This window comes from Epinephelus moara, chromosome 10, assembly GCF_006386435.1.
Source record: "Epinephelus moara isolate mb chromosome 10, YSFRI_EMoa_1.0, whole genome shotgun sequence".
Lineage (NCBI taxonomy): Eukaryota > Metazoa > Chordata > Actinopteri > Perciformes > Serranidae > Epinephelus > Epinephelus moara.
In genome coordinates, this window is record NC_065515.1 from 38,125,428 (window position 1) to 38,183,476 (window position 58,049).

At 40.2% G+C, this 58,049-nt stretch overlaps 1 protein-coding gene across 1 annotated transcript; it reads left to right on the forward strand.

Annotated features, from left to right (window-relative positions):
- The first annotated feature begins 4,090 nt into the window (after nt 1–4,090).
- exoc2 (exocyst complex component 2) lies at nt 4,091–55,963 on the forward strand. The gene is made up of 28 exons (XM_050055156.1): nt 4,091–4,140; nt 15,791–15,948; nt 18,063–18,239; nt 19,761–19,887; nt 22,662–22,775; nt 24,082–24,206; nt 30,693–30,773; nt 33,299–33,444; nt 35,527–35,608; nt 35,728–35,830; nt 36,835–36,953; nt 41,839–41,952; nt 42,357–42,481; nt 43,263–43,331; nt 43,457–43,614; nt 43,764–43,885; nt 45,850–45,911; nt 46,278–46,358; nt 46,821–46,880; nt 47,187–47,248; nt 47,334–47,403; nt 48,749–48,865; nt 50,327–50,468; nt 54,193–54,248; nt 54,463–54,585; nt 54,822–54,883; nt 55,236–55,295; nt 55,397–55,963. Exons 2-28 carry the CDS (start codon nt 15,831–15,833, stop codon nt 55,488–55,490), a joined length of 2,769 nt encoding a protein of 922 aa, XP_049911113.1. The 5' UTR covers nt 4,091–4,140; nt 15,791–15,830; the 3' UTR covers nt 55,491–55,963.
- Nucleotides 55,964–58,049: the final 2,086 nt, after the last annotated feature.

Here is a 58,049-nt window from a genome sequence, read left to right on the forward strand (position 1 = left end):
TGCTAATTTGCAAATGTTAGCATGTTAACTCTCTAAACTAAGATGGTGCACATGGTCAGCATTACCTGCTAATCATCAGTATGTTGGCATTGTCACTGTGAAAGTGCTAGCATGTTGATGTAAGCATGTAGCTCAAACCACCACTGTGCCTGAGTACAGCCTCACTGAGCCACTACAGTGGCTGTAGACTCTAGTTTTGTTGAAACAATAAACAAAACCAAAATGGCATGGCTGCAAGCACAAGATACCACTAATGGTAAGTGAGAAAATGTTTTTTGCAATTTGGTTATACTCAAGGTAATGGGAGAGATATCATCGGAGATGTATCAGATTTTTCACCACCTCTTATAAAATCATTCCTGTACTCCCCTCTTCATCTCTCCATCAATTTATTGGTCATGTTATCCAGCCAGTGTGTCAAGCAATGTGTCAGCACTCAGACTGAAAGGCTCTCTGTTCCCCTTTAACTCTCTCTCTTCCATTGTATTCATCTTGATGCTTTTCCAAGCTAAGCCTGGCACAGGCCTGAATTTCCGGAGACCAAATTTGTGAGCCCAGGGAACTGGACTCCTCGGGGGAAAGGGGAGCAGCGGGAGATGGAGCGCCACTCAAAAGCAAAACAAACCCAAATATCAGGGGTTTATTTAAAATCTCCCTGTCTTATATTAACAGCAGTGCTACAGGCTAGTGATTAGCAATACATGGGTCAGGGGTTGCTAAGCCTCACTTAATTTCCCTTGCGATCTATATTTTGTGCATTTTCTGTGTTGCAAAATACAGGCAGGGGTTGGATTCATGCCTAGTCATTATTATTATAGTATCGCTCATTAACCAGTTACAGAGAATGATTAAAGAGCAGCTATGGGATATGTGTGGTTAACATTCTTTCAGTGAGAAAACAGAAGTGTTTCATGTGTACTGTCCAGTTTTCTTGATAAATTGCATCTTTGTGATGGCACATAGAGACACATATGTAGATATTATGCTATCTGATGGGCTTAACAAAGAGCTGAGACCTGCCCAGGTTATTGTAATGTCAACACTGAGCACATGATCTCACTGTAGCGATCTTTGACATTGAAGGATTCATACTTGTTTGATGTCTTACAGTTGAAATGCCCTGCGCAGGAAGGAAGTGCTCACCCACTGGTCGCCTGTTCCATCTTCAGGAGCTCTATGGGAGGGAGGGAGGATTTCAGTGCAATATTTACAGTGACCTTTTCCTCTCACTGGCCAGGGGCCCATGGGAAAAAACTGAAGAAGACAAACAATGAACAATAGGGTTCAGGGATGAGCAATGGTGCCAGCGCAGCATGTGCCATTACGGGATGTGGATTACAGAGGGTTGGGGGGTCACAGCAAGGATCAAGGCACCAGCAGTGTCCCTCAGGAGCACACCTGAACACCTGCTCAGACAGCCTGTGCTATTTTAAAACACAACATTCAGTCACGTGTTCCTCACTAAATGAGAATATTGTCAGCGGTGGGTATAGTTGTGTAAATAAAAAGACATTTCATGAAAAACACTTTTTGCTTTCTCATCAAGAGTTAGATGAGAAGATTGATATTACTCTCATATCTGTCCATTACATATAAATCTGCAGCTAGCACAGCAGAGCATGAAGGCTGAACAGGGCAGAACTAGTCACTTTCACCAGCCTAGTCCAAAAAATTGTGCAGCACAAACAGCAAGTAAATCCAGAACTGCACAGAACAAATATAGTAGACATAAATACGATATGTGTTATTTAGTGAGCTTTAGAGTTGTTGATTTTGTTACTTTTGGACAGAGCCATGCTAGCCGTTTCCCTAATTTCATGTCTTTAAAGGGACAGTTAACCCCAAAGTAAAAAACACATATTTTTCATCTTACCTGTAGTGTTATTTATTTTTAGATTGTTTTGATGTGAGTTACCAGGCATTGGAGTGACTGGCTGTAGAGATCTTTGCCATCCATTGAAAATTATGGAACTATAGGGCACTCAGCTTGTGGTGCTCAAAGTGCAAAAAAAACAAAACAAAAACTCAACAGCAATGTCTCTTTTCAGAGATCATGACCCAGTCACTTAAAATAATCTACAGACCTGTGGTGAACACTTAAATGGAGGTGCTATTTTCTTTCTACCAAACTACACCAGCCAACAGTATCTCCATGTAGAAGGAAGTGTGCATCTACTCATGGACAAGAGGCTTGTTTTGAAACAGCATTAGATGTAAACATTAATAATGTCCTCCTAGGCTGAGCTGTAACTTGAGTTAGCTCAGTGGTGCTAGGTAAGTTGGTAGTAGATGCACGCTTCCCTCTGCACAGTGATACTGTTTGTGGATGGAATTCGGTAGAAGGGAAAGAGTTCCTGGATGAAACTGCTCACAACAAGGTCTGTGGATTATCAAACAGGTCATGATTTCTGGAAAGAGATATTGCTGTTGAGTTTTAAAAATGTGGATTTTTGGCGCTTTGAGCACCATACGCCAAGTGGTATCTTTATATTGGTGAGAAGGCAGGTATCTCTTCGGCCGATATCTCCAACACTTGGCAAATCACACCAAAACAATTTTAATAAAAAATAAAAATATGTATTTTCAATTTTGGGGTGACCTGGTCCTTTAAGCACAGCAAAGTTAGCTGTCTTCTGGCGCCACCTTCATATTTAACAAACAAATAAGAGAGTGGTATCAACTGTCTCATCTTACTCTTAGCAAGAAAGTGAAAAAGAAAATTTCATAAATGTCAAACTATTCCTTTAATCAAAAACAAGACTCTGAATAAGTGGTTCTTGCTCTTCTGTACCGTACAATGTCAAAACTGAGCTTGCTTAAATATTGATAAAAATCGATACAAGTTTAAATATTCTCCAAGAATATTCTCCCATACATTACATTTATATCTCAAGACTTGACACATAATAATTTGCACAAAAACCCATTGATTTCTAGATGCACCAGTTGATATGTGTAAAATGCAACCGATGTTCTCATTCACTGGCAGAGGCTTCACCAGTGAGACCAAGATCAAAATCTTCCAGCGTCATTGCTCTAAGTTGATGTTTATGTAGACAAACAGCCCCTGTGTTGCATCAGCATCTGTGCAAACTCCCAAGTCACAGTTTGATCCCTCAATTATCAGATTACCCCGTCTAATTGGACAATATGGTTTCCCCGGGGATTGGGCCTTGCCTTATCACAGAAATTCTTTCTGCCCTGCACAATTTGGTGAGATAAATGTAATGGTATCAGTGTTCTAGTGTGTGCCTGGGTGGTCTCTGTTGGATTTCTAATGATGCTGCGCCTTTCCCAGAACAAGTGGAAATACCTCAGTGATGCACCGTGAAAAGAGAGATGAGGAAAGAAGCAAAGCTCCCACTGGGCTTCAGAATTCTCACACAAAGGACATCCAATACTTCAGAGGAGAATTTAGGCTAATAATGCTGTTTCTACTGCATTTAATCTGACATATGTACAAACCAGATGACCCATAGATCAAACTGCTCATAAGATGTTACAGCACATAAATATTCATTATTTCTTATAAAGGCCCTTCAAGACAGAGGTGCAGAACCAATCATCCACCAAAGAAATTGGAATGGTGTCAGGCAAATATAAAACAAAGCAAAACAGAAATTCAACCAGATCAATGTTTCCTTTTATATTTTACCATTGGGTTATGATTATTAATGCATTAACATGTAAGCAACATTTTGATGTTGTTGCTTTCCAGGTAGAGCTTATTGCAACAGTTTTATAGACTGGTGGGTAGTTTAATCTATAATATTTTGTCATATTTTATGAGATGATCATGTGTTTTGTATGTAAAATCTTAGACAGTTAAGTCATTACAACTGTCAGATGGATGACGTCAGTAATAATTACACTATCACTCAACTGTAGTGGACTAGAGGTATAAAGCAATATAAAAATATCTATCTATCTATCTATCTATCTATCTATCTATCTATCTATCTATCTATATGTATGTGTGCGTGTGTGTGTAGTCACAGTATATATTTTTTATTTCTTTATATTTTACCTAATTTAACTTGATTTTAATGATTTTATTTTGAAGGCTGTGGCTGAGAACGGAAAGCCGGAAGTAGTCACATGATACAGGAAACGGTCGCTGCAGTCCAGTCGCTGTAAACTGTAAGTTACCATTTTCTCTAACGTATTTTTCTCCTAAATGCTCGACGTGGAGTCAAACTCACTGTGGTGAGACAGGTGATAATATAAGCGTTTTGTAAATTTACGACGAACACAAATGACAGTCACCGCTAACCCTTCCGGCATAACGAGTAGCTTGCTAGCGAGCACAGCTTAGCCCGAGCTAATGTTAGCTGTCAAATTTGTCAACATAGCTGATTTCCATTTCTCTAGAATCACCGGTGGGTTGTTTAGTGTGTTTCAACGGGCGTCTGTGGTTGCAGAAATAACTGACAGATGCGGTTAATGTTGTCATCTTGCATCGTTTTAACGTCAATACGACTAGCTGCACCAAACTCCACTGGAGTATCTATGTAACGGTGCTGTTTTGTTGGAGAACATTTCTAACGTTAAGACTTTTATGATTGCCGTTAACGTCTTGCAAGTTGGGCACGTTATTGTCACGTTAAACGGTACTTATTGCGTTATTTAGTTGCTGTCACTGGGTTTATAACTGCTTTATTTTACAAAACTAACGTAGATAAAGCTCTTTATTTACCCCTTTTATATTATATTATATCTGCTTGTCTCCAAGTAGTGATTCATATTAAGTTCATGCATACAGTCATTAATAGGCATTATTATGAAAATAGTTTGTGATTCTCACAGCACTACAAAATGACATTTGCCTCAACAGCACCTTGACTTTAAATAAAGCCAAAATTGTGTCCTGGGATACCTGAGATAATCCACAGACCTTTAACTGTTGATGTATTTCCCCCCTCCTCTTTCTTTTTACTAAACACATGTCAAAAAACCTAAAACATTTCATGAAAAACACAGCAACATTCTTCTTTCAGACTGGATGCCTTGCAGCACGGTGCTGCCTCTCACAGGTCGGGAGAATAAGATATAATAAAACGTCATTAATCCTGAGTATAATTGCTGTGCAGCAGTTGCAGTACAAAGTGGGAAGTGTTTGTTTGTTTGTTTGAAGGTTTTATTTCGAACATGTGAAAGTAAAAAAAGGAAGAAAAAAATGTGAGCAATACAGTAAGTCAAACAGATGACAAAAAACAACAACAAAGCAATTAAAGCAGATAAACAATCAAAAAAATATATATATACTTGAAAGGGGTGGGAAGAAGCAAAGCTTATTAAATCCTAACCCTTCTCCACTCAACAATTCATATTGTTATTCCCTGTGTGCGTTTTGATAATATAAAGTATATGATATAAAGTATGCTAATATAAAAGTAGCCTGTATATTATACAAACAATATATTATATTGCAGTTTGGAGTGCACAACAAATAGAAGTAGTTGCTTTTACTCTGTTTTCACTATGTCATTTTACTGCGATTACTCTATATGTTAATTGAATACTGTTGTCCAGAGGAGTTTACAAAATGTAATATTTCCACCTGAAATTTTGTGGAATCAGAGGACAGAATCTTGCAAAGCTCACATGTTCAAAAGTGACAATAACTCTTCCTAATTTTATTCAATAAACATTGAATATATAAACATGGGATACTTTGCAGCATTATCTGACTACTGCTGTTTTACTGACATATTAACAGAAATGCAACTTATAATGCTATATAAACATTGAATAACACAAGAATGACTTTATTTTTGTACTTCTATTTAAACGAGAAGGGCTTTATGCACATATTTCTGCACAGTTGTTGTGCATGTTATGATATATTATTATAATATGTTATGATCATCCCTGCATGTTGGAGCAGATTTAGCATTTGACATCCAGGATCCCAACTAATATTGTGACTCTAACATTGCCTCTAAAAACAAATGATGAGTGTTTACAAATAGAACACCGTACATTTACATGCATGCAGTAGTTGAGCTAAGCTCATATTTCGGCTAATCGGTCAAGTCGGACTTCTCGCCTTGTCTGAGTATACATGCAGAAGAGAAAATCAAATTTCTGACCAAGTGTGTCTGACTCCGCCTTGATAGGCGCTGTGTCCTTTTTAACATAGTGTGTATTGAACTAGCTCCAGTTGACACAAAGAGGAAGCTTCTGCTTCTCGGGTGCAGGTGTTTGTTTGTTTGTTTTTCCGGGAGTTACTGCACTGCTATATACTGAACCGCTGCTACGGGTTAAAGCCCACAAAGAAAAAAGTGGTGCATGCACAGAACGCAGAGTCTGACTCCAGTCGGACTAAGTGGATACATGCAGCAATAGTTCGATTTTCAATCAAATTATCTAGGTGTGTTAGTCAAGCTACGGATAGTCCAATTTCAGTCGGACTAAGCTGTTTACATGCATTTAAAAGTCCGGTGTTAGTCGGACTAAGCCAATAATGCGATTTTCTCCAGCTGTATGTAAACGTACAGACATAGATACAAGTTCCCTATGTAAGAACTGTATCCAAATAGTGAAAGAAGGTTTTTGAGTAATGGCATCAAAGCCAAAAATTGCTATAACAGCCCCCTGGTCTCCCCTATTCAAACCTGCATGTCCAGTCACAGAGACAAAACAACTCAAATCCTGGAAAATTGCAGATGAGAAAGAGCTGGTATGCATAGATGCCATGTCAGAGGGTGACCTTAAGCTCACTGGCTCAGCTATTTCATCAATAAAGGCACAAAATGCCCTAAAAAGAAAAAAAAACAGTCAGTTGTCAGCTGTGTGAGCACAAAACAAGACAAGGCAAAGCTAAATGTAAATATTGTCAGAAACCAATGGCGTGTACCGCAGCCTCTAGAGAAGCGTTCAGTGCACCAATGTGTCTGCACCCTGCACAGGGTGGACATCAGGTTAGCAGTAAACTATGAATGTTACAGTGTGACCTACATTTAGTCAGAAACTCCAGACCAGTGAAGCTGTTTTAACAAGGGGAAGCCAAAGACTGTTAATCTGCTCACACTTCCTACACTGAAATGACATTGAGATGGTTGAAAATTGGCAAGGGCGTAATTACATGCCAATATGAGGCTTCTGGGAAAACGTTTGAAACTGTAGAAATAGACACTATAACATCTATATACAGTAGTTTTGAGGTTTGAGACTAATTTTGATTTGTAAAACTTAGAGTTTGCTGCTGATTATTTTCTTGATTTAGCAGTTGAGTGTTTTGATGCAGTGATGCATTCAGATTGCTTGTTTTATTTGACCCACAGTCTAAAACCTAAAGATGTTAAGTTTTCTTCTGCATGTTGATATAGTTGGTGGGGGTATTTCTGTAGAAAGAAACAAGTTCCTACATGAAGCTGCTCAGGACAAGGTCTGTGGGTTATCTTGAGTAACAGGGTCATGATTTTTGGAAAGAGACATTGCTATTTTTCAGACGTTTCTTTTTTGTGCTATGAGCACCACAAGTCGAGTGCCATGTAGTTTCATTATTTTGGAGAGAAAGTAGACATCTCTAGTTGTCATTGAGCTCCTCCATCATTTGTGTCGACGTCCATGCTAGCAAGTCCTCAGCCTTTCAGTGAGAGCCTGCAGAGCTCTGTGTATCTCCTTCTCTTCCCCAAAGTCAGCACTGCTTGGCTTGGGGATGGCGGGGGCAATGCTGCACTGATCCATTTCCTGCCCCCCTCTTGGGGCTCTAATTGAAAAATTTGGGTGGCCCTGCTTGTTTGTTTTGGTGGAATGTGGTGGGTTGTGTTTTTTTTTTTTTTTTTTGAGGCTTTTCCTCAGTGTCGCTGCTCCATAGACCTCAGGGTGAATCGAGTGACGAGGGTCAGGCCGAGCCTTGTTTGTGAAGCGGCGCTCCTCTCTCACCCCTGTCTGCTCTCCACAGTCTGCCCCACCTGGTAGCCTCCTCCCTGCTGACAGGCTTGCTGGGCCACTGGTTTTCACAGTGTGATTTCTGTGACCCAGTCAGACCTGGACAGACAGACAGAGGAGCTTTGGGCTGGGAAAACAGGTCACAGCACAGCTCGGAGAGACGAGCTCAATACTTATGGAGTCAGCTTATTGAAACAATTTGTTGATAATAGAGTGACAGAATTTGTCACAAAATAATCTATTTATTAATTTTTTGATGGTTTTCTTTGGTTTTAGCCTCCTAATTATTACATTAGACACAGTAGACATTTTAACTATTTTACATTTTACTGACATTTATTGACCACATGATCTTTCACTAAGTAAAATCATTGTTAATGGCAGCCCTAGTTGATTATTGAAGCAGTCCATTTTCAGAGCAGTTATCAACAACCATTCTTATAATTAATAATGTCTTGTAGTTATCAGAAACATTTGCTAGTCTAGCTCCTCAAATATGATGTTTTGCTGCTGTTTTTTAGGTTTTGGACTGTTGGACTGTTTTGGTTGGACAACACAGTACCTTTCTACTATTGCTTCTTTTTACGGCTTTTTTACACCTTATAATCGTGTCAATTGTCAGAAAATTATTCTGCAACAATTCACATTTGATATTCACTTAATCATTACGTGTCAAAAAGACATTGGTTTCTGGTCAGAAATCTAAAAAAGGTGTTTTTTTTCCTATAATAGTAAATTGAATGGGGGTTCTGGACTATTGGCCATATGAAGCAAGCAGTCAGCTAAGCAGACTTTAGCTTGGGTATTTGTGATGGACATACGTCAGTATTTTCTGATGATTTATTGAACACAGTTAATGAGTAGTTGCAGCCCTATAATCAGTTAGGCCTAATTAATAGAAAAAATAATCAACAGATTACTTGATAAGAAAAATGTAAATAGTTAGTCACAACCCTAAATAAAATGTTTGAATTATTATTTTATTTATTTTTTTTTAAACTACAGTGGTTGTATAATTCTTTATACTAAGTTAGGGTGAAGAAGATGGTTCTCATGCTGCTGGTTTTGACGTTAAGCTTATAGCCTGGCTCATGAAGGTTCAAATCTCTCCATTCCGCCATGTCATTGGGCAAAGCCGCCTGTCTCCAGTCTCCTAATCCTCTGAAAACATCTTCCTGCATTTGCAGGCCTACACTTCATATTTCTGTTTATTGTTCCAGGATTTTTATATGGGAAATTGTGGACTTCACTTCGTTAGGCCTAACTCTGAAAAGCACTTGAGACTGACAAACAAACAAACAGACAGCCATAAAGATAACAAAGCTTGTGGGCAGACATCGGATGATGGTCGGATAGTGAGCCAGAGGCACACATCTGATCACTCTGTCCTCTTTCTCTGTCACGAAAGACTCTCCATGAGCACTGGGATGGTCCGCACGCCTAGAAGATGCTGACTCACTGTGGAAGAATGAGGACTGGACAGTGGTCGCAGCATCTGTTTTCAAACAGAACCTGCACAGTTCATGTAAATACGATCCATTTATTTGAAATACGATACAGTTGACACATATTATGGTTAATTTGGCAACGTTGCCCTCTCCACATCTTAGAGGCATGTGGTGGCCTGGGTGTGAGTGAACACTGTGGAGGATTGTTCAGAGCTTCGCCCAGCCTCTGTGATCAGACCAGTCATCTCAGACTGGGTGATGTTTGGCCTGCTCTGTCCATTCAGAGGAGTCGGGAGGGGGATCTTTGATGGAATCTGGTGTTTGTGTAATGTTGAGGAGCACGGAGTGAAATGGTGTTAGTTTGGGAGTGAGGGGGGGGGGGGTTTCTGAGCTGCCAGCGTAGTCAGTTAGCTGCTGTGATGGGAGACGGAGGGGGTGAGGGTGATGAGCTGTCTAAATGGGTCCCTTTGTGCCCCCTCAGCCCATCACACTCTCTCTTATACACACACACACACACACTCACACACACACACACACACACACACACACACACACACACACACACACACACACACACTTGCCAATCACTGCCATATGTGAGACACCTTTGAGTTTAGAGCAGCAAATGATCTAAGGTATAAACGCCTTATTCATGAGATAGTCATGTAGCAGTATGTGTGTTGATATGGTGGATCAGGTAGATAGTTTCCCATGTCTGTGGTGCTGCAGAGAGTTTGTCAGGGTTTGAAGTTATGGAAATGAAAAAAGCAGAGGACTTGTGGTATTTAAACCCCATGTAATTCATTTTGGGGCATTATCAGGAGAACTATCAAGATTCTTGTTGATGATATACCTTTCTCCCTTTATTTGGTAGGAGGCAGTGGAGAAAGACAGGAAAAGGTTAGCGAATGAGAGGTATGACAGGCAACAAAGTGCCCTTGTAAACTAGGAATATTGCATTAGGGTTGCACAATTGGTCAAATTATTTTCAAAATCACAATATGGTCAAGGGAAATATCCAAACAGCAGAAGCTGCAATTTTTTGATAAAGGTGAAATGTTTCTCAACATACCATTATAAATAAATCAAGTCATGTGAGACGTAAGCGAACATGCTTGTTTGGTACAGACCCCTACAAACATCACATCATCATCATTTTTACGTTTTTGTCAGTGAAAATGAAATGCAAAAATTAGCATTCCCACTAAAATCCCGACTCATATTGGAATCTCAATGTCTTTTATCAGTTAATTATTTAGTGTATAAATGTCAAATAATAGTAAAAAAATAAACCCTCTAGCAGCCCCAGTGGCAGAGGGAAATCATCCACATTTCCTCATCTGAAAACCTCAGTGTCTATAGGACACTATCAAGTCACTAGCAAATATCTTTTAACTCAACTCGGTCTTCCTTTTTAATGAAAAAGAAATCCATTGCTGCCATCTAGCCCAGACCACTGCGCACAGCATTTTTGGGGTGTATTGCGTGTGGCATTTTCAAATTAAATGGTTTCATGTGACAAAAAGATTTGTTTAGAGCTTTAATGAAAAGTCTTTCCTTTGTGTCTGCACACTTGAGCACAAGGCCAAGAAAGGGTTGTCACTTGTTAGCAGCGCTGCAAGAAGATCCCAAGCCTCAGACTTCCACTGCTACCACACAGATTAGAGCCAACCCTGCTGTTTGTAAGTCAGCTTCCAAGGAAAACAAACCTGCCTTTTAGCCCTATTACCAGAGAGAGAGGGGGGTTGGGGTTGGGGCTGGGGGCTAACAGCATCATGGTTGGAAGGGAATCGAGCAAGAGAAAAGGAGCTAAAACTGGTTGTGTGTTGTCATTGATCAAATTTAGCCTTCACAGTATGACATAGTTTGATAAAGGTTGGAAGAGAGTGGCGTGCAGTGTTATGGGGATCCTCTGATGCCCCCTGGAGGCTATTACCTTTATCCCCCTTGTGGAAAATGCCGTCTACCTCATAAGTTTCCAGTTGGAGCTTCAGAAACCTTTTCTTTTGTTTTCCTCTTCATGCTACTTTAAGGAAAAATTCATGTGCCCGGTCTGAATAAAGTTTTAGTTTCTATTGCCTAGTTTACAGGGTATTTGTGGTGGTGTGTGACATGAGACTTGTGCAAGAGTCCGCTTAGTTTCTGCGTGACTTGTTGCATGTGTGTGTGTGCACGCTGGTGTTATAGAGAGGGGTCTGGGCAGTGTTCCCGTGTCCATGCACAGCCCCCAGAGTAAAGTAAACACAGCGGCTCTTTTCTCATCCCAGCCGTCAGCAGGCTCTCCCCAGGCCCGCGCCAGAGACCACACACCCAGACCACACACACACACACACACACATATACACACACACACACACACACACACACACACACACACACTGCCCAGACCTCTCCGCGGATCCTTCCACATACTCGCATACACACAGACCACACAACACCAGCTTGGGCCCCTCGCACGCAACCTAGCTGAGCTGTCATTCTGCCCAGCATGTATGAGTGTGCAAGTGTGTGTGTGTGTGTGTGTGTGTGTGTGTGTGTGTGTGTGTGTGTGGGCAGGCTATCTGTGTGTTTGTGCACGTGTATTTCCAAGATGGGAGTGGGAGTGGGGTGGCGGGGGGGGGGATAATCTAGAAACGCTCCTGGAAGCAGAATCAAAATTGTACAAAATAAGGATCCCAGTCCTCTGCCCTTTCGCCGCTCCCACTCTAAACATATGGGATTGATGAAGGATATACCAGGCTCTTGTTTTAGACCTGTTAACCTCTTATCTTCTCCATGTCAGATCCATAGCCCCTCCATTTCCTCTGACAAGCGCAGGGCAGCAGCAACAACATGAGGTAAATCCCGTTGGAGTTTTCTTGTTAACTCCTGGATGTCAGGGCCTTTGGGCAGGGGGGGGGGGGGCGTTGTGGCGGAGAAGTTTCCCAAAATGGAATGGTTTCAACTCTTGGAGGTTTTTTAGGTCATTACATGTGCTGCTGTCCCACTGCTGTTTTTTATGCTCGTGGATTTTTGTTGTCCCATACTTTCCTACATATATTCCCACACTGTAAAAACTGTTCAAAGACACTGTAATGAAAATCTGAGGTCTTGCAAGTGCCCTGACTAAGTGTTAAAGTGTGAGCTGGTAGGACTTAAGTGTTAAGGAGGTTTTCACATGATGAGTACTGAAACAATTAGTCACTTTAATTTAGGTAATTTGTTAATCTACAGATGTTGCCAACCTTTTATTATTATTTTTTTGTTTACTCTGGTCCCCATTTTGATGTTATTTTTGTGACACCAGTGATTAAAAATGAAAGTATGTCTTCACAAGCAGTCATTTAAAATGACGGGCACATATTGTAATGAACATTTATGACATAGCATTTTACTCTACACCTGTTAAAATATATTGCAATTAAATACAGCAGCTTTGCCGTAAATTCTGCTTTTGTGAAGTTTGTAATGGTCAGTTTTTGGTGACATTGTTGAAAATGTGTAAATTAAATTGCATTTGTATTGCTGAGGTCATAGTGAAAGATGGTGTTGTACTAGAGGTGGGCGATAAGGACAAACAGGATGTAATTTGACATCATGGTTACAGTAGATATCACTATACATTACTTTTTCTTAAAATTCAGTTAAGAGATGGTTTAGAAGAACCATGCTGTACTTCACATATTTTTTATTATTTATTAGCTTCCCATACAAACAAAAATCCTCAACTGCATCACATGAGACCACACTTCAGTTTTTCAGAAGACTCAGAACAGTATATATACACTTCTTACAAAATGGAAGCTTTAAGGTTCCTGCGAACAGCAATTCAAAGTGTTACAGGTCTCTTCACTCCTCCTCCATGTCTGCCCAAATCAAATTAACTTGCAAGGCAGCTGGAGTTGCAAAATCATACAAGAATCATGGGATCGCAAGATAATTCAGCCCTGATTTGGTACATAGCCTGCCCTGAATACCTAGATAGGAATGATATTGCCAAATCTCTGCTGGTGGACACATTTCTACCGTTGCGTGGTATATACCATTATATCGCCTAATCCTATGTTGTACCGGACTGCATTATATAGAAAGGTGTTTCTGATTTATTTGTCCTTCATTTACTTACATGACAGGAGAAGAATACTGGAAACATTGCTTAATAAAATGCAGTCCAGTTCCAGTGCAACACCGTCACTAACCTATCAGTGAATTAATTCCTTTATGACCGTATCCAAAAAAACCCCCATAAAACCAAAAAAACTGAACATAAAGTTTAGGTAAAAGAAATACACATACAAAAATTTAAGGCAGAACTGTTGCAATAGGTTGTACAGGTGTACATCATTTAGTAGCCACTGTGTGTAAAGCACAATATGCTGTCACTGATGTTTATTTGAACTCACCATATCTAATGAGATAGTTGTGCTTGCATATGACACTGCAGCCTAAAGTCAGCGGCCTTTACTATGTATGCAACTTTGCTTGTAGAGGAGCCCTGTGAAGTAGGGTTGCAGCTAATGACTTGATTAATAAATTAATCATTTGATCAAAAATGTCAGAAAACGGTTAAAGATGTTAATCATTGATTAAGATGACTTCCTCAAATGTCTTGTACCTTACAACCAATGAGAAAGGATGAGATGAGAAACTAAAACTAAGTGATGTTTAGCATTTATGCGTAAACATTACTAACGATTAATTGATTGTCAAAAATGTTGCCAGTGAATTTTTTGTTCATCATGCCTTTCAACTCTGTTGTGAAGGTGGAGGTTCATAAAGTTTAAGGGTCATGCAACGTGCATGATTCAAGCAAACTGTTTTTAACATTTTTTTTTAATGTTTTTTGTTATTGAAACTTGGAAAAAATGACCGTGATTTAAATTACCTTTGAAAATCTATTTCTCTCTAATTTTCATGTGACCCTGTTTGCATATCAGGCGACCACATGATGTATCCACTGCAGGGTTTGGAAAGCACAGAGTAGGCCTAATCATTTAAGTTGCGTATCAAGCTAAAATGCCAAACATTCCTTGTCCCAGCTTGTCAAATATGACAATTATCTGCTTTTCTCTTTTTAATATCTTTGTAAAGTTGAATGTGTTTAGATTTTAGACTGCTTGCCTCACCAAACTAACATATTGAATGTGATTTGAATTTTGTACTGTTTTCTACCAATTAGTAGGCTATACCATTAATATGACATAGTGCATGACATCATTAAAATAATCATAAATTGCAGCCCTGGTTTATGGTTCTTGATGCTTGCACTGGCTGCTTCAGGGGTTAAAAATCTGTTGTTTTTTTAATACAGGAAATCTCTCTAACAAGTAGACTAATCAATGTCGTGCTCTGTCAGTTTTGATTTCCTTTAATATTGGCGTCCCCGTTGGCCCTTTGAAAGTTTTCTTGCACCTCAGTTGTACGCCTACACCTAATTAGTGACCATATAACTGTACAAAGGGTTACCACCATGAACTTTCTGCAGGTCCGGTCCGTGTGAACTCCTGCATTGTTTGTGGAGAACGTGTTTTGGCTGCGGAGCAAAAGGGCGGAAGCCTCGCTCATGCTGCTTCAGAGTCTAGATTGGTCAGCCTTTTTGAGACCTGGCAGTAATTTATTAGCAAACATCTGTGCTGCTGAAATACATCCTTTCATTTTTTCATTTGGAATATTTCCCTCTCTTCCTTTGCTCAGCCCCAACATGAACTGATTTGCATGGGTGCTCCTTCGTTGGTACCATAATCTGTACTGTATTGTGTGGGCTTATGTGGAATGATTGGGGAGGCCAGGTTTATTTATCCTTCGCTGTGAGGTTTACATTCTTCCTTTCCTCCCTGCTCTCTGTCTGCTCCTTCATTCTTGGCTCCCTTCTCTATTTTTCCTATTATCTGAGAGATAACTGCTGCAATGCATACATTGTTTGGAGACCTACAGGGTGGGAAATTAACGCTCGCTGCCAGCCAAATGCTGCTCGTATTCTGCTGTCCCCAGTCAGTTCTAAAAATCTAAATATATGCGAGCCTGGTAATTCAGTAAAGGTGTCTTGTCAATTTTAAAAAATAATTTACTATATTTATTTTTAGGAGAGGGATGGGGATTCACTAGCTACGCTCCCATGTCAACATTAAGATATTTTTTTATCCCCTTTTTAAGACCTGGTGGGTATTATTGAGTGCAGTTTTGCGCAACCGTTTGAAAATGCTTTGTCCATTTTAACAGCAGCTTTTACTCTGACTTCAGCCTGCGACCAACAAGTTTTTGCTCAATAAATCCCTTAAACAATTAACTGATTATTAAACCCTTAATTTTCTGCAGAAGTTTATTTATTTAATTTTGGCACCAATTGCTTCATTATGAGATGTTGTTTATATATTTTAACTGAACTGTCAGTGTGTGGAGTTGAGTTTTGTGTTATTCACCATGTCCTCATATGCATGCCTCTCTCTGCTCTCTTTTTCCATGTCCAGGTGCTGATCAACCCGGTGTTCCCGTCTGCGTCAGGCCACCATGTCTCGTGCCCGTCAGCCCCCGCTGGTCACAGGCATCTCTCCCAAGGAGGGTGCAGCTTGGACCAAAGTTACCATCCGTGGAGAAAACCTGGGCACGGGCCCAGCCGACCTCATCGGTACAATAATGCATTTTATAACTACATGACTAACTGCACACACAACTCGGTCTTGGTAAAATGTTGAAGTTTCTATGTTTGTTTAATTTTTTTCCCCAATGAATTTTTGTTCAGCAATATTGATATTCATGGGGAATGAAAACCTCATCCCTTTTATTCCTCCCCTTGATATTTCATCTTCCTTGATAAAATGTGCATGTAGGTATATAAGTGAATACTTCAAGATAAATATAAAGTAAATATAGATATTTCTTGGATCAGCAGACAGATATATAATATGTCAGCACATTATATAATTAACATTTATTTGTTTTATCTTAATTGATAATTCTTAGGTGATGATTTTTATTTTTTATATCTCTGTGGTAGTCACTTTTTGTTGAAAAAGAGGTACACTGATGCTGAGTAAATATAGCTGCTTTATTTTTGTCATTTAATTTCTGTTCTGGTATGTAGAGTATTTTGTAACTCTAGTCATATTAACAGATTTTATTAACTTATCCATCAACAAACCACAGCGGCCCCTTTTTTAAACAGGCTGGTGTAAAGTTTGTTTTTGTTTATATGATATGTAAGTGGACAGGACGCCTGATCCCCCCCCCCCCACCACCCCAGAATAAGAATTTCATCACTTTCTCACTATATGGTTTTTTCTTTCATAACATTTTAATGAGTTTAGCAAAAAAGTACTTTTGTAGAGAATTAAAAAAAAACAACACATTCATACGGAGTGATGATAAACTGTTATTTTGAAATGGCTGCATACATGAATGTTTAAAAATGTTTAGATAACTCTTGCATTTTAACAAGTATTTTTTTAATTAAGACAGTTTGGTTCTTTTGTAAATGTACTTAAAATTCTGTCGACACAAAGCAAAAGAAACTTCATTTGGAAATTTAAAATCCGTTTTTCAATTTCATTGTGCAGTTATAATTTGACATCTTTTGTCAATTTATTGTACATGTAAAATGATTTAATTTGCTGTATTCTTTAGATGTTTCAGCAAAAAATAAACCTTTCAGCATTTTAGTGGAGAGAACAGACATAACAAAAAACTCCTGCAGACCAACCACATAAAATATTGAGATATTTTACTGTTATGTAATTCAATTTTGCCTCTTCTGTGACAATTCTGCCAACTCTCTTCAACACACAAAACTTTTGTTTCTCTAAATATTTAGATTACTGTATGCCTAGTTTGAGAAACTCAAGTGCTTATCAACATGCATTCATATGAAAATAGAGCTGTTGTTGTTGTTGGTGTGTCTTTTTTTATGACTTTTAAGAGCCACACAGATGGACTACCTCCATCTTGTTCTCATTATGTGTTTGAACGTCACACTTTTTCTGTGCTGATATTTTCCCCCATGTTCGCCAATTCCTCCTCTACCCTACTTCTTGGGTTTGAGCGGAGGTGGGGAAAGGGGGGCACAGTCCAGAGGACTCACACACTGCTCCATGCTTGGAAAGCTGTGCTCTGGCCAGTGATTCGGGTCTATTTCTGACCATGAATGTCCCTGGGGCCTGGAATTAGACAATTAGATATGCACAAATGTGTGTGAGTGCTTATGTATTCAAACAAACTGGCCAGGGGAGAACAGAGGCAGGAAATGGGGCTCTAATTGGCATATTATTCACGGTTTTATGGGCTATTTGTTAATCAGCTTTCACAGGCTTTTATGATGTTAGATTATACACACGTGAAGCTTTCTGAATTCCCTCGGCTGGAACTGTCAAAGTAATCCCTGTGTCTGTCTTCTAGTGTCCAAATAGTTTTCAAGAGGGTTTAAAAAGAGGACGACAGATGTAGGGGCAGAGTGCACATTGTGCCTGTAATGGGCCACTTAGCGCTGAAGTGACACACGTTAGCTTAAAGGAGCGGAGTGAGAGGAAGGAAGGTCACGGCCACCCACACCCATCCTGACCCCAACTTGAACTCTGACCCCCTGGTGACAGTTTGACTAAACCTGCTGTTAGTTGCAATTCTGTCTGAGTGAGCTCCTCTTGTTATAGATTGTCTGTGTGTGAGTGCGTCGGTGCTACATGTTGTTTATTTGTGCTGTCACAGTGTGGCTGTATCTCTCACCCTTTTCCCCTTTCTCTTCCGTCTCAGGTCTGTCGATCTGTGGCCATAACTGCCTGCTGACAGCCGAGTGGATGTCAGCCAGCAAGATAGTGTGCCGCGTGGGTCCTGCCAAAGACGACAAGGGAGAGATCATTGTCACCACCAAGTCCGGAGGTCTCGGCACCTCCACAGTCTCATTCAAACTGCTCAGGCCAGAGAGGATTGGTAAGACTCCCAAGACTAAAAATCTGTTTTATTTGCTTGCCTAAACAATTAGAGCAGCTAGGGCTGCAAATAATGATTATTTATATTAGCAATTAAACTCTCTCTTTTTTTGTTATAACTGCTTAACTGTTTAGTCTATGCCGTAAAACAGTGAAAAGTGTATGTCCTAAGTTCCCAGAGCTCAAGATGACAATTTTTTTTTCTTCCGGACCAACAATTAGCAGCAGAGAAAAGCAGCAGATCCTCAAATTTAATTTTGGTAAACGAAGAAAACAAGCAGTGAATTGACTATCAAAATGTTGCACAATAACGCACTTTATCAGGACTTCTTTTTCATTTCTTTTTTTTTTTTTGGGGGGGGGGGGGGGTGCGCGCTTTGGAACAGCAACACAGGAAGGCAAGAGAGTTCTGTGGTTTACAGCTTTAAAATACACTTTGAAATGGACACAACTCATAACGCACATGAAAAAAGACATTTTTCATCTCTTTAGCATGGTGTTGTCACAATGTTCAAATTTCTAACTACGATACAATACTTTGAAAAATAGCAATATTCAATACCACGTGGTGAAATTGACATTTAGGGCATCCAATTTAATTGTTTTTAGTAAAAGATAATTATAAAGAGGCTATAACATGACAACAAAGATTTTCTTTTCTTGGTTAGTAGAGAACAGCAGAATGACTGTCGTAAACATTAACAGTAAGAGAGAGCCAGAAAGTGCAGCTGTTACCAGTGAACCAACACTGCAGATAATGAGTATTAAAATGGTCTCAAATATTCAAAGTCACTATGTATCGATAAATACATATTTTTTTACAACACTACTTTGGCAATAGATGTATCACATTAATAACAAGCCTGCAAATAAATAAAAAGATGATAAGAACTGATGAACACACCTCGTCGTGTGATTTGATAAATCAGCCATAAGTTGATAATATTGGAGAAGGATCTAACAATGTTTATTTTAATCTGATCGCATGATTTCAGTATTACTGGAGATACTGGCTATACATACTATTAGCGTTTTACTCATGACTTCTGTGTCCCTTCGAAACTGTATTTGCAGCACATTTTCTTTGTGCTGCTTATGTGTTGTCAAATCAATGAATGTGTCTCTCAAATTGCTTGTAATATTTATTTGTAGTTTTTTCTAAATGTAATGCACGTGTTGTCAAAGTCAGAAGATTTTTTTGTGTTTATTTGTGTTTTGTCTATTTGCCTGTAGTTTCTGAAGTCGCAGTGTTGAATGACAACTAGAGGTCTCTTTCCCAGAACTGACAAACATGTAATAGGTGTCATGTGTAAAGAGTAGAGTAGACAGAATTTGCACCAGTTTAATTATAGAGGAACAAAGCTAAAAATATGAAGAACATAAAAAGGTAAATGGCACTGATGAATATACATGTTTGTTTGTTTGAGGAAGTGTGTGTTTGAGTGTGTGAGTGCACATCTGGTATGTGTTGTTGAGCTCATTGACGTGTGTCACGCCTCTCTTGTCCTGCCCTGTCCTGCAGGTATCCTGGACCAGTCTGCCGTGTGGGTGGATGAGATGAACTACTACGACATGAGGACAGACCGCAACAAAGGCATCTCGCCCCTGTCCTTGCGGCCCAGCAATCCACTGGGCATTGAGATAGACAAGTATGGACAGAGAACACAAGAACCCACGCACACAAGAGTCGCTCGGCACAATCACATCGCCATAAACACACACGCTCTAGTCATTGAGTCATGGTTTACATCCCTAAACAGAAACAAATTCTCCCCATATGCAGACGTTTGAAATATTATGCCAACACAGCAATGGCTGAACAGCCTCTAACCGCTGCTCACAGGGAGTGGAAACAGAATAATTGTGTATAAAGCAGAGAGGACGGCGATAGAAAGGGATTTGGAAAGAACCAAGGCAGCGACCCACACACATGTTTGTGTACAGCCTTGGAGCGGGCAGCGTGGTGCTGCCTCCCACGCGCCTGGCAGGGAGTGCAGAAGTTGTAATATATAGTTTGTGTTGTCAGGTTCTGGCTTTTCAGAGTTAGTGTTTGTTTGGTTTAGAGGGCCGAGGGCAAGTGACCGCTCGTGGCCAGAGACGAGACCCCCATAAACAGGCTGTACCATTCACTCGTCTCCCACGGTTGCGTTAAACATCCAGAATAAAAAGTCCACACAGTTTGCTCTGTCAGTAATATATGACCACTCTGTCATCTGTGCCTGTAATGGTCTGTGTTGATCTGATACAGATAGAGTTTTAGAAAAAATACTCCTTACAGCATTTGATCTGCGGAGCTGTTTTAGTTAGTAAAACAACCTCACACTTGTGTGCATCTTTGTATGGTGATGTCACTGGATGGTTATTCAGCTGTAGATGTTTGCACTAGCTGTTTGTAACGTCATACTTGGCCTAGATGTAATGTAAATGTTCCATTGCGTAAATGGAGATGAAGTAGTAACTATATAAAACGTAGAGGTTAGTTGTTACTGCATATTTCCATTTGCTTAGCTACAAGGTGTAACCATTGAGCAGCTGACTGAACCAACTGACAAAACTATCTTACAACAAACATGCAATACATGACCTGCTCAAAGTGAGGAGGGTTAATGTTTGACCTGACACTCAGATTGGATATATTTGCAATCTCCACTCATTCAACAGTATGTCAGTGAATAATAACATCCACTAAACTCACCAATAGTGTCAAGAAACTGGCACCATTTTCTTTATACACTGTTAAATCACATTTCACAAACAACACAAAATTATAGCATAGTCACATTTTTCCCACACTCTGCACTTCATGCATACTTGTTATGAAAAACATACATTTCTCCATGTATGTATGTATGTATGAAGAATAAAACAAATACAAACAGTATAAACAAGTTATTTTAACCGTTGCAAGTTAGATCATATTGCTTGTTACAAAGCTGCAGTATCTTTCAGTTTATGATGTTGATTGCTTTGTGATTACACAGCTAGCTAAGACATTCCTTAAGTTTTAACAGTGCAACCCACATAAGTGATAAACTGCTAGAAGTTTCTTAGAACGTAGTAAAGAACTTGACACATAAATTGAGTGATATATTTATTATTTTTTTTACCAGTCCAGGACAGTAGAGGAAACTGTCTTATCTGCTCAAAGAATCCGTTTCTAATCATTTGATACATAGCCACGGTCTCAGACGTATAATATTTGAATAATACAATGCCTGATGCCGGCTATATTGCTGAGCTTGGACAGAAAAAAGCTGCTACATACCTTTCTACTTAGTGTATTCTGCAGGCTAAACACGTGAGAGCCTTGAAGTGTGTCGCTTACAGAAACAAGTGAATAATACTATGAGGCTTGAGACTGCTTTCAGCTAGCCTTATTTACTTTCATTCTAACACACTAATTGAAGATACAAAAAGGACTCCAATGATCATTTAGTGTTAGACTGGAGAGCAAGAGTTGGTACAGCTGCTGTGTGGGACTGTCTTCACGACCCATGTCAGTTTGGTATCTCCTGAGCTAAACTGAAAACAATGAAGATTGTAAAGGGAATGAGACTAGTAACATTTTATGCTGTCCTGTATTTTCTGCAAATACACTCATCTCTTGCACATTTAATTTTTTTCTTAAGCACAATTTTTGATCTTTGATACAGACACTTTATACATTTGCAGCTTGCAATTTCACCGAGTTTCCCATCTTAACTATTGCATACTCTACCTGAAGTAATAATATTTAGTGACCAAAATATTGTATGTCCATATACACATTAACCTTGTTGTGATAGTCATTTAACCATTGCAGCAACTCTGCAGAAATAATATTATGTCATATACATGACTGAGTGTGGATGTGTTTGTACTTACTACTTAGTGCTTCTGGTTTTCTGTGCATGAGTTTGTGTGTGCATACGTCACCAAGTGTATGGCTTTTCTGTTTGACAGACCCTAGACCTTAATACTGTACTGCCATGTGTTGGATTTCTACATATGTGTGTGTAACTGCAGAGTGGGTGGTGGTGGTGGTGGTGGTGGTGGGGGTTTGGTTTGTGTTGGCCACGGGTCATTAGTAGAGATCAAGCTTCCCTAATGAGTGCTCGGTCCTCCAGGGGCACCCAGGCGTCACACACTGCACTTCCCACGCCAAGCTCTCCCAGCCTGGGGTACTTCTTGGCTGCACACTGCCCCCTGCTGGAACAACTGAGGCCAACATCACATGAATTAATTCTGTCACAATTTTCACAATTATTTTGCCAAACCTTCCTTACTCACAATTTGTCATACAGATTGTACCGCACAATTTGATCCTTTGTGTTTTTCTAGTGTTTATAGTACTGTACGTACCATGGACATCTTTAACACAGCGAAGTTCTTCTTTGCTTTGCCTTTCCTCTGTGTTCATCAATATTTATCTGTCTTCTCCCAGAGGCAAAATCCCACAGAAAGACCTGGAGCTGACATTTCCAGGAATGAGTGGAGACTTCACGAGTGAGAACTTCTCTGCCACCTTGTACCTCATAGAAAACCACACAGGCTCCAGGTAGGTCCTTCATTATCACCAGTGTTAAGCTGTCATCCCTCATAATTACTAATAAGAATGGGCGTAAAAGTCTCTGTTGCCTTGACCCAAGCTCTCCAGAAAGCAATGCAAGTCGTAATGTAGGGAACCACCAGGATTTGGCTTGTATCATATTTTTGTTCTCAACTGAAGTAACTCCACAAGAGACACAAGAGGCAAAGGCTTATATGGTGCTTCAGAGGCAAAACTGAGTCTTAGGATTAAGTCCCTGTGGCTTTGCTGGGTACACCAATAAACTATAGTGGGAGTCTGGCATGTCATTGACACTGCGCTTGTACATCTCAAATCGCTTTGTTCCAGTAACACTCCTTGCTGGCAGGTGAGATCAGTGATGGGTAAATCTATGCCCTCACCAAGCCAAGCAGAAGATTATAGTTCAATAGAACTGCAATTAGTAGACCACTTGAAATTAAAGGAAATTAACCGGCAACAACTTTGATAATTATTTATAAATAAACATTCAGGTTCCAGCTTCTCAAATGTTGATATTTTTTGTTCCTTTTACTCTTTTTTGATAGTAAACTGTATGTATTTGGTTTTGGATCGTTGGCCAGAGGAAACAAGATATTTGAAGACATCAACTTGCAGTAAGCAATAGATGAATAAATAATGAAAATAATCATTAGTTGCAGCGCTGTGGTAAAGACAGGAGATGAGTTAGACTGACTGCATGGGAGAAAAAATACAGAAAATATATTACACTTTGTTTTATGGTGTTCATTTTGAGGTTATAGTGTCTTGGCTGAATCTTCACATGGCTATTTGGTCCTTCAGAGAGCAGTTAGGTATACAGACAAGGCAGCCCGCTGACCCAAAAGCCCTGAGCCTGGTTGACTGTCATGTCAGGGCAGAGGAGAGTTATTTTGGACTCTCCTGGCTTCCTCTCCCCCTGCTTAGCCTTCCAGTAACCCAGACCCCAGGATCCAGCATGACCAGGGGCCTGTGTTTGGAGCTCGCTGGGTGACTGTTTCTTCCTGCGGAGGAAACCTCACTTGGGACACTCAGACACAAACACACACATGCTCATATTGGCTGAAATTTGTGTGTGATTGTGTTTCTGAGATACAGCACATGCTTGTGTATGAGCTGTGCAGTAAGACATACCTACATATATTGAAGCAAGTTAAAGACGTCACCTTGGACACTTGTGCATTTTTTGTGACAACTAACAATTAATTTATTAACCAAAATAATGTAATTAATGACAGTAGTCACAAGTTGGAGGCCTAACATAATGGCATGACCATTTTTATTTTTGTTTCCTCAGTTTTGAGCAGTTGAAGATTGCAGCCAATAATCTGAAGAAACAGGCTACCAAGAAGAATGAGGGGAGTCTGGCCTATGTGAAAGGAGGCCTCAGTACGTTCTTTGAGGCCCAGGACGCTCTGGCAGGTGAGAGGGATTAACACATTTCTGTGTGCTATGGAATCGCACCAAATGGCCTACAGTTAATACACAAACTTCCAAATCATCACTCTTCATCTCTGCTCAGAAAAGAGCTTTTGATTTTTTGGAAGGCGTGCAAGTGTGCGTGTCTCTGGATTTTTTTCCCTACACATGCGGTTTAGCAGCGGTTGATTAAAGAGGCTCATTTGGACGCTGTGTGAAAACCCTCCACTTCGTCCTACAGTTACACCAGCCAACCACAACACGGCTAATTCACCTTCATCAAAATGAGATCAGCTCTCACCTGTCACACACAGTCTCACTTGAGTCTCTCGAGAGCCTGGAAGTGGACACACACACACACAAACACACACTTGGCTACGTTAACCTTCAGATGGCAAAAAGATTTCAAGGTAGCAGAGACTGACTGACTGCTGTCGCTCTGCCAGGTACTTCAAATCAATTGTTCACTTCATCATTCATACTTTTGTCTGTTTACTCTCTCCTCCCACCATAGCCCCTCAGTTACTTCCCCTTACTATTTATACGTACACTTTTCTGCCTCCATCATTATTATTATTGCTTTCCGTATGTTTGTGTCCCGGTTGGGAGAGAGGCAGTGTTTTCATTGTTAGTGGCTGAATCTAAATAAACGGAGCAGCCCAACACAATGCAGGCCAGAGTATTAGGACTGATAGTGCTGATAACAGACCCAATATGACCAATGGGAACAATACACAGTCATTCTCACGTTCAGACTGAGCGTGCCTACTGTGTGCCCACTGCCCCAATGGGAAATGTACAGATGGAGGAAGCAGTACACTATGGAAGAACTTAAGTGACCTGTGAATCAAGAGGGCATAATGATGCTTTATGACCTGTGTGACAGGATGAGAGTCATTGTGTTGGCATTAATATAAGAGAATGAAAAGATGTCCCACTTGCTCTTTTACACCTGTTGTTTTTAATAAGGAGCACTTTGAATAGACAAGGTAAGCAGATATAAACACATTTTAAAGGGTCTGTATGCAACAATCAGAGCATTAATAAAGCCACAAACCACTGTTTGCTATGTAAAGATTCACTGGAGTTATAGCATCCTGAGCAGAGAGTCATGCTACCTACGTATGCTTTGTCTGTGGTTTGTTGTGGTAAGCCAGTTGTGCAGTGCGTGCTTAGTAGTACATGTATGTATCTGACTGTATCCTGCTCATCACTGCAGCTTTGCACTGCTCTCATACAGCTGCTAATGCTGATATCAGAACGGCGGCTTTGTGTAGACCCTCTGGTTCCCCCCGGTAAATACCGTTAGCTCTTTCAGCACTGTTGCCATTGTTTAGCGCTGTGCATGGAGTTAGCTCCATTAGCTACTAGCCTCCAGCTCAGGCACCTCCATCTTGATAACCCTTTGCACAGAGCCCCTTTTAATGTATTGTCAAATTTACCTACATATATACAGTAAAAAAGTCTAAAACAAAATAACTAACAAGCATGACAAATGATGGTCGAATTGTTTTTTTTTGTTTTTTTTTTTCATTCTTTTGTATCATTTCAAGGAGAATCAGTGTTGCTCTCAGCCTGTTAGATGTGTAAATATGCAGCTGTTTGCTAACAACCTTAACAACTTTATAAAGCCCCTTTCCCACTGGACAAAAACCCACTTAAACCAACTTAAATCTTAATTTTGCATTTAATGGGAAAGGATACAATCAGCATCTACTCTCAGGGAGAATGACTCTGCAGTAGTCACGAGTAATATCAGCTCCAGCTCCAATTAGCAGTGATGGAAATTCGACATCCAAGTTGACGCACTAAATTTAGCCCCCTTTGCCAGCGCAATGCAAAGACAGGTCGCTATGAAATACCATCTGTCTCAGTCCATGCAGCGCTCAAACAGTTTAGTCGGCACCAACTTGGAACGAGAGACTGAATAATAAAGTCATATAAAAAAGAAGAATTCACCGTAACCTTTTCATTGACCCAAGTTACCTAAATAAAATTAAATGATCCTGCTTAAAAACATAAATCTCACATCTGTGTAGCTTGTCCAGCTGTGTTTTCAAGTGCAGCAAACAGACACTACTTTATGGTCAACAGTTTTGGAAAAGGTCTGAGTGATTGTTGTAGCTGTTAGCATTTTCAGACTGTCCTTTTTGAGCTTGACATTTTCCATAACTTCCACAGATTTTTTTTTTCCTTCATGGCAACTAAACATAATCTACAGAAGACATTTGAAGCTCTAGTAATTGTTAGTTGGTAAGGTAGGGCTGACTACATATAACATATCCACTATAAATGGACATCAACAAACTTGCTAGCTCATCAACAACAAGGCTAAAAACAACTCTAATTGCATTATCATAAAGGAACGGGCACACTCTGTAACAGCTGGTACTTACTTTGTCCTTGAACATCATACCACTCCCGCTTTTCAAATGTAATTTCCACATAAAAACACCATCTCATATTCAGACCTTGAGCAACTTGACTTAAAAATTCATTTTTTAAACGCCCTGGCTCCCGCCTTCTCACATGACTCATTACAGCACTACAACATCCTTTCTTGGCCAACTTTTGGCTCTCAGTCATAAAAAATGAAGTGGTAGCCCAGAATGGATAGCTCAAGTGGAGATATTCTGTATACTAGGCATGGTCAGCCAAACCGACATACCAGCCGACAAGCTGCTAGCAGCCGGCCAGCTCAAGACAGCTCTGCAACAGCTCACTGCCAGGCCCAGTTAGCGACTGTGAATCCTTTCTTTGTCTCTCAGCAGCGTTTGGCAGGTCTCTGTTGTTCTTAGTCATTCCAAATGAACCTCACCTGAGATGTAGCTGTGAACATTTAAAAGAAATTAGCTGTAAAAAAAAAAACAGGAAGTTAACAGGGTGCTTGTGTGTTCTCCCTCTTCAGAATTCAGTGTTGGAAGTTGCTGTAGTTTGTCCAGCCCTCTCAGTCACCATCAAGACATTTTTGTCTCCTCTCCTGTTTATTTTCAATTCTGCTTGCATGTGAGAGTTTTATTGATGACTTTAATAGAAGTCTGGAGTTACTTTTTTTAATACAAGTGTCCTGCTGTCAGCAAGGTGGAAAGAAGGAGGAGAAGTCAAATCTGGAAAAGAAATAAAGCAGATAGAAAATATTTAGAACAAACAGCAGGACTCTGACCTCAATATTGCTGGGGTTCCTCTCCGTCTCTCTTTTTCTTGTCCTCACTAATTGCTTCTTAATTGCCCTCCAGTATAGTTAACCATCTCCAACAGAAAAAGCAAAACAAAATCCCATGTTTCTGTTTAATAACCTATGAACTCTCTGCTTTAGCACACAGTTTAGACTTCTGCATCTGCAAACCACAAATCTTGTTAATTACAGAGCTGTTTGGGTTAGTTAGCTGATGTTGGCTTTTGGAGAAATAAGACTGGGAGCTCCAGCCAGATTTTTATGGTAGGGTTTTATTCTAAGAGCTTCCAATGGACCAGACAGAAGTACATGATCAAGTTGCATGGCCCCAAAATATTTGCTTGGTGTAAGGAATGAACTTGACCCAGATCAGCATCCTTTCTTTAGCAGATGTATGTATCCAAATGGCACTATTGATGTATGTATTTTTTAATGAGATATAGGATCCCACCCCCATCACCAGATCAGTATGGATACTGACCTCATTAAGCAGATGTAATATCGACCAGATTAACCAGTTCAATGTCAGTGTCAGTGTGAAATTCAGTGTTATTGCTTTGTTTTTTGAGTCACAGTCAGCTGCCGACTAAGTTCTAAGCACCAGTCATTTCTGGCCTCATCTTACTTTACATAAAAATGGTAGGATTAAAAAAGATTTTAAATTTGGGGAAAAGCAACCATTGCTAATTGGATCAAGATTCTGTATTAGCAGATATCCAGAGCTGAGCTGTCAAAATTGGTATCAGTAGAACAAAGTTGGATCTGTGCAGCCCTGATTACCAGGGGGAAAAAAAGTAAAATTTCAAGCATATATCTCATTATATAACATCCATCCATCCGTCCTTCCATGCATGTTCATGCGCTCATCTGGGGCCAGGACACGGGGACTAAAGGCTGAGCAAAGTACTTCAAAAAATTAGCCCAAATTGAAGAGGAAAGAGATAGGAATCCAAAACATTTTATGTTATTAAAATATATATTTTAACTTCAAAATCATAGGATGTATATAGGTGGGTAGACAACTCAGAACATGAATTTGGCCAGAGTGATAGATATACTACTGTACCTGAGGCTTTGACCCAAAGAAGTAATACAGCATCACTCAGACAGGATGTCAGAGTCAGACGGATTCACATGAAGTCATAAGTTAGATGCTTTAGATGTAGGCTTATTTTACCTTTTGCCAGGTACACTTGTTATTGGGGGAAGAAAGTTGGAGGTATGTTGTGAGGGCAAGTGGCCATTAAATCAAATAGTGTAATTTCAAATACCTATATGTTCAATTCCTGAAGTGTCACAGCATCAAGTTGTTCTCATCGGTTTCAAGGTCAGATAATGTGTTCTTTGTGGTCTGATTTTTATGTTAGTTTCAAGAAATCTGAAGTAATTTTTGCTGGCCCATTTGAGGCTGTTTTGTTTGATGTAATATTTTACTTGTTTGCAGAAGGGATTTTTGTTTGCAGTGAGAAAACAAGTGGTCCCGTAAACACTCCATGTGAACCGCCACAGACTGGTGAAAGACATGGAAGATTTTGGGCATTTGCGACTGTTTGGTGCCAGACTGAGCCATGTATCTGGGAGAGCTGCTCCAGCTGATTGACTGACTGACAGTCTGTCAGGGAGTCCAGGGTTGTTTCTACTAAAATGTTGAAATTTGAGGTTTTTCATTGTTGTGTGAACAGGAAGTCTCCCAGCGATGCAGGAAACGGAACGGCTACCGTGTTCCAAAAATGCCAGATTCCCAGGGCCTATTCCCCGAGCCCCCAGCCCCGGCAGGAGTCAAAACATCTCCAGCTTTAGAATCCAGGGACACTGTATTTTTATTCTTATTCATTTTCTTCCCCCTCCTCAACGGTTCCAGGAAGTGAAGCGGGAGCTCTAGCTCTTCCTCAGGTCCTGGCTGCATGTGTTATCCGGACTCGGACCTGATGTTTAGGTTAGCTGTGACGTCATCAGCACTTCAGTGTGTGACAGATGCAGAGGACACACAGCTGGCAGCAGGGCAAGGGGGAGTGTGGAGACGTGAAGCAGACCTGCAGTGTGTGTGTCTTATTCTTCCTGTGTGTTCAGCCCTATCAATCCTGTGCTCTCCCGTATACAATCTCCCACATCTACGTGCCTTTGTCCTAACCTGCATCTGGCGGCGTTTTTTGCCAGTCGGCAAGCAGGGAGAGGTCCAAGAAAGGGCCAGTGATGTCCGAACTGATTAGGCAATGGCATGTTTGAACAGTGTGTTTTAGGAATACCTCATTCCCTGCCTTGAGGCTTCTGTCTGTCAGAAATGGACCCACATATTTATTTACAGAACTCCCCCCCCTTTACTTTGCCTCCCGCTCCCCCTGCTGTCTCCAAGCTCTGCTAACAGCAAGTATTTGTAGTGGAGCAACTGTGGGAGAAGAAGGAAGGCAGGGAAATGGAGAGGACAGAAATGAGAAGATTGTTACCCCTTTTCCCTTTTTTCCATGTTTCTGTCTCTTAACTTCATTCTTGAGATGTCTGCCTGTTGCATATTTGAATCGTTTCACAAGTATGTATGAGAAGGTCTCCTAAGCCTTCTCCACCTCTCTTCCACTCTGTCAATAAACCCACACTGCCGCTCTCAGCACCCAGCTGCCCACTACTGCACACCATTTATTTATTCACTGGGGTAGCCACACCACCAGCTCTGCCTCTTTTTCTCTCTGTTTTCTCCCCTCATTCCCTTTTTTTCAAATTCCCTCTCCCGCGTAAAGCTCTTCATGCTAAGTGATGGATACAAACCATCAGAGAGTTTCCTCCCGCCTCTCCTAAGCAACAGTCATTTTTGGCATCCAGACCTCCAGCTCTGGTCTCCCAAATGTTATTTTTCAGAGAGTTGAAACATTTTAGATTCACATTACCTCCAGGTCAAAGGGCTCCAAGTGTCCCAAGACCTCAAAACTGTGCTGTTAATGGATTTGCTTAGGTGAATTGATCCAGTACAGTCACCGCTGGGACGAGGTCAGGTCCTCTGTTGCGTGGGAACAGGCACAAGGGGGGGTGGGTTCAACAGCAGCATCTGTGGGCGGAGAGCCGGCGAGGTTATCTCCCATCTATCACTGGGGTAGGGCCTGTTTATTGTTTTACCTTCGGTTCCTGAAATTGAAAATATTCCTGTCTCAGGGGATTGCACGCTGGTTCCTCTACAGTGTAGAGAACAGATTTCCATATTTTCTTTGTCCACATTCCACCTCAACATTCATACAAACATTTATTATTTCTCTGATTTTATTTCAGTGGATTTCACTATATTTTGTCAATCACAGTCCTTTACACTACTGACTTTTGTGTTGCAGCGATCCACCAGAGGCTGGAATCTGATGGCACAGAGAGAGTGGAGGGATCGATGACACAACGACTAGAAAACATCCTCAACAGTAAGCAACATTTTACTGAGAGTCCAACCCCAAGAGAAACTGCAGGTGTTTTGCAGATATAAAGGTTCAGTTTTTGGAACCAAGACGCAACCTTTTAGCACATAATTGCCCCATTTCATATGTTATTTGATGCATTAGTCGCAGATGACAGTGACATATTTATTGTATCCCAAACTGGTTTGAGAAATTAGATCTGAGTTTAGACGCAAAGCTTAATTCCGCAATCTTGTAGTTGTTTGACAGCTAAGAAGCGAAGTCATTCATCACTGATGAGAACACACTGACTATGTTTACATGCACAAAATATTCCAGTTTTTGCCCTTACTCCGGAAAAGACAGTATTCCTACTGAGCTGTTTACATGGCTAATTATAATAAATATTCCAGTAATATTCATGTTTACATGCACCTGTGCATACTTAGATTAACATGCCCTAACATGTCTTTTATCACATGAAAATATAGAAAAGTGGAAAAGGCCATTTTGCTTCTTTCCATCATGATAGGGTTTTTTTTAAAAAAAGTTTTCCACCTGTGGCGGACTTGTTGGACCATGTGAACACAGCGTTCAATCCTTCACTCACCTTCTTGAAAAGGTCTGTGTTGCAATATTTAAACATTTCCAAAAAGCCTTTCAACTTATTGGTTAGTTGGTTTGTGGACAAGGCACCCATAACAACTCACAGAGCTGACCGTAAACAGGCAAGACGCCTGGTGTCACAAACTGTGGTACAATCCTCAATTGAGACGCATATTCTGAATGCGCTGTATACATGTCCAAAGAATGCTCTTAAAACACGAATAATACCAGCATGTCCTACGTGTCTTAATCGGAAAATACTTTATTCGGAAAAAAGGCCTAATTCAGGAAATCCAAATGAAATATGCCGTTTACACAATACCTGTATCATATTCAGAGTATTGTCATATTTGGAATAATAGTGGAATATTAGTGTGCATGTAGACGTAGTCGGTGATTATGTCAGTAAAGAGTAACTAAATCTATTGGTTTAATTAGCAAGGTGAGTTTTTTTTTTGTTGACAATCACTTTCTGTACACCCTTTATTATTCTTTGATTTAGCTTTATTTTTCATACTGCAAGTTCATTTTCAGCAACCCTGCAGAAAATGTTTCTCCTCCAGAGATGTTTTTTAATCCCAAACCCTTCAAATCCTTGCACCCTTATGGTGCCTTAATTGCCGAAACTCCAACTTCTTTATTAATTTGTCATTAATTCAAATGACTTCACAGATCCACTCTGTGGATAGGATACAGGACTCTTACTTTTGACAAAATTACCCCATCTCAAAGTTCAGTTACTGTCTTCCTCAGCAAGTAGAACCGGCCCACATGCATGCATGTGATATCATCATATAGTTAAAAGATGATCTAAGGTGTCAGCAGTGAATGGCCTTGATCTGCTCCTAATATGTCTCCATTTGCTGATGGTTGAAAAACTAGTGGACCTTGAGTTGAGACTTTTAGTTACACATACTGATCACAAGTCCCACACTCAAATCTGACAATTAATATAAAATAAAACATTGAACTCTGTTTTATCTGTTATTTAATGGATTTCTTTCTTATATTTCTCTCTACGTATACTGTGCATTGCTTTATATTGTTTAGGTAAAGGTAATTAAAGAGCCCTTTTGGGATTGTTTTTCTCTCCCTGCAAATTACCTTGACTTCTCACTTTAACGGTATGTCCTTGTGTTGTTTTGAACAAGGGTCAAAGTGATTATGAGGAAAGACCGTCTGATGCTCTGCTGCCAAACCTATCACTCACTGATATGTCGTCTGTAAACCAAACACATGTACACTGTGTATGTCCAGTCGCCTTTGTAGATATTCCGCTTTTAACAATCGGATCCCTCAGCAAATTCTGTGTTCCCACCCTCTCATCTCATACATGATAATGTGACTTCTCTAATGGAGGGTCAATAAGCAGGTCCTTTTCCCGGAGTCTAGAGTAAATAAACCTCCAAGCCGGACGTAGCTTTCATCCCCACAGCCCCAGACTTGTGGGCCCATGGTCCAGTGGGCCCAGGCCACTGTTCACCCCCAAAAACCCTAATGCGTCAAATACACAGCACCAATCGGCCAATCATGAAGTAGGAATGTTAGTTACATGACAACTCAGATTGGCAATTGAAAAATGTCAAATATTTCTCTGTCGGGTCCCATGCTGTTTTTCCTTCAGGGATTTTGTTTTGGGGGTGGGGTTTTGTTTTGATTAGAAGAACTTTTTTTTCCCTATTTGACGGCACATTCAAGGCCACCCACGAAGCCAGCGAGTCATGCGAAGGTTCCACTGAGCTGTCTGACTAAGAGATAGCTGTCACTTTCTCTTTAGCAGCTCACTCTCTACTGTGTCAGATAGCATACAGAGCAGGAAGAAAACCAGAGACCGACATTAAAAGGGAAATGTGGTATCAACATTTATTTTTATAGTATCCCAGTTTCTCATTTGCTCCTGCCTCTTGCACTCTCACTCACTCATTTTCTCTCTGTGTTTCTCGTAGGAGCGAGTGATACCGCAGATACTCTTTTCCAGGAGGTCTTGGGGCGGAAAGACAAAGCTGACTCCACACGCAATGCACTCAACGTCCTGCAACGTTTCAAGTTTCTATTTAACCTGCCACTCAACATTGAACGCAATATCCAAAAGGTACTACCCACATACATGTATGTACAAAATAACAGTAAAAAACACCAGCACATGTATGACTATTGAGAGCCTAATACAAAATAAATAAAGCTTCTCTCTGCCTCCATGCCAGCACATTTGTAATGAGCTGTGTGTAGTGAGATATCGGATCATTCACCAAGAGGGGAAAGCCTTCAGCTCTCTCAGTGATGAAGGAGATGAAAATCAGTTTTACAGCCTGTACTCTCAGAACTTCCTTTAGCATGGAGTATTTAAGTCTGGTTATTTGTGAGGCTATTGTTTTCATCTTGGTGATCATGACACTAATATTGAGTTCATCTAGTGACTGGCGTAATATTCCTCAGTTATTATAAAACCCAGCAGAGCAATCATAAAACCTCTCATGAGAAGCCTTCCATGACATTACCAGTCTACCATTATGTGAAACTTCCCCTCACTTCACTTAACTTAACTTTATTGTCCTTTCACAGAAAAGTGGACTTTCAGCAGTGATTAAATACATAAATACTGTATATACATATAAACATTACCCATAAGGACAGCAAACAAAATAAGGGCCTAGCTGTCACTACTTACAGGGTTCCTACGCAGTATAATGTGGAATTTGATTTCCAGGTTTGAAATGGATTAATATGGCAAAAAGGAAAGAGTGTGGAAAAATATTTGTGTTTCTAGACTATTGCCCCTGTTCTGTTTTCTAAAATATTAGCTGAAATTCAGAATTTCTAAAAACAAAACAAACATACAAGCAGAATGTTTTTCATGGCGTTCAGAGCAGGCAGCCAACTCATCCAAAATGTTTACCGCTTGGCAGAGCAAGCCTGATGTCATCGAAAGCAAAGCAAGAAGTACGGCTTGTGACTGAACGCACTCTTGTGCGCAGAGCTGCCTCTACACATGTGCGTCACAGCTTACAAAACAGCTCTGCCCCAAGTGCCCTGTAACTGTACCAGATCCAGACATCAGCAACCAAATAAGTTTGTTAAGTTAAGTTTACAGCAGTATCTTTGAATTGCATAAAAACACAGCGTCACATAACCAAATATATGAGCATTTATGCAGTGATTTAGTCATTGTAATAGTAAATGGATTGTCTTTGCTGTGTAAGGAAACAATTCCTTTATTGATCGTCATTTTCATGGGCACAGTGAATAAAAAAGGCTTCACAGACACTGTGAGAAAGAAATTAAACTTTTCTTTTTTTATTCAACAACAAAAGACAAAAATAATGTATGTGTAATGTGAATAATGTAGTATTGTTTATTCAATATGTCAAGGAAATATAATACAAATCTAGGTAGCACCTGTTAGTGTACTTCCTCTGTGGGTTTAGTTATTTGACAGTGGAGCGTCATCCAACTTTCTTTGTAATCATGTGAACTGAACAGCCACAATAGCTAAATGGAAGTTTTCAGAGGGCTGGCTTTTTTTACTTAGATGGCAAATATAGTCTGAAAAATCTATAGCGAAGTCTGGAAATTTTAATCTGTAAAAGTATGGAATTTTTAAATGGAAAATGTGTAAGATCCCTGTACATTACACATGTAAAAACATAATAGCACAAGTTACTAAATCAGTTTTGTATCTATTGCTTGTGACACAGAGCTTGGATTTAAATAGGGTCCATTTGGTAGTGATACGATGTACATTTTTCAAGGTGCTAATTAAAGTCTGTGGTAATTGTCAAGGCAGTAATATTTGGGCAGTTTTTCTGTGTTTAACAGACACTGTCGTGATTTTCAAAATGCTCTCTATAACGTTTAATAAAGGCAGTTGTGTATTAGTTTTGTATTTGTATTGTGATCTTTGTTGTCTTAAGCTGCTTTAAGAACTGCCACAGCCCTACAAGAAAAAGAGCATTTCATATTTTATGATTCTTGTGAAGCAGCCCTTTAATTATTAATTGTTAGTTCAAAGTGCTTTTTAGTAAATTGTTTGTATTACAGTATGTAGAGTTTATTTGTTTTAAGGCTCAGCTTAGATGGCTGTCATCCAGAGGGTGGAGCCAGAGAGGTTTAAATACACAGTGTGTGTCATGATTGACAAGTAAAAAAAAAAACTGAACTGACTTCTCTCTCACAGGGTGATTACGATGTGGTGATCAATGACTATGAAAAAGCCAAATCTCTCTTCGGCAATACCGAGGTCCCTGTTTTCAAAAAAGGTAAACAGGTTTTTTTGTCCTTTGTTTGTGTTTTTTCCTCAACAGATGAATGAAATGATTAAAATCTCAAAAATTCTCCCTGTTCTGAATGCAACTGTTTCCCTGTTACTCTGCTCTAGTGTATGCTGAGGTTGAGACAAGGATCGCAGCGCTGAGGAGCCTCTTATTGGAAAAACTGCTGCAGACCCCATCGACATTGCACGACCAGAAAAGATACATCAGGTCTCTTTACATTTTTATTATCCCACAACTTTTCCACATCATCTGTCTGCATTCCTCCTAGAAGTCATGTTTTTACATCTCATACTCTTTGATTTGTTTTCACATAACGGCTTCATTATCTACTTGTGAAGCTTTTTTTCTAACCAGCAGTTTCCACATTTTTCATTCATGACACGTGTCACATGATCTCTACACGTTGAAAACAGTCTGTGTACATGAAATACAAAGTCATGACATATCTCTTATACTTCTTAATTACACCCCCTTTGGTTTGTTTGATGTCTGTCTCTGTCATCATTTACCAGAACTTCATCCTCCATCCACTTTCTTCTATCTGCCTCCCACTTTTCTCTGAACCTCCAGCTTTCTGTTGTCCCACTCTCTTGTTTCTGTTTCTATTTTCCCCCCTTTTTTCCCCCCTCCATCCTTCTACCCATTCATACTTGTGGTCTTTCCCGATTTATTATTGTTAAGACCGACCTGTCAGGATCACAGAGACCAGTTCTCAACCACACGGCAACATCTTTCATCCTGCTGCATTAGGCACGGCTCTGAACGCCCACTCAGCTCCTGTTTACTCTTGCCGTGGATGGTGGGAGCTGTGTGCATTTGTGTGTGTTTGTGCGTGCGAGTCTTGCTCAATCTTTTGAAAGATGCCACCTAATGAGAAACAAATGAGCAGCTGGTTCATAGGATGACAGTAGAGGGAGCCAGGCCACAGCTCAGAGACTGAGTCATCTTGATGGTCCACAGGTCACTGAGTGATGCTCAGGAAATAACGTCCTGGGAGAAGAATGATTATTGGATTATGACAGATGGATAAGTGAAGTGGTGAAGTGTTTGTGGATAGAATAGAATCTGCAGTTCATTGGTGTTTTGCTCTCGCCTCCTTTCTCTGATGTGCACTGTACCTGCAAGCCTGCACCTCACCAGAAGAAGTGTGGTTTTCCTTTTTTCTTCTTTGAATGTAAATGTTTCACACATTTGTGTTTGTGCACGTGTAGGTACCTGTCTGACCTGCACGCTCCAGGTGACCCAGCATGGCAGTGCATCTACGCTCAGCACAAGTGGATCCTGCAGCTGATGCAAAACTGCAGGGATGAGTTCATCAGTGGCCAGAGAGGTGACTAACTCACACACACACACATGTCTGAGATGACTCGAATTACACATGAAGTGAAAAGCCCCTATTTAGTGTTTCCAATCAAGCGGTTGGTGGATGTCATGTGAGTCTGAAGGAAAGGGAGAGGGCCAGCTGCCCCTCCGTCATACCAGCTCTCTGCTTGCATTCCCCTCTCCATCACCGCCCTCCCCTGCGCTGCTCTGCTCTGCTCGAGGCCCGCATGTTTATTTTTTCATGAATGTATGAATAAGATGAAAGTGAGGGAGCATTGGCTTTGGATTTAGGTTTCAGGGCTTGACATGTTGCTGCACACGCACGCATACGAACTCTCTTTCTCACTCACACAGCTTCACAGATGGATTGGAACAATTAACCCCAATTAAGCTGTTCCTCTGTTAAATCAGCCAGCAGAAAAATGTGAAACCGTTCGCTCAGGAGGAACCGCGATTCGCCAACCACACTTAGACGCGCACACACACAGACACACACAGACACACTCCTACACTCATACTCACACAAAGGCACCCATACAAATACATTGTGAGTGGGTGGCTGCTTCACATAGTGCAGCTGAAACATAAACATGTCTAATGCTAAGGGTAACAGTGGTTTCCGGGGCTCAGGCTTGATGGATCTGGGGGTTGGTGTGCTCCCTGCCTCTCCACAGTTAAATATCACCTCGATCATCATGTCAGGGATGGCCCCTTTTCAGTCCACACATGCATTCCACAGCAGAGCAACAAGTTGCAGGAAGTGAATCTGAAATTGCATGCAAATCAAACGCAACCCAACTATTGTGAAAATTGTTAGTTTGCAGAAATGCACATTTATAGGGAGTTTATTTACTTAAATATGACAGTCTAAGTTACACAAAATAAATAAATAAAATAAATAAACTTTAAGTGACTCAAGAGAAACATTATATCCAAACAATATTTTATATACAATACAATTCTGACAACACATGAATAGACACATTTACTGCACACAAGTCCTCTTACCTAAAACACATAACACATTTGTCATTGTCTTCCAAAATGGCCTATATGACTTTTTCAAACTAGACTGTTTCCTGATCTGCCACGTCATCTAGTGAAGCTCTGTTTAAGTTTAGGCAACTAAAGCTAACTGGTTAAGTTTAGGAAAAGATCACTTTCGTATTAAAAAGAAACCCAACTTGACTGTTTCCAGCAGGCAGGACATGAGTTGCGGTCATCACTGTCGAGATCACGCGATTTGTAAATCCACCCCAGCCTCATTGCCAAGACTTTTCTGCAGTGTTATGAATAACGTCACGCTACCTCCGCCTCCGCCACCAAGAAAGGACAGTCATTATTCGCACAACCACATGAGGCCACTTGTAAGGAAATGTATCTCTAGGTTGTTGTGAAGAAAAAGGTACCCTGTAAAGCTTTCTCATAAATAAACACAATTTTGTTTGTGTACTGTGCTTCTCATCAAAAGATTTGCTAAATGAAATTTGGAATATTTTGAAACCTAAAATCCATGAAAGCAGTCCTCTTATTTCTTGATTTTTTTGCTGGCACGTTGCTAATTTTGGGTGCATAGAGCATGCTCAGTATAGTCCCCCTGTGGCTGACTGATTGGCACAAAATTGGTTACCTATACAAATCTTGGAAACTTTAATTTTTAATGTAAAACCCTTTTGATAACACAAAAAAACAGTTTGTGATGTTCGGCCCAGCACACAACACTAAACAGCAAGGCTACTGGTCACAAACTCCACAGGGTTCTCTTAATTGTTTCAACAAGTGACCAAAACTGAAATTTTTCTGGTGAGGACAATTTTCATAGACATTATACGGAAAGCAGACAAACGTACAGAAAGGTGCGTGCACTGATCATTTCTACTCTTGTAGTTTGCTACAGCCAGCTCTCTCCTGTCCCCTCTGCTGTCACATTTTACATAGAGCCCCTCTAGCCCCACCTCTTCCTCTCACACACACACACGCACACACACACACCTGGTAGCTATTTACCATCCCTGCTCCTTGCTGCTCACCTCTCGCCCAAGTACGAAACCCATGCTTTTGAAACATCCCTCCACCCAGGCAGTTCTTGAACAGCCACCATCATAAAACCACATCCACTACATTCCCCCGACCCCACTTTTCCTCCCCCTTCCTCCCACACTTACCCCTCCTCTTAAATAGCCAGAATCCCCCCTTACCGGTACCCCACAGCCGACCCCTCTGCTGGCGGCCTCCTTTTTCCTCCTCGTATCACATTCACCAGCTCAGTGTATTTATACGCCATCTTTTATGCTATTGTCAGCATCACACGTGGCAGGGATTAGTCCTCTGTGATGGATCAGCCATGTCCGAGGTAACTGATGTCATTTTCTCTGTCTCCTGTGTTTCCGAGTCCAGAATATGAGGCCAGAGGTCGTTCTGCTGGAGTTATGATTCCATTAATTAGCCTATAAATTGCCATAAATGTGAAATAGACCCATCCATCTCTGTTGAAATAAAAGCCTGAAGCTGGAGTTTTCTTGTGAGGGAGCAGAGCAGCGCAAGTTGCTTCCGTATGTCTAAACAGTCCCATCGTGCCCTGGTGCTGCAATCTGACTCTGCCCGATTCAATTATAAACTGCAGTATTCTTATTTCCTGAACAGCACTTCTTCTGCCAATATCAATACAATTAGCAGGAAATTTTGCTCGTAGGAAAATAGGTTTGTCAGTGAACAATTAGAGGGATTCTAGTGTTCATATGTTTGACTGGGAAACATGCGGTTGTGATTTTAGACTCAGTCATTCAGTACCCCTCTAGGAGAATTGTGTAAATTATTACTTTTCATTTAGCATGTTTGTGATCTGATGAGTGTGGGGTGGTGTCAATAAACTTATCAATTTATTTTCATTTTTTATCATCTGTTCATCTGTTCAATCCAAAAAGCTGGTGGAATTCAGATAAAAATGAGAAATGAAGATACAATAAACTTTTACAATTTGTTGCTTTCTAACTGTCTGCAAGGGATTCTTGCACATTTTCACTTTATTTTGTTTTGACTCTTCCTTACCAGATACATCTTCTCAGCTGTCAATGCCTCAAAAGAACCTGCTATAAAATACAGTGTTCAGTGTTTTGCTGCAGGTAGCTTAACAACTTTTAGGTCTCTGAGGACATAAAATGTGGGTAATAGGGTTGCAAGTAATAATTATTTTCATTGTCCATTATTTTTTTGATGAATCGATTAGTTGTTTGGTCTACAAAATGTCAGAAGATGATGAAAAATGTTGATCAGTATTTCCCAAAACCCAGAATGATGTCTTCAAATGTCTTGTTTTGGCCAAAGATATGCAGTTTACTTTAATAGAAGACAAAAGAAACGAGACTTTTTTTTAATTACTGAAACAGATTTATCGATTATCAAATTAGTGGCAATTAATTTATTGGTTAACAATTTCTAGATTTTTGATTAATCATTGCAGTTCTAGTGGGTAAAAATCAAAAATAATATCTTTTTTACTTTTTGGGTGGAAATTAGTGAAAAACGATGAGTCTTACATTTTGTAGTGTGGGAAATAAAATACATTTAAATAGGAGACAGAAAAGTGTGTGTGTTTAGAGAGAAAGCAGGTGTGTGTGTGTGTGTGGTCAGGGTCAGTGACCCCTTAGGGAACAGGAACTCGTCCGACCTGCAGAGAAGCATCAGAGCTGATGAGGAAGTGAGCAGAGGTGACACACATTGTCTCAGCGTCTTAAACACACATACACAGCAGTTCCTACATTTTAACCCTCAGACTTTTAGAAGGAAAAAACAAAGCGGCATAATGACTCGTTGGAGCACTTAAAGCAGCCCTGCACACATACGCACTTAAACCTAAACTGTCTCACACACACTCACTTGTGTATCTGAGGACGCTGGGGGTTCAGCTGACACCTGGATCAACAGCAGCTCTCATCCCTGTAAAAAGAGAGAAAAACATCACAGAGACAGACTCTGCACAGCTCCATATGCACTGTGTGTCAGTGTGTGTTTGTGTGTGGGTGTGGGTGTGTGTGTGTGTGATGTGAGAAAGCGTCGTTTGTTTACAGATAATCTGAGTCAATCGAGAATTTCCTTACATTTTCTAGACTGGATGGCTGTGTTGTGTGCACAGCCGGCTCAACCGCATTTGCTCCTTCGCTTGGGGATTTCTCAATACTTGCTTACACACATTCAGTCTGTGACTCACCAGTATACTTTTCTGTGTGTGTGTCAGACACATGTTTTGGAAATGTGGCCATCCGTCTCCCTTCGTTTAGACAAACTACATGTAGGCGTATTGCAGCGTTGCACGAATTTGTCTTTTAAAGTTTCATTTTCATTGTTGTAAGTTTGATCCCCTCTCAGCACTGCAGTGTTTCACTTTCACTCCTGTTTGTCAACTTTCGCCCCTTTCTTCTGTTATCCTAAAGTTATCTCACAGATTCATTGCACTAAAGTTATCTCACTAGCCAAGATAGGAGTGTGTGGTTGTAGAAGGACTTTTTCATTTGTCCGTGCTGCAAAGCTCCCCGATGCCATCTAGTGGAGCGCCGGTGCTTGCCTGAGGATCAGACGTAACTGAGGCCCAGTGTGGCCGATGTAAACCCACTTCACCCCAGCGCTCACAAAGCCCACAGCTCTGTTTCCTCGCCCTGGAAACAAGGGTGCATTCTCTCAGCTGTGGGCCACGGCAGAGATGGATCAGAACACAAATAAAGAAAGGCCAAGAGGGGCGAGGGAGGATTGTTTGGTGTGAAAGCCTGCTGAGCTTATTGAGGAATGTGGAATTATGAAAATGGCTTATTTGATTATTTGATATCTGAAGTATGTGTTTCTTTTCCCTGCGAGTTCATTTCTCATCTCTCGCGCCCCCCCCTCGTTATTTCTCTTAGTGGGTGTCGGAGCTCTGGATCCGGAGGGGGATACCCGTCCGTCGGCCCTCGGCAGGCTCAGCCATACTGCGTCTCTGAAGAGAGGGGGCAGCCTGCGGACGCCGCGACCTAGCAGTGAGTACCACAATCACAAATTACTCTCCCACACACTTGGTGCTTAGGAGGGGCTTCCCTTTCTGAGGCACACTCTGAGTGTGCATTTGTTTGTTTGTGTTTGTAACACTTTTCGCCCTGTACAACGCTTAGGGGAATCACAGTATACAGGAGTCATGCGTAAGTGCAATGCAGTGTGTCTCCTTATATCAGACAGTACAGTAAAAGTACAAACAGCTGCAGCCTGGTGACTGGAAGTTAAATAACTTCTTCTGTAATTCTTAGAAATACAGAAGACATTTTCAAGCCAGTGTGGTTTGCTAGTTCATCCTTTAAGTCCCCCCCGTCACCTTTGAGAACAGCATAGATAAGTACTATGTGCGGGGGGGTTTGTGTATTACAGTATGTGTGTGTCTTTGTTCCAGCCTGGCGCTTTGAAACCCCACAGCAGGTGCAGTTTGTGGAGAAGCTTTCAGATGTGGTGATCGGTCAGTTGCCCAACTTCTGGAAGCTTTGGATCTCTTATGTTAATGGAAGCCTTTTCAGTGAGGTAAATACCTGGGAAGCTTTTACAGTGATAAGAAACAAATAACCTGAAAAGGATACTGCACATACTTCACATGGGTTCACCCTAATCAAGAAAACATTTTGTCCCGCTTACCTTTCGTGGTATCTAGCCATAATTCAGATATCATTTTTTCTTTTACTCCCTCCACCCCAAAATAAAGGAAGTGATCGGAATTTCCTTTTTAATGCTCAGACTATGGAAAAGTGACTTTTTTTGTAATTCACATCAACGGGTCTTTTCAGAAATGAATTCACAGAACACATTTTTGGTGTACCACAAGGCAATTGTCTTGACAGGCCTGACGAGAATACAATCTTGTTTCACTGTGGCTCTACTGTACGTTACAGGCCTGTATGAATGATTTGCTTTAAGGGTTTCCATTCCATTCATCTAATGCTATAGCTCCACTCGGTTATGTCAAAAAAAACATTAAGGGATGGTCTGTCTTCATTTTGTGTTGTAGTTCCTGGAAATTTAATTCAGATGGTCTAACAAAAGCCCTAAACCAAACATTTTGAAATGGTAAAATTGAGAACCACCACACTGCCTAAATACAGTGTTTGGCCTGGTGTTGGCATAATAATTAAAAGTCAATTGATCTGGTTAAGAAACATCTCAGGTTGCTGCAAGAGTGAAGAGTGAAGACCAAACAAAAAGTCTTTAAAAAGACATTGACACATTGCTGACTTGTTTCAATTTGCAGATATTTAGTATAAGTAGTAGTAGTATTATTAGTATTTCTTGTTTTTCTTTCTTTCTGCAGACTGGTGAGAAATCTGGACAGGTGGAAAAATCCAAGAAGAATGCCAGACAGAGACAGAATGACTTTAAAGTATGCGTCATTGTGACTATTTACACTAAAGTGTTATTTTAAGATTCTTACTCACCAAGGTTGTGTTTTATAAATACGTGCCACATAAACCTTATTGTTTGTGTGTCTCGCTGCATGTTTTTTAGAAAATGATTGAGGAGATGACCAATCGGCTGGTGAAGCTCATCCGTGGGGCTCTTCTCCCCACCACCCTGCCACAGGGGGAGCTGAATTTTTATGGAGGCTGGGAAAACAAGACGGAGCTCACTGGAGCCTGGCTTACACAAATCATACACACCGTCAGGTTCGATTGTGTCATTGATGATGATTAATCTCATTGATTATGTGCAGTGCTGACGTGGTTATATGAAGGGATTTTTATGCCTGCCATACCATTTGTTGACCTGCCTCTCTCTGTCACTTTCTCTGTTGCCTCTCATGTCTCTCATCCAGGGCTTGTCATGAGGCTCTCTCTGCTCTGGAGATCCCAAATGATTTGCTGCAGGTGATCCAGGATCTGCTGCTGGAGCTGAGAGTTCACTGCCTCATGGTGACTCTGCTGCATACGACAGAAGGTGAGCAGACGCAGTAATGGATGGAAAGGGTATAAGTAAAATTTGACCTTTTAAGTTGGAAGTGATCATTGAATATTATCAAGATTTTTAAACAATCAGTTCACAAATTAATTATGTCCCCATGCTTGCGTTATGTTATTCACAAAATGCAAATAAGCTGCTGATTATGCAACAAAGTCGTCACAGTTGGTTAAAAATGTTTGAATACTACATGAAAGCTATATCATTTGTGCTGGAAATTCTATTTGTAATATAATCCTGTTTTCACTTGGATTTTGGTTTATTAGATCTTCAACTCAATATTTTTTTGGTTTTTCATGGATTTTTTTTTTTTAATTATTGGAATAAAACAAGCTCTGTCCGAATTCTAAACTTCATAACCGTCCTAAGCAGATTTTGATTAATGGTGTTCACACTGGAAAACTGAGTAAGTAAGTAAGTGTTAAACACACTTAACACAGTCACTTCCATGTAGATCAACTGTTCCAGGAAGATTCTAGAAAACTCAAGCATGAATTTAACATTTTTAGAAACACATGAAGGTTTCTTGGTTCAAGTTTGATTGTCTGTGTCATTCTGAAGTCACAGTTTGATTGGTGCATGTATCATTTCCTGTTTGCACAGAACGGTCAACTACATTTGTTTTTGTGTTTACTAACTGAAAAAACAGTATACTATAACATTTAGTGTATAGTAGTATATACTTCATACCAGAGTTGTGGACTCAAATTTGATGATTTTAGACTCGAATTGACAAACTCAAAGAAAACTCAGCTTGAACTTTAACACCAATGACTCGTGACTTCACTTGGACTTGAGTCTTTTGACTTGCCCAAAGATTAAAAACTGTTATTTGAAACATTTTCTTACAAAGCTATTAATTTCTCTGAATTTCTTGAATCAACATTAATGCTTTTCATTCTCAGCAAGTTGACCCTTATTTCCCCAGATCCACTTTGTTTGAACCAATCCGACAACATCAAATTGAGTCGCAGGAGAGAACCATGAAGACCTAATGAAAAATGGAATGAAATGGAAAAATATTATTTTGTTTATGACCTAAAACCACCACCACCAACCACATAGGTGGGCAACAAAAAACGAAATGCAATACGCAAAACGTGCGGATCTAGAATTACAGATGGAAATGCATCAACTTCCAACGAACTTATTTTAACGAATAAATACATATTTTAAAAAGCACTCATGATTTTTGTAAATTTAATGTATTATTACTCCATTGTTAAAATGGCATAACATGTGGTAAAGAGTGCATTACGACTTGTTTAGGACTCGAAACTCAAAGTTCAGGACTTGGGACTTCACTTGGGATTTTTCAGTGTTGATGAGGGACTTGATTTGGGACTTAAGTGCAAAGACTTGAGACTTACTTGTGACTTACAAAGCAATTACCTTGTCCTGTCTCTGCTATGTACTGCATTCAAGTAGTATGTTGTATAATTGGGACAAAAAAGAAAAAATTTATTTAAAAAAATTCAAACTGAAGACTTATAATTATAAAAGCTAATACAGACACTATAGACACATGTCTGTGTCATTGAGTATTTGGTGGTCAGTGTCCTCAACTGTCACCTTTTACCTCTTAAAACCGACAGGGTAGTAATGGAGAAAGTGTTATGAGACTAAAACCAGACATGCTCAGTTTCACATGTGGTTAGGTATGGTCATTTTGAGAAGAGTGACTGGTTTTCACTTAACTTTTCCCCACACTCACATCAAATTGTGGTCTCGTCGGAGAAACCTGATTTTATATCATATTGTGGGTTTTCCTCAGAAACTTTTAAATTCTGTTCATGTCTAGTAATGACCCTGTGTGAAAAGTGTCACACATTATATATAGAAAGTATAGAAAGGGTTTTTTTGTCTCAAAGTTCAATTCACTGTACACAGCTTTCTAGTAATTGCCATTTTGATTCATATTTGTGCTGTTTGTTGACACTCAGATGTCAAGAGGCTCGCTGAGAAGGAGGACTGGGTCGTAGATAATGAGGGGATCACCAGCCTGGTAAGGATGTGTTTGTGCATCAAGCAGTATGTCACATCATAATTAGAAATGATAGCTATGCTCCAACAAATGTCAGTCATATTTCAGGCACACACTCAGTAGTGTCAGTAATGCACTGTAAATCACCATTTTCCTCTTTTTACTCAGCAACATGTCAAAAACAAGACATAAAATGGCATTTGTATTTATTTTGTGTACAGTAAAGCATTCCCTCTGACCATTAAATGTACAGTATGATATATCATTTTGTTTTGGTCATTTTCTTCACCCATAATGTGTTTTCATCTTTGCTGAGGATGCAATTAAAACTTGTATGATGTTTTTAGGAGCCAGTTTTGTAAAATGTATTCTCGTGTTTTTTTGCAGCCTTCACAGTTTGAGCAGTGCATGGTCCAGATGCTGCAGTCACTCAAAGAGCCCTTGGAGATCAAACCAGGAGAAATCAATGTGAGATCCATAATAATCAATGCAAACACAGAAACTAGAGTAGCAGAAGTACAATATATGATTGATGAACATAATCATGACTTTGGCCTCTTACATTAACTTATTTGTTGCCATCGACGCTTTGGGTTTTGGTACGTCAGTATAATTTGTTTGGCCAGTCACGAACATTTGTTTCTAACACACTTTAAATATCATATACTTAAACTTGTCCTCGACGCTGCACCATCTCAGCACACTGCTTCTTTTAGGATTGGTCAAAACAGAGAATCAATAACTGAGCTAAACAATAAAGTGAGGTGTAGGCAAAGCAAATCTTGTTCTCTGCGGTCCCAACTGTTTCAGCTGTAGTTAAGAACATTTTTATTTGCAAAGCAACCCTAAGAGTGTTTTGAAATTGTTCACACATTGAGTAACACAATGTCAGATTTTAAGTAACTTGAATTTTCACTGTCTTTTCTTCAGGTGCTGCAGTTAGACCAGGTCCAGGACCAGGCCACAGAGCTCAGTGTGGGCATCATGAAAGTAAGATCTGTCAGCATGCAGGTTACATTATGGATGTTTTGACTGACAAATAAAAAGCATGGAGCGCAGTGTTTAACCTGAAATTGTGAAAAGCTAGACATCCCATACCCATTTAACATGCAGTCAAGCCACAGTCTTAGCTCTTAATCCTCCCTTCAAAGGACCTTCACCCTGCGTTACCTTGGGCAGTCTGAGAGAAATGTAGTGAACTGAGCGTGTTCATCATGTAGAGTAAGATGCGAGCATGGCACCTAAGTAGTGTTTTTCACACCATGCCTGACAAGTGTGTTCTCGTGTTCAACACAGGTTTTCATAAACTGCTTGGAGCAGCTGAGCTCTAAAACTGATGGAGACATTGACACATCTCAGTAAGTATTTGGATGACCTTTTCATATCTTTGATCACCATGTGCTCGACTCTGAAAACATGTTAAAATCTCTCTTGTGTGTGCAGCAACATGTCAGTGGACCTGTCCTCTCCAGATAGGTTTACTGGAGTTCAAGAGGGCTTCAGTCCAACATCTGTAAGTGTAATATTTTTTTTTAATTTCCTTTAAACTGTTTAGGGTTATTACACCTGAAGTCCCACATCTGGCAGCGTCACCAAAGCGTGGGCTCTCCTTTACACAACAGGACAAACACGTGTCTCAGTCATTCAAACCACAAATGTTATCAGGCTGTTTCCTGGTTGTGGACACGAAGCAGATACGTCCTCATTTCCTGTAACTTGTATGAGATGTTAGTGAAGGGGTTTTAAGCGCAGGGGAGGAGGAGGACGAGGAGGAGGAAGAGCAGGGCGTAGAGTGCTTCTGGTAAAGGGAAATGGAGCAAGGTGCGGACGGGGTTTCCCCAGCCCAAATATGCGTAGCAGGGGTTAGGCAGCCAGACTCCACTGAAAGCGGCTGACCAGACTGGTGTCACTCATGATATGAAATCTAGTGTTAGGCAAGTTGGCACAAGGATGGTGCCTGGCTGCCGTTACCAGATACAGTAGATGTCAGGTTGTCAGCCCACTGAAGTGTTCTGTCTTGTCTGTAGGTCTGCAGACTTGGTTAGATGGAGTATGAAAAACAAATTGCTGCTGATGACAACATCATTTTGGGTCATCAGAATTTAGGCAAACCATTCTGCCATCACTCTTGTCATTGTTTATGTGCTTGTGTTCTATAAATTTTTATGAAATATTGTGTATGCCATTGTACGTATTTGTCTGTGAGCAACGATTTGAGTTTCACACCCACAGAGTGAGGACATTTTGGAAAGTGAGGACATTTCAGCAAAGTCAGGACATTTTTGGAAAGCAAAGACGTATTTGGAAAATGAGGACAAGTGTGGGAAGTAAGGACACTTTTGGAAAGGCAGAACATTTTAGAAGATTAGGACATGTTAGCTAGGATATATTTGAAAAGAGATAAGATTTTAGGAAGTCAAGAAATTTTTGAAAACAGAACATTTGTGCAAAGATAATTCGAGTGACGGCATTTTAGCAAGTGAGGACATTTTTGCAAAGTAAGGACATTTTAGTTAGCTAAGGACACTTATAAAGGGGCTGAGATTTTTTAGAAAGTGAAGACACTGTAGGAAAGCAAGGACATTGTTGGAAGGTGATGACATTTTAGTTAAATGGGAACATTTAGAAAAGTTAAATTTAAAAATGGAGGACATTTTAAGAAAATAAGGACATTTTGTCTAATCCTCACTTCTTTTAATGGCTGTTCAAGGGTTAAGACTTTGTTAAAGGGTTAAAGTTAGACCTATGTTGGTGTTAGGGTTAAGGTTTGGCGTTAGGCATGAAGTTGTGAAAGTTAAGGTCAGGGGACGGAATGCATAATGTGAAATATAAAAGTATAATCGTGTTTTTGTGTATAGGAGCAGCGTCTGCTGATCATCCTCAGTAACTGCCAGTATCTCGAGAGACGCACTTTCCTGAACCTGGCTGATCACTTTGAGAAACACGGACTTACAGGCACCGAGAAGATCACACGGGTCAGTTTAACACTCCGTTTCCTACCAAAAGAGAACTGAGCTCTGTGTCCTACTGCTGATGAGAAGTGAGTTGTGTTGGCATTAACAACAAATCTGATCAGAGAGATGCTGAAAATATGACTCTTTTCTTAAAAAGAAAGTAAAGGTCATTGTCTTAGAAGCTCAGTTCCACATTTTCACTCCTTTCTCTTCTCACACACACACACGCGCGCACACACACACACACACACACACACACACACACACACAATGACTAATGGCTGATTCACAAAGCAAGGAAGTGTTCGGTTGGTTTTCCAGTAAAAACTGGTGAACACCATTTTCTTTGAAAGATCGATTTAGACTTTAGATGCTCTATTAGTATTTAGAGAGCAAGATTTGGGTGACAGTTGGTCTTGATTTTAATCTTCAAATATTACTTAGTAACAGAGCATTGAAAAATAAGAATTTCCCCATCATGCACCTTCCATACAGCTGGCACAGCTGTACCATCAACACGGCAAAAAGTCAAATTCCCCACACCTTTCCTCTGAAGCAGCACTAAAGCAGTTAAATGTAACAAACAGGATATGCAGTTAAATGATATTAGAGCATCTCCCATTGCATACAAATGCAGCTCAATATTATCACTTATTTATCATTTGACTTTGATTGGAAACATTTTGAGAATTATATGATCATGATGTGACACAATTCTGTTGTCCAAATAAATAATTCCAAGCAGATACAGATGTTTAACAAACAAAAATGACACTGAAGTTTTTATTTTACACACTTCAATGCACAATGCATTAGAGTGGGACCTGGGTGATCACATTTGTCTGATGTTATTCTGATTATTTCTATATATGATTTTGAATACATTTACCATATCATTAGTGCTGGAATGCTTAGTTATTTATTCCATCAGCAGAAAATGAACAGATAACAGTTGTGATAATCAATTAACTATTTAAGTTATTAATTAAGGGAAAATATCAAAACATTTTCTTTTTCCAGCTTCTGAATTTTTCTTTCTCGGCAGCGCTGCTACATCTGGTTCATGTAGGTGTGTGTGAATAGGTGATTAAGAGGAAATGGTAATGCCGTTTGTCTGCTTAGCTCGTATAAATGCAGTCTTAACCATTTTGCCACCAATCGATAGTCGCAGGCCAAATTATGAATAACAACTGTGAATATACGTCTTTCTTTTATATCATGATATTGGTTTCATTCCCATTGCCCAGCCAAACATACATGTGTTGTATGTTGACACATACAGACTCCAGTTGCCAGAAGCTCTCATGATTGCAAATACAGACATGCAACAAAGATTAAGTATTTCTATTGAAAGATAGATTCTTATTTGTGCAATTTTACAGCCTGCTTGGACTTAGATGTGACAGTGAAAAAAGATACTGTTTACTCAAAATATACTTCCCCATATTTTTGTAGTAACATTATGTGTCTTTGATATTTTAGCTGAGTGTGGATGCTGTACGAGAGCTGGACAGAAAACTCTTTGAGGCCTACATCGAGAGACGAGCTGACCCCATCGCAGGCTCTCTGGAGCCTGGCATCTACGCTGGATACTTTGACTGGAGAGACTGCCAAACACCTACAGGTACTCTACGCTAGAACCTTTCAGTTAAAGTATTTGCTCCCAATGATGATCAAAACATTCACATTCCGTTTTGCAGTGATGCTACTGTTTTATCTTGTGTTAGAAATTAAGTGCTCTCCTTTTCTTTATAGCAGTGCACTCAGTGTTGGCAACTTGGCGACTTCTCAGAACCTCTTAGTGACTTAATTTCTAAAAATAACTTGCAACAGCGAGGTCAGATGCAGGTTAAGACTGTTGAGCTCTCGTTATGTTATGAGACAGAGTTCTCAGGATGGCTGCTAACATTTCATTTGTTACAGCATCACCTGAATATATTGCTAGAGAATGCTAAAATTTAAGTGTATGCTGAAAGCGCTTGAGCCCCACTACTTGCATTTTAGTCAGTCTGTTGTGCCTGCCCTGTCTAAACAAGCACAAGCTGCAGTTCAGGAATTATCAACAGGTGTCTTACGATAGAGAATTACATTTCTGTTGTTTATTTTTATTACAATATATCAGTATTTGGGTGCCTTAACTGTTACAGTAAAAGCTGTCATCACTTTTACTATGTTGTGCAGTGTTGCTGTTTTCCATGACACACTGGGTCCAGTCTAAATTATTCACGTTGCCATGTTCCATTTTTTTAAATTTATTTATTCATTTATTGTTTATTTGATGTGGACATCTCAATTGCATTGGACGGACCAGATGCATTGTTTGAGTGTTTTAGCACACGTGCTAATTCGCAACACTTGTCAACAGGAGGCTTTTGAAATGTTAAAATAATAAATGTAAAAGGAAAAGAAAAGAAAAAAATGAAGGGTACAATAACATACAACAGTAAAAGAGAAGCAATTTTTCAGATTAAAATAAATACATAAGCTACAAAGCAAAGGCAACATGATCAAGCAATCAACCAGTTAAAACTATTCATGTGAGCACTGTTGTTTTGACAAAGAAAAACAAAACAAAAGTTTCCACCTAAACAGAGCCCTCGTCCACTCAACACAACAAAAACCTATCCAGACGGAGAATGTTATCCTGACAACAAACGCCCATTGCTCTGAAGTCCTCTTTCTCTGAAAAATATGTTCTCCCTGCAGTTACAAAGAATCATGCCCTGCAATCAGTCAGCCCTGCCTCCTAATGTTTCACACCATCCTTCCCCCAGTTGATTCGGAGCTTCTGTTTTATATGTTACATATGGCTGACGGGCTGTAACCTACCAACTACGCCACTCGGCATCAGACCGCCAATCTGACAAACAGTTACCCATCCATTAAGAAATCTGAGTACTTCGTTCTTCTTAGGAAAGCCTTCACTACCATTGTAATATCACTGCTACATGGAACGCTACATAATGCCAACCAGGGAAGATGGATTGTTTGATTATGGTCTGACAAAGTAGCATCCATTCATCCGATGACATCAAACTGCATAATAATTAGCCATGTGCTTCTGTTTGTTTGAGACTGTGACCAACATGTAACTTCTGTTACCCACATATGACATTAGTAAGTGCACATCAGCTATATTAGCATCTTCATCATATCTCAGCTGAAGCAGAAACCAAAATGATAAAATGTTCCCCAGTTTGGCAGCAAGCTAGCTATGACCTGGAGGTATGACATCAGTTGGAACAAAGGATTTCATTGGGCAAACAGCTGAAATCAGGGTCTGTCCAGATATGTTTTTCCAGCACCAAATGTTCAGCATGGGTATGCATTCATAAGAAGCTACAAAATCTGTTTTTATAAATTCCCATGCTATATTTTTGGACCAAAAAATGTGCTTGGTGTGAAACGACTTTCAGAATTATTGCCAATGAGCCATCTACAGTTGAATTATATTTAAACTTCAATAAAATACACTGTTAAAAAGACACATTTTTTAAAATGTTCAGTTAATGCCTGATGTTTCCAAAGTCAGTGAGTAATTGATCTAATCTCAGTATTGACCAAAATAGTCAAGACTATGATTTTTGCCATGATCAGCTCTACTGTACTCTCTCTCTCGTGTGTGACGATGATAAAACCTGGGATGTGTGTCTGAGATGACGGGGGAAATCACCAGCGGCAACCACTAACTGACCCCGCTAATATCAGAAATTAGACCCAAACCCTTCTGTGGGATGAGTACTCCACATCTCTGTTCTGTTCTTTGTTGTTGTGGTTCATATGTGTCATGTGTATGTGTCATGTGTAAAACACAGCTCTTTGATGGCTTACTGTAAACACCACTGAGATCGCTTGATTGGTCCCCCTAAAAGTCTCATGGCCTTTGTCTTGTGCTGTGGGTGTGCAGCAATGTGTGTGCATGAGTGTAGTTTGACTTTTTTGCTCACCAGATGCACCAAACCCAGGTGAAACCTAAATGCGTGTATGTGGTTTACCTTAGCACAGGATATGAGGCAACATGTCAGAGAGTGTGTTCGAGCTCGGGGTGAATTTTCAGATGGGCAGCAGCACATTACAGTTTTAAAAGGCAGCATTGCTCGAAAGTTGGGCCTTGCTTAAGTTTGTCCCTGCTGGCGTGAGTTGGTGTGTTCGGGCTGCATGTGAAAGAGGAACACTTTGGACACTAAACCACAGTTCTAGGATATGATACTTTCACTTGTTGCACTTTTCGTGTGGGACTCATGTTGGTGGGTGGGTGCTGCAAGGCATTAGAAATCCAGTTTCAGTACTTTTAGTCTGTTGTTGTCTCTGGTTGTTTCACTGCTATAGTTTATTAAATGTTAGAGTTTAAACTTAGACATGGTCTCTCTTTTTTTTTTTTTTTAATTCTCACAGAACAGTGTAAAGTAAAAAATAATACACTTCCCGCTCCATCTAATTGCATTATTTTCATCTTTGGCCTTTTCAGCTTGTTACTCTTTTCAGAGTCAGACTTAATGCAGACTCATAAAGCATAAACACCTATGAATAATGACATCCTCTCGCTTAGTCACATTTCTAGCAGGAATGATGGTGGTTCTGATAAATTGTTAATCATTAACTCTGACAGTTTCACTGAACAGCCACTTACATTCACCATTTACCGTTGTTTGTATGGTTAACTGGATGCTATCTAGTTAAATAAAACATGATGAAACTACACAACTGTGGGCAGAGCTGTGGTTATTTAGACCTAAAGTTTAAAACCTTTGCATCATTTATCTTCAGTGTGAGCAGCTACTTTTCTTGTCCTTTGATCAAATCTTCCCAATCATGAATAATCATGGCTATAGAAATCTCCCTCGAGCAAATTGTTCTGTACTAAGGCCAAAACAACTTCTGAGTTTTGTATCAATCCCAAAAATTATACTTTCTTTAATGCCTTTCCTTTAGAGATACAAAACTGTCGACAAAATCCATTCACCCAAAGTAACAAAAGGCCATGTTTGTAAGGACAGAACATCCATTAACACACAGCTAGAAATCATCCTTAAAGAGCTAAACATGTCCTTATTCACATTACTCCACTCCCCAGATAGGGGGCAGCCAGTGTGTGCTATGGCCATTAATTAACATGTCAATATTTGCAACACAGCTAGTTTGTATTGCACTTAAGATCTGTCAGACATGCCTGTAGCACCACACACTTGCTGTTATTTCACATTCCCTGCCAATAATTTCTCCCGACAACTGTCGTTTTAACCTGAGGTATATCTGTGTTGTGATTAAAAGAAGCGTTGAGACACTATTTGTTAGCATCCCATCTACCAGGGTTTATGTTCATGTTCTTGTGCTCTCTTTTCCATCAGGTGTAAGGAACTACCTGAAGGAAGCTTTGGTCAACATCATCACAGTTCATGCTGAGGTACAAACAACCTACACACTTCATACACACCCTGAACTCTTCTTTCGTTCTTTGTACTGGTCTCTTTATCAAACCCTGTATTTACCGGCTGGGTCATTCCATGACAACTCAACCAGGATTCAGAATTTTCCCCAGTTCATGCCATAAAACTTCTCTTAAAAAATAATTTTAAAACTTTCTGTCATGCCTTCATCTCCAACTTTGTCTGTCTCAGGTCTTCACAGTCTCCAAAGACCTGGTACCGCGAGTTTTGTCCAGAATTGTTGAGTCAGTTGCGGACGAAATGTGTCGTCTTATGCAGTGTGTGTCCTCCTTCAGCAAAAATGGAGCACTGCAGGTACACACACACACTGGCACACTCTCACACAGTTATATAGAGCAGTTTATCACTCATAGTAAGACCCTGACTCATAAGTAGACCCTCACACTAGTCGGGGGATTTACCTGTCGTTTCTGATAAAGATATGTTTCAGTTCAAGCTACCAACTGCTGACAGTTAGATGTCCATGTGATTTCATCTGTTGTCTTTCTCTTTTCTATACACCTGACTCCCTCACCCCGCGCTGTCCTCAGGCTCGCCTTGAACTCTGTGCTCTGAGAGACGCCATAGCCGCATACCTAAACTCTCAAAGCAAGTAAGTGCAGCACAAACACATTCATATAGTGGCACAGACGGGAACTCACGTATGTGCCCGGTGATTTATGGTAGTGAATGTCACAAACATAAATCTTAGCAGTCGCACATCCCTCACTACAATCCCTATTTATGTTACTTGGTGGGTTTTGGAAAGGAAGTGAAAGTAATCTGGTTCTGCTGTGTGCATGCACTGTGGTGTACGCGGGTGTGCATGTGTGTGCATGCATGTATGTGTTCATGTGGGGATGTCAGTGTGCATGCTTAGACTTATCTTGAACTGTATTCTCTGGTTTTCATTGTTCATAACTGTGTTTTTTAAATAAAGTTTTAAACATGCATCTTGTTTCTAGTGCCAGCTTCAAAATGGCTTTGGACGCACTTCCTCAGCTGCACAGCGGAGCTGATAAGAAGTGAGTCTCATCGTGGTTACTAATATATATGATCTTTTTCTGTTGGTATTTGCTTTATGCTCTAAAGATTAATGTCACATGATTTATGCTTCTTCCACCAGGTTATTGGAAGAGCTGTTGAACAAGTTTAAAAGCAGCATGCAGCTCCAGCTCACCTGCTTCCAGCCCTCCTGTGTCCAGCCTGTAAAGAGATAAACTCTAGCCACTCTATTTACCACTACACTGCCCTGTCTTTGTTTCTTGTCTATGTGTAATCAGCTAATGAACTTCACCGTTATCTTTTCACTTATCACTTCACTTGTTTATTCATTGCTTCCTTCCATGTCACTTTCAACTTCTGCTTCACCAGATTGGACACAAATCTGTTAATCTAATCTCCAAGGCACTAAATGAGTTGATTTCATTGTTACTGTATAGGACAGTCCCAGTCATGTTGGTTATGCTAATCACATACAGCCACTCACATAGCTAACAGACAGCATGCAAGTGGCTAACTGGCTTGTTTGAGCAAGGTTCTGGGTCAGCAGTGGGACATAGGCCATGAACAGGCTGGACTCTCTGCTGTCTCACACTGAAATATTTGTCCCAATCAAGATTTAAAGCTGGTGTTAATGTTCTGCACTGTGCCATCTCTACTGCCCAATAAAGTAAGAAAACGAACTGTTAAAGTGATGCTTTCTTTTGGTTTGGTTTGTTAAAGCAACAGCAATTTCTGCTCAAGGTCCACTTAATTGCTTGTTCGGGTTCGTCTGACCGTCTTACACATTCTTCATCAGCAGATCACAGCTGCTTAGTTTTCAAGGAACTCTTAAGGGTTGAATCTTTCCATTATTCTGAGCACTGTCAGGACTTCCTGTCCATGTTGACCTTAAAGTTGAGGTTGGTTGCTTAATTTTTGGTGATTTTTTTTATGTTTTCAGTGATAATTGATGACTATGTGAGACCTTTAGATGGCTTCTTCATGTATAGTAGGCCTTGGACTAGGGATATGTGGTAGGCAAAACATATATATATATATATGATGTTTCTTACCGTTATCTTTTCATATATATATATATATATATATGACAGTGAAGTGAAGTTAAAAAAAAAATTTGGACTCATGTTTGGAGAGGAAAGAGTGCAAAATTTCGTAAAAATAACACCTGTCCAACTGTTGAACACGGGGTGGATCCATCATGCTTTGGGCTTGTGTTGCAGCCAGTGGCACAGAGAACATTTCACAGGTAGAGGGAAGAATGGATTCAGATAAATTCCAGCAAATTCTGGAAGCAAACATCGCAATATCTGTAAAAAAGCTGAAGATCCTAAACACACATGAAATCCACAATGGACTTCCTCAAGAGGTGTAAGCCTGCTGCCATGGCCCTCACAGTCCCCCGACCTAAACATCATTAAAAATCCGTAGATAGACCTCAAAAGAGCAGTGCAGGCAAGACAGCCCAAGAATCTCACAGAGCTAGAAGCCCTTTGCAGGAAGAATAGGTGAAAATCCCCCAAAGAAGAACTGAAAGACTCTGAGCTGGTTACAAAAAGTGTTTAGAGGCAGTGATAATTGCCAAAGGGGGCGCTACTAAGCACTGACCAGGTAGGATGCCCAGACTTTTGCTTCAGGCCCTTTTCCTTTTTTGTTGTTTTGAAAGTAATGTTGAAGAAAAATATTGAAGAAATGTGTCATCTTAAACTTCAGTTCATCTTCTACAGTATCTCACATAAGTGAGTACACCCCTCCCATTTTTGCAAATATTTCATTATATCTTTTCATGGGACAACACTATAGAAATGACACTTTGATATAACTTAAAGTAGTCAGTGTACAGCTTGTATAGTAGTATAGATTTACCTTCCTCTGAAAATTACTCAAAACACAGCCATCAACATCTAAACAGCTGGCAACATAAGTGAGTACACCCCACAGTGAACATGTCCAAATTGTGCCTAAAGTGTCAATATTTTGTGTGCCAACCATTATTACCTAGCACTGCCTTAACCCTTTTGGGCATGGAATTCACCAGAGCTCACAGGTTGCTTCAGGAATCCACTCCCACTCCTCCATGATGACATCATGGAGCAGATGGATGTGAAGACACCTTGCGCTACCCCACCTTCAGCTTGAGGATGCCCCACAGGTGCACAGGTGAGTTTAGGGCTGGATACATACTTGGCCAGTCCATCACCTTCACTTTCAGCTTCTTCACCAAGGCAGTTGTCATCTACTAGGTGTGTTTTGGGTCATTATCATGTTGGAAAACTTGATAATGGAAACTTGCAGCTCAGTTTCTGAAGAGAGGCGATCATGCTCTGCTTGGAATTCATGTTTCCCTAAATGAACCGAGCTCTCCAGAGCCGGCAGCACTCATGCAGCCCCAAACCATGATGCTGCCACCACTATACTTGACTGTAAGCAAGGAACAGTTGTCTTGGTGCTTTTCGCCAAGGTGCCACACATGCTGGAAGAGCACCAAGACAACTCTCCCTGTCCCACTGTTCACTGTGGGGTGTACTCACTTATGTTGCCAGCTGTTTAGATGTTGATGGCTGTGTTTTGAGTAATTTTCAGAGGAAGGTAAATCTATACTACTATACAAGCTGTACACTGACTACTTTAAGTTATATCAAAGTGTCATTTCTATAGTGTTGTCCCATGAAAAGATAAAATGAAATATTTCCAAAAATGGGAGGGGTGTACTCACTTATGTGAGATACTGTACTTCCTTAACTACTCAGTAAATGAAATTTTGACCATATATGTAT

What these genes read in the sequence shown, in the direction of transcription:
- exoc2 (XM_050055156.1), top strand. Translation starts at nt 15,831, where the DNA reads ATGTCTCGTGCCCGTCAGCCCCCGCTGGTCACAGGCATCTCTCCCAAG. An exon ending in GGTCCCTGTTTTCAAAAAAG is followed by an intron (nt 35,609 to 35,727) that starts GTAAACAGGTTT and finishes ACTCTGCTCTAG; the next exon opens with TGTATGCTGAGGTTGAGACA. An exon ending in TCATCACAGTTCATGCTGAG is followed by an intron (nt 54,249 to 54,462) that starts GTACAAACAACC and finishes TGTCTGTCTCAG; the next exon opens with GTCTTCACAGTCTCCAAAGA.